Source organism: Pholcus phalangioides, unplaced genomic scaffold (assembly GCF_987345545.1).
Source record: "Pholcus phalangioides strain wild (caught in Gottingen) unplaced genomic scaffold, Ppha-v1.0 ptg000039l_1, whole genome shotgun sequence".
In the NCBI taxonomy this organism is placed as follows: Eukaryota; Metazoa; Arthropoda; class Arachnida; order Araneae; family Pholcidae; genus Pholcus; species Pholcus phalangioides.
The window spans coordinates 12088058-12160146 of record NW_028301625.1 but is presented as its reverse complement, the minus strand read 5'-3'; the positions used below and the strand labels follow the sequence as shown (position 1 = coordinate 12160146).

The window sequence follows — 72089 nt, the reverse complement described above, 5'->3', positions numbered from 1 at the left end:
GTACAGTCGAACTTAGTTAATTCGAAGTCCGAAGCTATGGGAAAAAAGTTCGAAGGCCTGGTTTACGGAAACAGTTCATGATCATCCGTTATCAAACTGTTTCCTATATTTTGCTTATCATTCTTAGCTATCAAGGAAATATACTTACATTAACGTATTACAAAAAAAACTCAGTTTTCCGATTCTTTCCATACTCTTAACGACAAAAAGATTCAGATTTTGAATGTTACACCTTGATCTATAGGTTGAAAAGCATTATCAGTATTGAGTGGTACACAGTCTCGATGCACTCCAGCTGAACAATATTAAAATGGGCATTAAATTATTCAAAAATACTTTTTTTTTTTCAAACCGAGCACAACTCAGGTATATCGACATAGGTAATTTACTACCTAGTGAGTTGAGCCGGAAGTGTAAGTGTGTGTACATAACAGTCTGAGTACGTATCTAGTGTTGTGTATGATTTTTCAGTGATGCCATCTATGTCTCAGAAGTGAAGTGAGTGATGTGTAGCGACTGAATAGTTGTACTGTTTGTAGGTCTGTTGCTCTCTGTGGCGAGACTTTTTAACGGGGAGATCGTCTCGCATTTGCGCCTCGAAGTTGGGAACCACAGAAAACCAACTTGAGCCGACCACCACTGTGGCGACGGTGGGGCTCGAACCCGGGTCCCCGCGATGCGAACTTTTATTAGTCTTTGAAAAAACTGGATCACGGAAAGCAAAGTGTGTGTGTGCGTGCGTGGCTTCTTGTAGAATTTTCCAAACTAAATTTACTTATACAAAAATCATGATTTTTTTTCCCTCCAACTTCGAATGGAAAAAAAAAAATCGAAAAAAAATTCAACATTAAATCAGATGGGAAATTCAAGAAGAGTTCGTAAAAGTTCGAATTATCCAAAATTCAAATTAACCAAGTTCTACTGTATTAGGTTTATATAGAATGACCTATAACTGGAATGAGAATTTTCTTTTTCCTCTTCATGTCACACTTAAAAAGCAGCTTTAGGGGAATTTCGTGTCATTATTATAGCACTTCATTACTCTTATATACTTACCCAATTTTGATCGCTTCATGTCCAGATCATAAAACAAGGGAAAAACAAAAAAAATTACTAGGAAAGATTTCCGGGTCAAAATTCGGTTTATGGGAATGACCACCTGTATCTCGTACTTAAACGCTATATGAGCGAATATGAATCAGAAAATTATTATTTTTGTTTTGTTTTCGGTGGAGAGGATTCATTCGGGTTTATGGCACATAGGAAAACGACATAAAATGCCGAGAAACATAATTTATAACTTTTCACTCTTTTATTGGGAACAAATAAAAGAATTGTGACCAATGGATTGTGAAAACACGGTTTCAGTTTCCTTTTTAAATTTTTAGCGCATTTTTTTATCTCGGTAAATGTTCTCATTGCTACCGAAAAATCCTCTTTTAGCTCCCTTTAAATCTCACTCATCATGCTTCGATGATTATAACATGCTAATTTCGTGGTGATGGATAAGGTACAAAATTATGCATGAAAAATAAGTATGTTTGCTGGAGTTATTTACCAGCTTTTTCCCTGTTTTATCGTGTTTGTCTTGAATGTGAGATGAATTTTAAAACCAACTTTTATGATTCTTTTCCATTTTTTTTTTTTTTTTGGATCATAATACCTGTTGAGCTTTGATCATAGGCACAAAAGAAGAATATGTATCATCAATACAGCATTGATAAGTTACCCGTGGGCTAATTAGACTGAAACCAATCATCAAGGGCTAAAAATTCGATTCGGGCAACTGAAAGTTATTCAGTTATTCATTGGATGATGATTTTTCTGTAAGTTATTATAATTAGTATTAAAAATACAGTTGAACTTGGTTAATTTGAAGCTCAGAAGAGAACAAAAAAGTTCGAATTATCTAATTCATCAATATAGAATATATAACTGTATACTTTCGCATATTTAGATTTTAAAAAAATGTATTGAATCATCAGGGGCGGCTTAAGCAAGGGTGCAAGGGGTGGCAGGTTGTAAGGGGCGGCAGCCTAGGCTTTTGTTTAGACACATAAATTTTGAAATTTTCGAACAATAAAAATTCACAAGACACCAGTGCTGTTACTCTTTTGAGTCATACCTTGACAACGAAGATGTTGAGAAAACTTGAGGGAACAGACAGAGCCCGAGGCGGTGATACCAGAAACATGACTAGGCTCTATCACAAGGGGCAAGTGTGCATTTTGATGCCCCGCTCCCAATGAAAGCAAAGAAAGAATTCGGATTCTTACTTGTCCAGGCTCTGGAACACCAGAGCCACTTCTCACTCCTCTAGTTTCTGGCCTGGGAATCTTGGAATATGTATTTTGGCATTAACAAGGTTCAACTCTATGTTGGAGAGTTAAGATTAATAAAAAAATTCGCTCCAAAAGGGAGGGAGATATTATGGTTTTCTCTCATCAGAAAGAGCTGTATTGGCGGAAATGTTTTCTAGCATAATTAAGAACAGTGAAATTACACTGAACCAAAAAGGGACAGTTTCTTTAAAAGCTGGACTTATGGTCAAGAGTATTTTTTTGCTTTACAACGGCGTAGAGCTTTGAAAGGGTAAAAAATCGGGTTTATCCCAGAGTCCCTCAGGATAAAGCCCTTCCAGCCTCCCACCAGGATCATCTTCAGTGGCGGCAAATGAGGCTTTGCACCCAAGCGACAGGTGACCTCGAGCCGCCCCTGGCTATGACCATGTCAGTTTCCTCGGTGTTGAAACTAGCGTTTGTGTAAAATCGAACGATCACGAAAGCTATTTTATTTATAAATTTGTAATTTTTATTTGTTTTCTTTTGGATGCTCTTAAACATTGCACAAAATCTTCAAGTTAATTTTTAGAGAAAGAAAGTTGCGGTTTTCAAGCTTCAACAGCCTTATTTTTTGGAACATGTCCGTAACCTCTGCAACTATTGGAATAGGGAACTCTGCTGTTGTTTTAGATTCGTTTTCGTCCACTTCATCAGAAGATTGATATATATAATGTGACCATTCTCTATAATTTTTCACCAACGTCCACACCGGTAAGTCGACCACAATTTTTTTTTTCTTAGGTTGAACAAGCGTATCAACCTCATTTGGACACTGTGAAAATGGGTTTTTTTTATTTAATTGTGACAACAACGTGACAAATTAGTACAAAGAACAAAAAACAGTAACACAGAACAAAAATACATACATTCATAAAAAAAATAAACATAAAACATAAAATTAGGAACATTCACTTTGTGACCCCAAGGGACTATGGTGGAATAGTCTATCTGTCAGTCAAGTGGCAACTGTCGTTACTTTTTTTCAAAATTTAGTTAACTTATGTTAGGGTTTTATGGAATTTATTTTACTTAAATGTTAATATCTAGCAATTACCAAAATTCTCAAAAATAATTAGATTCACACAAATATGCCATGTACATCATATACATCAATGCATCCAGCTTCTCAAGCATCATAATTATTGCATAATTGCTTCATAATTTGTCTCTCTTGCAAATGAATAAATTTTTAAATTGGAATTCATATTATTTTTCATGTGGTTCATTGAGTGAAAAAGATTTAGTATTTTAGGAGCAGTGAAACGGAAATTTTTTTAAATAATGGCTTTATTCACTCTTGGCACTTGATAAATATTTCTATATCTAGTTGATGTCCTATTACTTTTCATTGTTAGCCATGTGTAATTTACTGTTACAAATTTTATAATCCTATATATATAGATTTGTCTTATGTTAAGAGTGTGACACTCTAACATAAGTGCTATATTGTTATTGTTGATATGTTAATTTGATATTCTAAAATAAGTAAACAAACTAGAGAGAGAGAGATATGAATCTCCATCACATTTTACCAGACAAGTGACTGGGATCTCAACACATTGATTTTTAACTAATACGTCTGTGGAGAAGTTGATTACCATATACATACGCAAACTTTAGAATTTCCAGAATGTTAGTATTTGCTTCTGCCATTGGTAAGTGCTAATGAAGTCATCGAAGATCGGGTAAAACGCCGGCTGCTTGCGGGAAGATAAAAGCCAGTGTTTGCGGGGAGGCTCCCGAGTGGCGTAGAGGTATGATGCTCGTCTTCTACTATGAAGGTTATCGTCAAAGTCCCCGGGTTCGAATCCGGGCAAGAACATCAGCAACAAGTTCTTTACCTACCGAGCCTGGGGCGACCACCGATAGATGGCGCCTTCATTTCCTACCCAACTCCACTGGTTGGAAATTACCGTATGGCGATATATGACCGGAGTTGGTGTGCGGTAAAGTAGTGTGTGTGTGTGGGGGACTGCTAACGAAAGTATTTCTTCTTACTTGGAGCCACAACAAAAAAAGTTAGATTTCGTTGGTTGTAAATTTTTTTAATGTTGGCTACATTTTATATTCTGGAAAAGACCAGTAAGCCAGGAATAAAGAAATTGATGACTAAAAGTTAGCCAGGAATTCTTAGAAAAGTAATATTTTGCAAATGATATATTTGAATCAAACTTTGAATTATCCAAATCATTAGGGGAAAAAATCGAATTAAACAAGCAATTTTAACATTAAACAATAGGAAACTCAAGGTAAATTTCTAAGATTCAAATTTTCCAAATATTCGAATTAACCAAGTGCGTCTGCATCGTTGAACTCCATTTCGATCCGATTTTCGTATTCTTTAATGAGTACATCAGATTTCAAACATTTTTCAACTTTTTTAACAACTTATCTACCAGATTATGAAAGGTAGAATAAAAAGAAAATGATAATAAATATAAATATAATGATCATGTAAATTATACAACACATTGATAGTTCATTTTAGTTCAAATTAAAGATTAAAAAAAAAAAAAAATATACTGTTTTTTTCATACAGTTAGTTTGTTACATAACAAATTATCTAACCTGGTACTTTGAAGCATTGTTTTTCAACTTTTTCAGCCCATACCCCCCTTTGGACAATATTTTGTTCTTGTGACCCCCCTGTCTTACCCAGGGACCCCTACCATCATCCAAGATAGAGATCCTTTCTACTTATCAAATTGAGGCAACATCATAGGTACCGGGGCAAAGTGATGTTCTGAGGTCCCACACTTAGCTGGAAGTAAGAGCTTACATATCCACACTCGAAAATCATAGTACCAGATCTGATCATGCAGGCCCGCCACGGATATGAAGTCCATGGACAAGCTCAAATGTGCCCATGAGTTAAGATGGACCTAGTTCTATGGATAACTCTGCTGGATCCTGAAAATATAATCACATTTTTTTCCCCACCACATTTTCAATTGAAAGCTTTATTTCTTCACAGCACTCTGTCGCTTCCCCCCCCCCCTCTTCCATCTGATTTTCACCCGTGGCCCCTCTTAGAATATCCCAGTACCGCAAGGGGGGCCGTATGGCCTCAAGTTGAGAAACAATGCTTTAAAGTTTAAAGTACCGTCAGTAGATAGAGGGTTGGGTTGAATGTACCCAAAAACGGAAACCTCAACTCTTCTGCGAGATTCTACATCACCTTGAAATTTGACATTGAAGATGGCATGTCAAATTCATGACCCCCAACATCCCAAATCAGGGCCCCCAATGCCAGGACATTCATCTGGTCCATTATATTGACACTTTTTCGTAAATTCATTATGTGAAATTTAAAAAAAAAAAATTATAAGGTCGAGATCCCCTTTCCTTCAGGCTAGAGTCCTTCCAACCTCTCCCTTGCGGAGGCCATGGTTCAATGACATGTAATCTAGGGGGGGGCCAATAACCCCTTTCTATGAAAAAACTTTCCCATGGTATAGTAGTAACTTTCTCCGAGTTTGTACAACTGATATATACAGTGTGTTTCACGAAGAGCGTCAGATAAATACGAAAAAAAAAAATTCTGCGGTTGATACATGATAAATGTGTTGTCAGCAAGAGAGAAATTTAGCTGCGATAGTGGCATCTCCGTAAATTAATAATTGCAGAAATATAAAAACTGAAAAATTTTTATCGCCCTCAAGCAAAAACAGTCAATTACATTATTAAAATTTGTGGGCCTTATTTTAACTAAAAGAAATTCCTCCCGTTGCGTTTGGATGAAAATTCGATTAGATATCGGTGATCGGAATTCTTGATTTTTGTCGCTTTTCAGCAATTTTCCAACTATAGTCTTGACAGTTTTTGAGAAAAATCAAAAATTTATATTTATCCATTATTTTAGCGAATTTTTGTATCCAAATGTTTTTACGCGTACGGTTTTTTTTTTTCAGTACGATAAAGAGAGAGGCACATTTCACTTTTATTGACATTTTATTTATTTTGAGTCATATAAAATTTTTCTTAAATTATGAAATATTTAATTTCAATAATTACATATTATTTTCATTTCAACAATTTAAATTTTTTTAATTTTAATAAATACAAAAATTAATTTTTTCTCATCTCTATGTATGGGAAGTCTTGGAAAAATCCCAATTTCCTGTCTTTACTGTTCCATTTCGCTGACGCCTCTTCTATAGTTTTTGTGTCATGGCACACAACTCACGTCGTAAAACCACCCGGATTACATGCAACACTTTTTCCCCTCCCTCATGTTAATGTTACGTAAATGGGGGAAAAATTGTGAAAAAAAAAATATATATATATATATATTCTATGCATTTTGTTGGAAATTAAATTTTTTTGGCCACTCTTACAAATTTCTTCGTGGCATTTTTATCAGCAGCTGTGGCTCCCTTTCTGCCAGATTTTTATCCGTGGCTCCCGGAATATTCTAAGGCCCGCAGGGCCATATGGCCTTCGGTGGGGAACCACCGCTCTATATAACGTATACATCAAGTTTCAATGAAATACGTCCGCCACAACGGACACTACATAGGTCGGAGTAAGGTCAGTATAATTATAAGCTGAGTACTGTCAATTTAATTATACTGACAACACTCCGATCTATGTAGGGCCTGTTGTGAGGGACGTATTTCATTGAAACTTGGTATATACGTTATTTAGACCATGGGAAAAAATGAATGCGATAAAAAGCGCCACTTTTTCACCTGGTGGTCAAAGATTGAACCATTTTTTATTGAATCTTTCTTTCCCCATGATCCATATAATCCTATACACCGAGTCTAATCAAAACTCACCATCAGAATGGTCACCACATTGTCTGAGTAGTGGGTGTCAGTTTATTTATAATCACACTGTATATAGGCTACTTTCAATTTATAGTTAAAGGATGCCTTTCGTTGATCATTTCCTTGCACCCAGGATAATCTTATGTATTTTGGATTGCATCAGCTTCGGAAAATTGCAAATATTTTATTCATTGAAGTTTAAGGCGAATGTAGTTAGTGGGACGTATAAACTAAAATTTTTGGTTATACGACGAAAAATACACTCCAAATTTTATAACATTTTCAGCAGTGAAAACATTTTGTCGCATTCTCTAAATGCTTCACCACGACTAGAGTCGAGGAGTACATTTTCACATGCTTAGGAAGACTTGCATTATAAGATAAAGATACTTTAAAACAATAGCTTGTGTGAAAGGGGGAAAAAATGAAATATATTAATATTCTGTTGCTTAATTCAGCAATTGTCGAGCGATTTCGGTTCAAAAGTAATGATAAAATCATGATAGTCTTTCAACCATGAAATAAGACGCATACGGAACAGTAACGTGATATTCAAGGTCAAGTGTAAACTTTTTGTATGTGTGTTTTACCTTATTATTCTCATTCGACCTTTATTCCTTTGGCCATGTTATAAGTTATCATTTCTAATGTAAAATGTCATTAAAGAACCGTTTTTTTTTCAATATAAATATTATTCTTTCCCATATTTAAAGATAATTGGGAGGAGAGAATCGGTCAATATATCAACACGTTATCAATGTGTAATTGTATTATTTCGTATTTATATTGCCCTGCCATACAAACGAGTGCAAAATTTCTGATACATATCGTAAAATGGGTAGTTGAAAAAGTTTTACAGACCAATTGCAAAACCTGTCGAGAAGTTGAGATTTTTACTGTGCAGGAATCATAACACGTTGTGTGTTAATATCTGGGGGGGAAGACCTCTATAAAATAATCTAATATCTGGGGGGGGGGGAAGACCTCTATAAAAGAATCTACAGGATGTTGAATTTCGAGTGAATTTTTTTTTATTTAAAATAACCCAGAAGGCATGAAATGCACTTACACTGGAAAAGTAATAATGTTTGTGTAGTGACATGCGTTAACACCACGCGCATTTTCTCTCACATTTTCCCCGTATAAACAAACACAGCTGATATCATCCCATAAAAATGTGTGGTACGACAAATCCGGACTTTTTGACGTAAAAGTCTGTTTTTATGAATTGTAATTTTTCCAATGACTTGCAAAATTCAGTGTTTCATCGAGAATTACAACAGAATGAACATAGGTGACATTAAAAAAAATAATAATAAAATATATCGAGGATGCTCGTTGAAGCTCGTTATCGCGTCACCAACGTGTTTTGTTTTCAGTCATAAAATTGTTCACATTGTTTTCAACGCACTAATCGTGACTGGATCAGCAAAACCTCAGTTTATATCGATATAGTTAGTACTAAAATTTATTTGGTTCATCTTATGGTTCCGGTTATGTATCTCTTAAGGGCGATCTTTGTTTTAGTTCTTTGTGACTGTTTTGTTTTTCTCTGTCAGGATTGAAAATAGCAGAATATTGCGCAATAATGAACATCTGTCAGATAAAGTATTTCAATTTCTGCTTCTCTCACACTTACACGTATCAAAACGCAAACAACAACGTGAGAGCAATTTTAATTGGGTTGCTTCTCGTCAACAGATCGATCCAGTTCTGCCTTTTGTATGTTTTACAATTCTTTATATCCACCTGTTCTGTGGCAGTTGAAGAAGACAATCCACAATAGTTCACACATTATAAGTTAAAGTTACTGTTCATTTATTTCTCTTCATTTTGCGTTTCGATACGAAATATGGTTCCGCGTGTAATGATCATTATGTCAATCCTCATAAGCGCCATTGTCGAGATATTTCGCCTCTTATCTTAGCATTAACAAGCCCAGATATTTTGTAAAGTTTAAAACTTTTCCATGTACCTCTTACTTTGCACCTGCTGAAAATCGGAAGGGAGCCTAACTTCGTTAAAAAAAGATATAGTATTTTATAAGGGTTTAGTGATTTCTACTACGCCGCTGAAAGGGAAATGAATAGTCGTTCTAAAAATATTCACCCGAGAGTGCACGATACCTTATGTTCAATTTCGTACTCGAATTCCCAATAAAATGCTTCATTAAATCGGTATCACGCTGTTTTTAATTTGAACATGTGTCAGAATGCCAAATGGGTACTCTTTTACAAATAATGGGAGGAAACGGTGCTCACAAGCGCAACATCACAATTGTCAAATGAACAATAGCTAGTTTCGTTATTGGTCCAAAAGACAGGATGGGTGAAAAAACTGTTTCTTGTACATACTTTTTCCAAATACAATGTTTTTTCTCCTCAGGTATATTGTACTGAAGTTTCCATTTGCACCAAAATAATAAGAATAATAATAAATTCGTGTGAGCAAATAACATTTTATCAAAAAGAGATAAACCCAGACACTAACCTTGCTGTGCGTGATATGCAGTTGCCATAAATCTCTATGCCATTGAGAAATGCACTTGTTTGAGTACGGGACAGACCTTTGCAAAACACAGCAGAAACGCACCTACTTTATTATCTTCATACTCGTGAAAGATTCTATTTTTTGAAATAATATTTTGCACGCACACTTCCGAAAAATATAATAGATATAAAAATATGAAATTTCTCTATGGTTCCTAGATAACAATAATCTGTTTATACGGAAAATTGATTTCTTTGTCTCAAACATCAACTTCATAAAATAATGTAGGATCTGAATCTAATCTCTCTCTTTTTGTTCCCTTTTCACACGTACGATGTAACTAGTCTCTTGGTAACTGTTGGTCCTAAATTTTTCTTAAAAGTGATTATGATGCAATTTCTCACTTGCCCAGTGTGGGAGTTAATGAGGGACTCGTCCAACTTTAAACTAATAATCGACAGATGCATCATTAGCTCGTATTAGGAAGCATAAACTTTTTGATGCTGTTTAATACTTTTTGTACAATAAATTCCTTGAAATTTATTCAATTAAATGGCTACTGTCAAAGATGCGAGTGAAAAATGTACTTGTGTACTTTACTTTCTTTTCCATTTATAAATGGAAAAGAAAGTAAAGTATAATTAATATTAATTAATAACTAATTAATTAATGATTATTAATCCCTGAAGGTGTCATCTTAAAATGTAATGGTAAATAAATGTGCATGGTCACGGGAACCGTCGGATTATTTCCTTTCATAGCACGTGGATATTGCAAAGTAATTACAGAACTTCTCACGCATATTTCACTTAAAAAAAAAAAGAAACACATAAACTCTTTTATTGATTCTCTGGAGTGCTTTTCTATGCCTTTCCGGAATTATTGATTCGATCGACGTTCAAACTACATTGTTGACAGTTATGAATGTATTTATTGATCGTATCACTACTGCCCAGATGGGCATCGCCAGCAAGAGCACCTGTGTATCACGCTCTCGTGCGGCACACGTAAAACAACTTGCTCAAATCCCATCAGGACAAGTGCCCCCTCCCCCAACCCATACACATGCTTTTTTTTTCTATTTTCTCCTTGGTCATCGTCATTACTCTTACGGATGACCGCTACTAACGACACGAAAGTACTTATAAGTTTGTACATCTACTTTGGAAAGTACGTGCTCCTACTGATCTGAAACAATACATCAAAAGAAAAAAAGGATAGTAAAGTACTTTCCCCGCCACACTGTTGCTGATGCTTGAGCTGTCACTGATGGCTTCGTTAGAATTCTTTTACTGCTGCACCTGCCGTGTTGTATTGACCCATACGTCCACATAACGAAATGGGATGAATTGTTTACCGTATTATCAAGCCAAAAAGAAATTTCTTGTGAATGGTCACTTACTCGTTATGACTGCGTAATAGGCTTCACTGTACTTCAATTAAACGGGTACAGTAATAACTGTTTCTTGATATATCCTTTATCACAATTCATTTATTAAACTCAAGTTCTTTGATGTCTGCGATTAATAACTAGCTACAGTTTAAAACTTAACACACCCATATATTGTGCAAAGGTAATACAATTAAAATTTAACCACCAAGTACTGTATACTTAGGTATAGCATTATTTTAGGCATCTTATTAGAATATAAAGCTCTATCTTCGACTACTTGGAGGTGAATCCGACAAAGACATACACGATATACATTTTCAGGGGAATTAAATGGACATGCATTGATTACATTAATTTCAATTATACATGGATTACATGGACAAAGTCGAACAATCAACAAGGTTTAAATTGCTAAGTCTCGCATTGAAAAATTTACGTAATGTGTACCTGGTGTCATCAGAGACCACATAAGAGACAGTAATGCACCTGAAAAATTTATTATAGTAGCAAGCAGAAGAAACCCCAAGGGCCGAATTTTGTACTATCTCTGGCATAAGTGTACTGCGTGTAGCTAAGCGTCATAATATATGGAAGAAAAACGATGAAATCTGAAATCAGCTTCCAAGTTGACAACTACTACTATTGACAAGTTTCTCTTTGGGGTCATTCAAGTATTACGTCACTATCGGGAGGGGGTTTTGGATTTGCTGACTTTTGATGACGGGGGGGGGAGGGGGGTTGAAGGTTGCTTACGTCATCAACAACCCCTTTTTGAAGATATGAAATATTCTAAGCTGCTGAAGAAATTTTGCTGACAGGAGGAAGTGGGGATCAGTGTTTTGCTGACTTTTGCTGACAAGGGGAGGGGGGGGGTCAAAAAGGGCTGAAAATCTGCTTACGTAATACTTGAATGGCCCCTTTACCAGGGGTTAACAAAACCAAAAAAAAAATTAGGTATTTGCCAAAATTCTCAGCAGCCAAGCATTTTGCCAAGAAAGAGAAAAATCTAAAATAATTATTTTTTCCACTTGTCAGGGACTTACAGACCCATTAATATATTTTAATGTTTGCAGACATGTTGATATAAATCTCAATTATGTGTTGCCCTCAAATGCCAATTTTGGATATGAAAAATAATTATTTTTAATAGGTGCGTTAATTATTGTAATAGGTGTGAATATATACCATATATATATATTTTTATTTGCCATGACTACCTCGTGCCTGGAATTCCTGTTCTTCACACCGATCTATATATTGATGTATTGCAATGGGAAATAAACTGATTGAGACTTTTGACTTATTGGCCGTTGGAGCCTTTCAATTTGATATTTAAACATTGCTGTACCAGTGCTGAATTTTGGGACAATGCTTCTCATATATCTATTCAGAAATTTCATGCATATATATTAAGTCCCAAAATTTTTGAGTGTCTTACTTTTATATTGGGTTGCTGTATTTTGGTTATGTTTGGCATCCATATTTTTTAGGGGCATCTACTTTCAGCCCCCCTCGTTGGACAATCTGCCTGTTGTGGGCTTTGTATTTGTATAAGTTTATTCTTTATTTGCATTTGATCGGACAAAACGACATTGAGAGTTAAAAATTATATATATTGTGAATACACACATTTTTACACATCAGGATGTAGCATTTTTTCCCGCGCAGAAACAGCGTGGATTGATTTGGAATCCAAAGTAAAATCGTTTCGGGAAACACAGTAAAATTACGCGAAAGCTTCAGATTACGATGAGAAGAAAAAGTGTCTTGACTGCTGTACGATCCAGTCGCGTGCCACCAAACACGCAAATTGTTAATCCCTTTCCTTCGTGTTTGATTTACGCTCATCGATTGATACCAACAACCAATGTATATACCAAAAATGAAAAAAAAAGTTACGACTCGTGAGTCCCGAAGAAAAGAAAAAAAGTCTTCGCATCAGCAAGAGAAATGATATCTGAGAAAAGAAAATGGGTGTGACCACCATTCGTTTCCTTTTCGTCGCTATCTCCCGGCGTGGCGAAGCTGCAGGAAATGATCGGACTTAACGGACAGTAAAGGGGAGTGAAGACCAAGAGAATCTAATGATGGACTGGTGAGAGGAAATGAATATATCATTTGCGCCAAACTCGAATATATTATACTAAAATTCATCCAGAGGAACTCCGAGGCTATCATCGAAGCATCATTAACGATATAAATCATATTCAGTCTCTCGTCTGATTATTCTCTGTTTTTTTTATAATTAAAACTTTCAAAAATTATATGCTGGGATTTTCTCATTTCATTTTCATTTAAGAGAAGAATGTGTGGTTGGTATACGGAGAGTCAACTCCATAGGAGGATCATGACTTTTTTCCGCTAGAGGAAATGGTTCTTTTCATTGGCGTCATTTACCGTCCTATGCACTGTATTTTTGAGTATTCAAACTATGGTTGAAACCTGAAATGCGCTACACTAATGTTCTGGCATTGTAGAAAAAAAGAAGTGGCAATAAAAGTACAGATGTGGGCATGGGGTGTCAGAAGTGTTTCGAACATGTGAGTGTTCGTCTTTGTGGATGGTTTATGAAAGAAATTTTGATTTCTGAATGAATTTTGGTGTGCTCGGACCCGTTATACAAATTTCCGTGGATGATCGAGCCCCCATAGTATCCGAGGCTTCGACTTCGAGCCCAACCGTGCGGGCAATTAAACGCAATGTGAATGGTAAATTCAGTGCACTGTGAAAACAATGTCTAGGAATCTCGTTCGTCTAACCCATCGCTCGAAATTCAGTTAGACTATAACTGAATTTCGAGCGATGCCAGAAATCTTATATGACTAACCATACATGTCTAAATATACCCTACGAAAATTTGCGTATTCCACCGCTGATGGCAGTCTTCAAATCGTCAATCGGCTACCAGCGATGTCCTTCAGTAATCCCTGAGTAAGTATTCCGAAGCCGTTCAATATGAACTGGAATGGCCAAGCAAAAACATCTAAGTGGGTAACCCTTAAATTTAGAAAAGCCTATCTAAATTGTTCTGTTGGAACCAAATGGTATCGAATATGGTGGCCATACCCGTAACTCAAGGATGATAAAATTCTAAAACATTTCCCACTAGAGTGTTTAGTATTCACTGTTGATTCACGTCCGGCATTATCCTCAATAAAGTAGGGAGAGAATGGTAATCCCACTCATGTGAATTACCACCATACCACAACCATTTATCTCGACTGAGGTTTCTTGTATGAGATGCAATGATTTTTTCACGAGATTCGCATCTGCACCAGATAAGGCCTGTCGTCCCCCGAAAGCAAATAAACAAGTCGCACGCATTTGTCTATTCGTAAGACTGATCCCATTATACAGAAAGGATGAAATCGTCGTCCACTAGAAACGATCTTTTCCGGCGATGTAGCACACGACTGATTAAATACGATCAAATGGGATCATACGCGTCTTGTCTTATACACGCAGGCGCAGTACAGTTGTTTACTTCTTTCGGGAGACTCACTCCGTTATTTGTTCTTCTTTGGTCGGTTTCTCACTCTCCTTTCCCACGTGAACATGAAAGCTGAAATTTGATAATTGCCTTTCATGGGTTATGATGGTAAATACTAATCGTTAAATAATATTATTTATTCACAACAAAAACGTCTTTTCCGAGTTTGTGTCAGACGTCTCATTACGTATGGATTAAAAAATGCAGGTCCTCTGGATCCATTTCGAAATATTTCCGTTTTTTAATATTTCCTTTCAAGATTATTAATAAACACACTCGTCTGTACGGAGTGCAGTCGTGAGTTCAGTAGTGTGTAAAAGGTCGCTTTCAGTGGACGACGTCCGACGCCCCTAGTCGTCGGACTCAATGTGAGCTGTTGCCGCCCGCGTTGTTTGCTGCGTGTTGTTGCTCCCAGTGGACGACCGGCCTAATGGTTCATGGTGTACCATGATTATACTACATGGTGCTAGCTCATAATTGCTTAACTTCATACTCTAAACGGATGTATGTATACCGCTCATGCGCACGCGCATTCTGACAGGGTTGGAAATTAAAACTGGTGATTTGTTAAAGGATATACGTCGCTATATACTGTATGAAAGACTTCATATTATATAATATGTAATATTAAGTATATTATAATGTCTCTAATGAAAAGGAAATTAACTTTCAAAAGAAATAACCACGAAACTCCTAGCGATGCCTCACTGAAAAAGAGATTATTTTGGCTTATAAGCGAAAAATGTCATGAACATAAAAAATCAGCACATCCATGGAAAAAATGCCAGTGAGATCAATGAAATACCGCTAGTGCCTAAACTTCAGCGAAGGCCATAAAAAAATCAAAATTATCGAGTAGACAGAAAATACAATCGGTTTTCCAATTACAAATTACAAGAAAACTTTCTCGTTGTTTACAGTTTTTGTACTTCTTGGATTCACGATGCAACTAGGATTGAATGTTTCGTGAAGAGGCGAATAATGTCGAAGAAAGATCAAGCCAAATATTGATCTCAATTAGCTCAATGCAGCTAATAGTTAATGTGCTGTCTATCACCTGGAGCTCAACTTATAATTAGAAGGCGTTTTCTGAAAGAGAGAAATGAGGAAATCCAGTGTTCGAATCAGGACGGAACGCGCCAAGGAAAGAAATGATAGAAGCATACCCAAGGAACAAAAAATAAAAATAATAGAAATAAAATGCAACAAAGAATTCACAGGAATGAAAAAAGTATCGAAGAGCGAGAATACTGTCGGGAGTTGATATCAGGCGATATAACAACCTAGACTGTGGACCACACCCTATAGATGGCAACGGCCTTGCTCCAAACAATTCCCGTGCCGCCTCTTCTCTGAAACAGAGATGAATCTTCATCTCATCTCTTAACCTCTTCCCGTGAAAAGAAAAAAAAAATTCCAAGTATAACCATAAATTTATGTATCTTCACCAGCACGTTCGATAGGGGAAAAAATATCTAACTTTTTTATACGTTGTAAAACCTTTGTTGAAAAATGATTTTGAAACATATAAAACGAGTTTCATAGACTATCAATGCACACACTCACACCATACAATATTGCTGAACTGTTTCTCATTATTTCTCTTGAAATAATATGTAGGGTTTGTTTATTATTTTAAAACATGCAAGTCAGTGAACCTGTTTATATGTATGTACTTGTGTGTATGTGTGGTTGCCTACAAGACTATTATTGAAAAGAAAATGAATTGTGTCCAAAAATTATAGAAAATTTTCTTCGATCAGAAAAGAAAAAGAGAAAGGATTACAGTCAACCCTTGGTTTAGGGTGGATTTCCATCTACAGACACTCACCGTGTCGTGTCAGACACGGCAACCATTCTTTAGCATAAAAATATCAGTCTGCGCTTGCGCAGCCACGATACGATAGATACAGAGTGATCAGCGAATAAGCCCTTATTTCAAAATTAAATATCTCTACAACAAAGATCAATAGAATTATGCAGTAAACGGTACGTTTATTAGCAAAACTGTAAGAATGTTGTACAGAAATTTCGAAAATTTAATTTTTTTTTAAATTTTTTAAAATTAAAAAAAAAAAACTGGAGATTTTGGGGTTCCGAAAGTCCTAATTTGTGTGAAGAGAAACCACTGCATTCGCCTAAAGTTACTGCATGGGCTGCGGTATGCGCCAGAGGCATTATCGGCCCCTTCTTCGTGCGAGAAACGATTACTACTGAACGTTACGTTACAATTTTGGAACAATTTGTCAGCACACATGGCGCATACCGCAGCCCATGCAGTAACTTTAGGCGAATGCAGTGGTTTCTCTTCACACAAATGAGGATTTTCGGAACCCCAAAATCTCCAGTTTTTTTTTTTTTTTAATTTTAAAAAATTTTTAAAAAAACTTAATTTTCGAAATTTCTGTACAACATTCTTACAGTTTTGCTAATAAACGTACCATTTACCGCATAATTCTATTGATCTTTGTTGTAGAGATATTTAATTTTGAAATAAGGGCTTATTCGCTGATCACCCTGTATGAATACACTCATTGGTTTTATGTTAAAGAATGTTTGCAGTGTCTGTAGATGTGAATCTACCCTTACGAACTTAATTAGTTCCTGGTGTCTGTTCGCAAAACCGAAATAATTTTCCCACGGGAATCAATGTAAAATAGATTAATTCGTTTCTGGGATCCCAAGATTTTTTTCTAGTGTCAATTTTTATAACACTGCTTTATGCTCAAATGCATAACGTAAAACCATTTGAAATCTACTGACACTAAAAAGACTTTCGACTAGAGAGGAACAATTTCAGCCTTACGAGATATCAGGCTTACTTCCTATACTAGGGCAGAGCCGGACCAATGTCTAGTCTCATTAATTTCATCTACAATGTAACCTCTCGATAACGGACACTTTTACGGGCCGAAGATTTTGTTTGATAACAAGGGGCGTGTGTTTTAGTGGAAATTAAAATACATTAAGACCCGTCAACGTAATTCGAAAAAGTGCCTGTTAACGGGAGGAGTCCGCTAACGGGGAGTGTCTGTTAAGAGAGATTCTACTGTAATAATCTCAGTGCCAAAGCTCTCAAAATTGCTGCCTGCAAAGCAACCTGCCTGGCCACAATGCCTTTTAAACCGAATGCGTAGGGGGGGGGGGGGGCAGAAGATCTGATCGTCCCCGAAACGTTAGAAAATGAGTGATATGAATGGAATAACATGTATACATGTATAGTTTTTTGTTTTATCACTTTGTTTCCCTCTTTCCCGAAATGTCAGTGGTCCCCCCGCGAAATAAATTTCTGGCTATGGTCTTGCTGTCAAGTTTTATCAATAAGCATTGTAGGACATTAAAATGATGTTTCTAGAAGTCAGTGAGTATTGACTCTGTGTCAGAGATTATTGTAAAACACATTCTCTCTCTCTTTGAGATATTTCTTCTACTTTCTCAAAGTTTGAAATGATACAAGATGATCAATGGGCTAGATTGGAGGAGTCGTATTTGGAGAAAAGAACTGGAAAAAACAAATCACCACGTGGGTGTAGACTTCACTGTTTCACTGTTTCTTCGGAATCGGTCTAATTTTTTTTCCGATTTTCATGTTCGTAAACCAAATTGTACGTAAACCGAGTCGTTCGGAAACTGTCGGTTGACTGTATCTCTAATTTTATGAAGAAGGACTTCATTAGGCACTTCTGCACTTACCAGTGTAAGTGTAATCTTGCCTACTGGGTTTATGTGGTAAATAAATAAATAAATACCATGGCTTGCCATAACTATATAGCTCGCTTACAGCAGCTTCGCCTCCCTGGAATAGAATATCAATAACTAATAAGTTAAAATGAAAGAAAAAAAAATTCAATAATTAAAACACTAAGCCTTAACAAAAAAATTTATCTGACCAGACCCTGAGTAGAAATCGTGTTATCTGTACATTACTGGAACTTCTTCAGTGTTAGTTGAGAATTGTTATAATTAACTAAATACTTTATAAGAGTAAAAATAACATAACTTCACATGAACGCACCCCCGGCCCAGTTTCAAAAAATCATATAAATTGTTTTTTGAAAAATTAATTTTCATCAAGACTTGAAAATATCACATCGATCGTTCATAGATAATTGAGCGGGTTGAGGGTTACGCGGGAAGGGGGCGGGGTTGGTATTCTAGTAAATATCGGTTTAATAGTCAGCAAAGTAGACAATAAATATCAATTTAAAATTTGATTGCATCGAATGCTTAACTTGAGGTATTCGTATAGTACCGTCTTTCCCAGAAAATTAGACCCGGTCTTATATTAACTTTTGCTACAAAAGATGGATTTGGGCTTATTTTCAGATGATGCCTTATTATATTTTTGATGTGTGTGTGTGTGTGTATAAAAATTTACGAATTCATTCTTTATTTATTTTTTTTTTTTTGCTACAAGAACGGCCTCCAATGTCCATTAATGTAGGAGGTTCGCAAGGCAAGCGAAACGAGCACGGCCGTAACATCCTTTTCCAGAAGCAACTCGAGGTAATTTAGAGACCCCTCATATCTCCGTACTGGAGTTGTTTAGGTATCTGAAACAGCATATAAAGAGCTTTTTAAAACTTAATTAAATTTCTGAATATCACATTTCTACTACTTGTAGTTCATAAGAAATTTGAGCTCAAAGATTTTCGTTATTTTGATACTGACAGACTGGCTCACCGATCATCAAAAATCCAAGGCATTTCTAGTAGCCTTAGAAACATGAAATTTGGTATGAAGGCAGTGTTTTTGGGATGCAAAGTAAGGAAAAATTTTAAAATCTGGAAAACTCCTCTCAGGATTTGAAATACGGGAAAATTCTGGATATTAGACTGTTCCGATGGATTTATACAGACTACCCAACGATTAATCATAAGTAATTCAGATCTTATATACAGTGTGATCACTTGTAAATCTCTTATGGACGATTCTAGTCTCAATATCACTTTAGACGATTATATAAGAGTGCAGTTAATTGGACTGGACATTATATCACACTTACTTAAGAGAAGAGAGGTTCATACAGAGCTGCGGTGTTCGCATGATGAGCCCGTATAAAGCTACGGCCCTCGATGCAGTGACGACGGTTCTATCATCCCTTCATAGGAGGACTTTCATCACGGTAACTGGCTGATCAACGTTAGTGGAGGCTTCCAGCGACATCTACGACTCAAGATTCAAGATTATGCGCATGGACACTTATCATCAATCGGTGCAACATTTAAGATTTTATTTTTATTATTTTTATATATTTTAACGAATGTACATTATGATATTATGATGTGTATACATGATCATTGTATATTATAATCCGCCCGTTGGCGAGAGTTTATTATGGGAAAAAAATACTTTTTTTTGGACAAATACCCATCCTCTGGGAACGCTTCGATATCTCACTGAGTTGTGAACGGGATATGTCCGGTCGCTACTACGTCACCCTTGTAGCAAAGCCTTTCAACGCGTGGGTATTTGAGTTAATATGGTGTAACAATATGCAAAATGTAATTTTGAAAAATAAAGTGATGTACAAAAAAGTGTGCAACGTAAAAAAAAGAGGACTATGAAACTTATACAGGGTGGTAACTATTGACCACCCAGTAATTACACGCGTGATTCCTTGCGAAAAACTAATACGGAAATGTGTTTTCAGTTTTTTGATCTGACCCATAATTAATGAGTTATAAGGCTTTAAAAATTGATGACATCACTTCAAAAACCTGCCAAATTCACCAATCGTACGCTAAACTTGGTGTTTTTCAAAATGCTAAAAATATATTAACCCCCCCCCCCCACACACACACACACACAGAAATCCAGAAAACGAAAGAGATATAAAAATCAGGTTTATTTTTTCTCACACTATTCAGGAAAGAAAAAACTTTTTTTACGAGTCAATCAGAATATGTTCTTTGCATCTCACAACGCCAGCTTTACAGAGATAAGCGTCAGGGGCGGAGACACGGGGGGAGGGGGCCCAGCGTCAAAGGTGGAGTCGACTGATCTAATGTATATGTGTATATATGATAATGGTAATTGCATGATAATTTCATTTTCAGTTATTATTTTGTCGCTGTGGTGGTCGAGTGGTTATAGTGACGGACTCGCGATGCGAGGATCCGGGTTCGAACCCCACAGTGGTGGTCGGCTGAAATTGGTTTTCTCTGGTTCCCAACTTCAAGGCGCAAATGCGAGCCGATCTCGCCGTTAAAAAGTCTCGCCACAGAGCGCAACAGTCCTACAACGATAAATCATTCAATCATAACACTTCACTCATAGTTAGAAAAACTGGTGGCAGATGGCAGCACTACACATAACAAGCATTACAGAGAAACAAAAAAACTTCACGTCAGGTTTCACTACACGTACACGCACATTCCCGCATGTACCGATTCGTTGGGTGCCTTAAAACCAGGAGCTAGCTTTTCTTCTCTTGCTTAATTTCTTTCATTTTCTTCCAAAATAGTGCAGTTTCGTTAGCATTAAACACCTGCGATGTGCATAACCCTTCTCTTCAATAATTTTCTGTAGTCTTTGGAAATTTTCTAGCTGCCTCCTGATGAGCAGAGGCTTCATCACCAGTGATTTTTACATTGCGTGATCCGAACCGTTTCTTAAACCAATGAAACAACCTTTACTTGCATAAAATTCTGATGAAATAGACGTTTCACTAGCCTTTTCCTCATGGAAGAATAAAATTTTTCGCCTTTTCTGTTATAATATTACAATCAATTGAAATACCTTTTTGTATCAGTCTTGTACCCACAAAAACAGCATTTTCTGTACGAGAAACACGTGGATCCCGTAGGCGCTGCAAAGTTTTGACTGCCACGGGTGCAGCTACAGCCACTGCTAAACGAATTTTAGATCCCTTTTTCTTGATATATCTCACCGTAGATTCGTTGATTCCGTAATGGCGGACCACAGCAGGTATTGACTTACTTTCGCCAAGCATAGTTTTCATCAATATATCCAGGGCCGGATTAACCATTAAGCAAAATAAGCACGTGCTTAGGGCATCAGGACCAAAAGGGGCACCACGAAAAATGATCAGTGTATATTTTTTAATGCACATTTTTCCTCAGCTAAATCCATCCGGTAGAAAATCCTAAAATTTTAAGAGCACTTTATTGTACAGTTGAAAATCTTAAGGTTGACCAGGGCCCCACAATCAAGGGAGGGTAGGGGGGGTGAGGTGCTCCGAGCGTTGGACCAGGAAAGGCTCTGGCTTTACTCTATTTCTCTTAAAAATTACACGGAGGGGGGTGCTGAAATATATACAGACCTTTCCCCTCCCCAAGCCACTAAGTAAATTTTCGTTTCTAGTTGCATCAGCGACGGTGACACAAAAGGAGAGAAATTAAGTTAATTGCGAACGAACTCACATTAATGCTCAGTTTTCGAATTGAGATTTCACTCAATTTCCGTAAATTAAGCACAGAACCGTCTCAGCAGCATAAATAATATTATAGGCCCCCGGGTAAAATAAATTTTCTCCACCCTTCCCTAGTTATAAATATCTGCCTACCAATTTGCATACTTACTATCTCTCTAAAATTTTAACCAGATCAAATTGTCATAAGGCTTTTATGGCATTTACCGATCTGTAGCATCACAGGCCATGGGGAAAATGATTTTTCTGAACCCCCCACCCCTTAAAAAAATACCCACTTATCATTTTACATACCTACCCGCAAAAATTTCAAACAAATCTAATTGTCATGAGGTCCAGTACCATACGGTAAAGGGGATGGGGCACCAAAATCATTTTAGTGCTTAGGGCTTTTATATGGGTTAATCCGGTCCTGAATACATTCATTTTTTCTCGTCAAAAGTTTTCAATTTATTTGTCTTTTCAAAGTGTTATCAGTAGCACTAGAAGAATGAGCCATCCTAAACAAGCATAACTCAAATTTTGTAAACAAAAGATTGTTTAGTGCTGTCAAAATGTTTTTCCAATAATGGAAAAAAAACCGCGAATACCGGAGGCCGACTATATGTGATTGGCTTTCGTGTAGATTTCTTTAAAACTTCACAAATGCAGGTTTCTTTAGACTTGGCACATATTTTTTCCATAATCGATTATTCACCATAACTCGAAAGCGGTTTGGGATAGGACAGGGTTAGTGGGGTCCACTTGGGCTTGTCTATCACATCCACTGCACCGCCGACTGCGATGCCACTGAAAAGATTCCATACTCGGAAACTCTCTAAAGTTGAAGAAAGAATTTTAAATTCCAAACAGACCAGTGGCATCGGGACTGTTTTGAACCTGTGGGCGCTCGCGAGTTTTTCGTTGTAGACTTTGATTTCCCGATTAATTCTGGGGGTGCTCCGCCGCATGATACAAAATTCTGTGGTTGCTCACAGCACCCTCGGTTCCGACGCCACTAAGTCAGACGAAGTTGGACTGAGATCTTAGTCCCCCTCTTATGATTTGTTAATGAAGTTCAACTTTGCTTTTGGCTGACACCAGCCAGGATATATCCATGGAAGACAAAGCTCTGTATAAGTAGAAGGGAGTAGAAGTTAGGGTGTAGTCAACACCGTCTAGCTTGTGGAAATCCAATATATAAACAAACATGGGCAGTTGGTACAGAGGACACTAATCACATTCAAGTCAAGTCGAACGTGTACAAATTTGACTTTTAGAAATTTGTCACTTGGTGTTGGTACCGTCATTCTTACAGATATGATATTTAGGTCGGGTCTTAAGGTATTCCGTATTGTTATACGGAGTAGACATTTGAATTCACGAGCTTTCTCTACTCCTAAATATATTGGTGCTGGCGGGTATGCTCTTTTAGTAAGCAATTTTTGATTGATTTTATGTGTTATAAGATGGATTTGAAACTTTCCGATTCATTTGGAGGTGGCGCAACATCTGCTTATCATAGCGTTTATGAAATACTGTTTTTATAAGCTAGCTGTTCATGTTTTTCTTTGACAGATGAATTCAGTGGTGTCACTCTATTTTAGGTCTCTGGGACCATTCGAGGTCCTTGGAACTCGAGATGTAGAAGAAACTGGGTCCATATTGAGTAAAATTGTACCATGGTGATTGTAGAGTACAATTTGTACTCATCGTTTTCTTAAATTTCGGGTATTTCACATCGCTGAATTTCATAGTTCTGTTTGTAATTTTTAAAAATGTAGTTTCAGTATTTTTTGATTGACCTTAAAATATCTTGTTATAAAATTTAGTACAGTATGTATTATATAAATGATGTGTGTATTTTTCAATAACTCTGTTTTATATTCTGTTTTATGAATGTTGTTCATTTGTGCAAACTTTATTCTCTGTAATAAAGCTTCAGCTAGGGTTAACCTGGTTTCCTCCCCGCTATGCTGTTAGAAAATGGCCAACAAATGTGTGTATATATATAATTTTTAGTTAAATTTATTGATGTCTCCCTTCCCCCCCAAAAAAAAACCACCAGTTATCGTCCTCTAAAAAATATTTCTGGCTATATGGCCCTGCTGTGTGATCATAGCTGTAGGTAAAGCTTTGTACAAAGGATTCATTGCCTGTTTAGTCTAGTGGTCTAGGCAACACCATCTCTTTTTTTTTCAAACCGAGCACAACTCAGGTCTATCGGCATTGGCAATTTACTACCTAGTGAGTTGTGCTGGAAGTGTAGGTGTGTGTACCTAACAGTCTGAGTTCGTATCTAGTGTTGTTCGATAACAGCATCCCTGAAGAAGGTTGCGTCACCTATAGCCATTGGATATACAGTCAAATCCCATTTTAACGAATATCATTATAGCAAAAATCTTGTTTTAACGAACACTTTTATGATTCCCCCTTTTAAGTTTATATAGGAGCAATGCAAAAACCTGGAATTCCTTTATAACGAAATTTCGTTATAATGAAGTGATTTCTCCGGTCTCTTGGAGTTCGTTATAACGGGATTCGACTGTACTACAAAAAAGGTGAAAATGGCGCATGTGTCGGCCTGCTAATCCAATGGCTATAGGTGAGATGACCTTTTTTTCAGTTACGTCATGAGCTTTGCATGGAGGCCCTCTGCTACAGATGGTGTTGGTCTAGATCACCAGCAAGTGAGAGGATGGGTTCGATTCCCTGCATGGGCAGTTGAGTTTTCTTTCTTGAATTCATTTTTGCGTCAGCCAACTGTTGAAGACTTTCATAAAGCTTTGTATACTATTATTTATAACTTCATAGAGATGTTTTCTAACTTGTAATGTGTTTTGTAGAAAGAAAGATATCTAGAGTTATATTTAAGTAAATTATATCAGGAACTTTTTTCCCCAGACTGTTCCAGTTGTCACATTTTGTCTTGGTACATGGCAAGTTAAAAGACGAGCATGGAAATTGGACCTTATAGCTGGGCTAGAAAAAATGATTTCACAGCCACCAATCGATTTTCCAAATGAGTGAGGATTGTTATTTTGATAGGTGATAGTATTAGTTTTAATATATTTTGCTATAATTTATATGTTATTGAACTATTTTGATTTCAAGTTTCCATCTATTTAAAGAAAAAAAAAATTCATAAAGTTTCAATTTTTTTTGAAAGAGATGACATTATGTATTTTTTAATCTGCCAATGGCATTCAAAACAACAATTATTGCCGAAAAAAAATAAATCTTAAAGTTGATTTGATAAATACTAACGAAATTATACCATAATTTTGAAAATTTTAGAGGCTTCCCAATAAACTGCCAAAATATACTTAGTTCAACAAGCATGTGGGTAAAATATTTGACAGCATTATAGCTTCTATATGTATCACACATGCATTGTTTTTTAACTTTATAATATTTGCAGAGTTTCAGTTACATTCTTAGTGAGTGCTGAGCTTTTGTTGTTTTTGCTGGTTGTATTTTAGCTTCACCAAAATAAGGAATCTTTGAAATGAGTTGTTAAAATTTTTATTCTGACAGAAGAGACAATATGATAAGGGAGAAAAAATCAACAGTAAAGTGAGTTAAAAAAAAAATTTATGTTGTAATTACAAATATAAATTTGTAGGTGAATGCCCATTATATACTACTTTTTATACCAGTTCATCATAAAATGCCACTGGGCATTAAAAAGCTTGAGATGCTGACAGAAATGATTTCACACTTAATGTATTGGCAAAGATTTATGTGTACTTAAAATGTCCAATAGCGTTGAAAGTGAATTTATGTAATACAGTGAAACCTTGCTACACTGATACTCAATATAACAATAAATCCTTCTAAAACTATATTTTTCAAATCTTGTTTGGAATCGTCTATAGTCTTATGTTATACTCCTCTTGATATTATGATATTTCTTTTATTACAATAAACCCCTCTATAAAAATATTTTTTTAGGAGATTTTGAAACCGCTACAACAATATTTTTTAATATTTTGCTCTAAATATCCTTCAATATATTTTTAAACTTGTCACATATTTTAATTTTTCCCAAGGACATCTAATAATAACGGTATTTGGTATCACCTGATCACCGAAAGTGTTAATGAAGTTTTTGGTATCATTACTTTTTTGTGTGATACACCAATATATATTGCAATAAACCTCATTACAGGGGCAATACACATCTAACTCAATTTTTTTTATCAACTTATCAAAATTTTTTGCGATGAATAGATATTCAAAAGCGCATTTTTTGGTGGTACTAACAATGCAAATTTAGAAAAGATGCCAACAGTGGTATAAATTTGATGACATGTAATGTCAATCTTGTCTCTCAATATAACAATAATCCCTCTACAACAATATTTTTTTTGGTCCCCAGAATATTGTTATATCAAGGTTTGAGTGTATATTTAATTGTTCAAATTTAATTTTTCAAAATAATTGAACAGCAATGTAAATATTCTTTCTGTGACTCCTGTTTGAATATTCATAGCTTATATTCTTGTACATCATATTTCATTTAGATCTACTTAATCTTTATAACATATCTACATGCATCATGATATGCATTAGATTTTTGCTTTGACATTTATTTCTCAATTTATCATTTAATTCAATTAGCTTAAATGAATTATCAGAACTGGAATACTGCAAAGTAAAAGTTAAAGGGGTATTTGACCATTCAAAAGAAATTTATATTGGACCAAGAAGCTTGATTTCGCCAACAGAAGAAAGTTCTGGTGGAAAACTAATTACATCGTCTCCTCGTAGTGGCAACCTTGTGATAACACCTTTCCATCTGTCTGACAGAGAGTAAGGGTTTTTATATCACTGATATTGTTATGTCATATATAAATGTTATATTCAGTACATAATCTTTCATTTAAATTATCTTTATATGCATAAAAGTTGAAGGAAAAAAACATCCTAATTAACATGTTTTTAAAGTTTACTAATTTTTAGATGATTGTGATTACATTCAAATTATCCTAAGATGATATCACTCTCCACTATCCATACGAAGGTTTTTAACTGCTGGCTGATGCAAAGATATATTTAAGATATATTTAGGAAAGAGAAAATTCAACTGCCTTTGTGGGGAATCAAACCCACATCCTTTCACTTTCCGGGTGAACGGCCTAGACCACTAGACTACAAAGGCAACAAATATCTTAATCTTTTCAAAGTTGTGTTCTCGTTCTAGAATTGAATTGAATTTCCTTTCCTTGGAGCTTGTGTGCACCGAACAGGACCGTACATGGACGGTCGGACCTAATTCAGGCCAAAGCTCACAATTGCTGACACCGCCACCAGATGGCAACTTATCTGAAGATGGTGTCGCTCTCTCGAAGGTTGTTAGCAGCTGGCTGATGTGAAGATATATTTAGAAAAGAAAGGAAATTTATTCAACTATTCAACTGCTTTTACGAGGAATCGAACTCATGTCCTTTCAGTGCACGTGAGCTCCAAGGAAAGATTGTGATATTCGTTGTCTTTGTAGTCTAGTCTAGGGTGTTCAGCCGGAAAGTGAAAGGACGTGGGTTCAATTCCCTGCAAAGACAGTTGAATTTTGTCTTTCCTAAATGTATCTTCAGATCAGCCAGCTGTTAAAAACCTTCATAGATTCAAATTACACAGCATTCTGTAGCCTTATATGAGATAGTAACTTTTTAGGTAGTAGTAAAGTTGCAGTTCTTAACCCTTTCTGGTGCAGTGTCCCCACAATGAGACCACCTGTTTACATTGTTTTCTATGGGTTTTGGAAAAATGTCTGCCTTTCAAAGGGTTAACTTATTTATTAGGCCTTTAACTCCAGCACACCTAGATTCATGTTCTCGTGTCCTATTAACTTATGTTTTTCATTTGTTAGAAGTATAACTTGTCTAATTAATGGTTATAGATTTGTATTGTTTGAAATATTATGTACCTGAATTAATGTATGGTTATTAGTTTGCATAACTTATTTAATATCATAGAAAAGCAAATGTAGTTTAACAAATTTTAGTATGTGATAGAATATTTTTCATTTTGTACCCCAAAAGTGCTTTCTTGCATCCCTGGTTAAGAAGCACTGCCTTGTTTTAGCACAATTTAACAGCAAATGGATTTCTAATTAGCATACTATAATTAGCATTGCAATTGACCTGTGATTAAACCGGTGCAGAAAAAAAATTAAAAAATATATAAATAGTCGAAAAGCCTCTTATAGAAAAAATATCTCTGAAGAACAAAACTTTGGGAGATTTGATTTTGAAAGCCTAACCCATCACTAAAAAGTGATTTCTACCATAATGGTTGGGTCGGACTTTTGGAGCTTCAAAAACAGCAGTATAAACAACCCAATTTGTATCAATATATTCATTGGGTATCAGTTCTTAAAAAAAAGTATTGAAACAACTCAGCTAGACATCCTGCTGTTCCGCCGGTTCATAATTGTGTGTTCTATGGCAAATACTTTCACACAGTTTCAGCCAGGATTGTCAAGTTTTTGTCGGAGTGGAAAAAACCATGGTAAAAACCGCCCCGGCAAAAATTCATAGAATTAAAAAATTGGATTTATCTGTTTTCAATTCTATAAATAAATAGTCGTTTACTTGTGCATCACTCAGATTTTTTATAAAAAATTCATATCTTATTCGGATAAAGCAAATATTTTTGTCACCTGGTAAATATATTTACCCTCATGATAAAAAAATTGGATTTTTCTGTTTTCAATTCTATAAATAGTCTTTTACGTATGAATTTTTTTATGACAAATCTGGGTGATGCATATTTTATTTGGATATGTTTTAATATTTTTGGTTGCAGAATATTTATTTTTATACCAAGTAATTTTATGTTTCACATGTTTTTTAAGTTTCTATATTAAAAAGAATATTTTGTAATTAAAAACCAAGCTTGGTATGTCTTAAGTAAAAAGAATAATTTTTACCAATTTTTGCCAGGTTTTTTCCACTTTTTGCCACTGTCCTGGCAAAAACCCAACACTGGTTTCAGCATTACAAGCAGTTCTTCCTTCAGAGTTGTTGTTTCTATCTCATTTTGAAGGAGTGGTACAGTAATGAATCTGCATAACTTTTTGAGCAGTGGTTCTAAGGCAATATATTATGGCTATATGTTCAAAAAGTTTGACACCTGTTAGCAAATTTATTGCTAGCTGTTTTAAATTACTATTATTTATCCAGCTGTATCTCAAATGAATTATGTTCTTTTTTTATTGCATACTTAAAATTTTGCCAAAGATTTTAAAGTTATTGTAAGGACATTTCAATACATTGGATTAAGATAAGAAAAAAAAAAGAAAATACAGTAAAGTCTCTAATAAATTTACTTCATTCCATCCAAAAATTAATTGTATTGAAAATTTATGAGAAAATTTTCAATGTAGTTTAAATAAATGTAAATGTGTTTTTGTAAAAAAAATTGTTACATAGATGTACTATATGTGACTACTGTATACTTTCTGCTGGATAATTTACAATGTTATAGTTTCAACAGTCTGAATTTGGTTGGTGTCATTGGGGTGGAGGTTTCCCTTTTTTTTGGTACGTGGTACTTTTTTGGTACGATTTCAGTACGTGTTAACTTCCTAAACATCATGAAGCAAGGACTGCATCTTCTCCAAATCTAAATCCATAGGACTTACCTGGAACACTGTCTGTGTATGATACAATTTTAAGTCATGACAGAAAACTTTGCCATATCTTGTTTTACATGAAAAATATAATGTAGTAATAATCCAATATGATACCCTGGATAAGGTTTCCCTTTCTTGATTTCCCTCAACTCCACTCTATTGCTACAAATTATTACTAGTTTATCCTCAAAGAGATAAGCTTGATGAGATCAATTTGTAGGCCAAACCTAACAGTGTGTGTATATATTCCATGTATGAAATGAGTATTCAGTTGATGTACTTGTCATTTATCTTCCAAAAGTGGAAGCTACAAATTTTCTGTTAGTCGCAGTGGCAAGATTAATTTGAAAGCTTTTGTGCCTCAAAGTTGGAAACTGCAGAAAACTAAAACTCAATCATCATCACTGTGCAGTCCGAGAATAGAACTTGGGCTTCTCCAATGCAAAACCACAACAACCTTGGATAAGATATGCAATGCTCGGTTTTCTATTTTTTTGTTTGAAAAAGCAGTCATAAGCAAAGTCATAAGTTCAGCACTTTCAAGACTATGCATTTCCTCATTGGACGTTCTCAATGCTTTTTGCCATTTCGTGAAATTAGTTTTATTTTTCAGAAATGTGTATGCACATTCAAAATAAACCTACAGTAAGATGAAATATCTTTGAATATATTAAAACTAAACAATTAACTATGAAATTTATTTTCTCTCAATCAATTTGTTCTCCACAAAGTTTCTTTTGCAATAATTTTTATTTTTTATTTTTTAAAGAAAAGATACTTTAATTTGTCCATCCTTGAGTATTTTCTTGCACACATAATAAAATAGCATGACATCACTGTAATTGACTAAAAAGTGATTCAAAATAAAGAAAACTATTAAGTTTATATAAAATGGTGAAGAAAATTGAGATTTCATTAATTCAATCTTATTAAAAATTGAATTTTAAATTTTAAAATTATTTTTTAATTATAACCCAAATATTTATGAATGGACTCAAGCCATGATTGTCACAGCAAAGGTTTCATATGTTTCCAGGGATTTTCCTATTGTTCTGGAAAACTTTTTGAACAGAAAAACTTTTTACTGACTAAAATCAGATTTTCTCTAAGATCACATACTCTATAGAATTTTCCCACATATTTCCCTAATACTAAATAATCATTTTCCATTTTTATGGGCTATCCTGCTAGATTATTACTATATGCATCCCAAGTCATTTTAATCATATCCCTTACGGTATCACAAGTTTGCTAAAGTGAGTGATGCAATATGTATATTTGAGTTCAAGGTGGCCATATTCCCTTATTGATACTGCAAGATCAATAGGCATACAGTTACATTTTCTCTATGGTTATTCTACAACGTCTATATCTAATATGTCTTTTTTTATATGTGTTGCAGTCTTACAATATTGGTAAATAGAGGATGGGTACCTAGAGACAAATTGTACCCTGAAAAAAGGCAAGACGGCCAGGTATTAAAGGATATATCAATTTTTGTAAAGTATGGGTGCGAAACAAGAACGAATGTAATAAGTGTAGACAAATTCAGATATGAGACTGTGTCTGTGTGTATGTTTAAAGTATTGGCATTTTAATTTTTAGTAGTTTAAGGAAAAAACTTTTGTTTTTTAATCACGAATGAAAATGTTATGGTGTATGCTGTTTAGTCAATAGTAATTTGAGTTCTGTTTTGTTAAATCAGTTAAAAAATCCACCTGCTTAAGAGATAATAATACTGCATGAGAGGCTTAGCCACACTTATATCATGTGACATTTTTATTACCTTTTATAGTTAAATCAGCTCTAAACATCAATGACGTTATGCCCATCTATCAATTATGGAAAATTCTGGTTTTTTTAAAAAAATAGTACAGTATATTAACACATTCTGGACCAGTTTTTTAAGGAAAAGCTGTTTCGTCACACCCACTGCATGTGAGTATAAAAGCATGAGTTGACTCATGATGTGAACAAAGTGCTAATGAAGCAGTTTCCTTCTTTCCCAACAATAAGTATTTCTTTCAAAGGAACATGACTAAGGACCAGCTCTTTTCCCTTTCACCTACAAAACTAAAACATTAAATTTATAGAACTGTAGCTTGTGATCCTTCAATAAACTGTTGAGTTATATAAATTTTTGATTAATGCTATTTTATAAGGAATAAGATGAATTCAACAGTACTTTGAGTGAAATAGTATCATTGAGGCATTGTTGATATCTCTTAAATTGCTTTACATTGAGGAGCAAGTGGCTTATAAAGAATTCTATATTTGTGCACTATATTGAAGGCTTTATACATAAAGGAAGAAAAAAAGTTATGCACACAAATAAATTGGGTTTATCTTCCAAAACTGTTATATTTGTGTTATTTATCATCTAGAAATAATTAAGTAAATACAGTAAATGAGTGTTCCTTCATTAAAAAAGGCACAAGTCCTTTTTTTTTAAATTGTTTTGTGACTTTTTCCTACTTCAGTTAGTTTTTACTTGTCCAGTGCAAAAAGTAAAGCATTATGTAGTTTGTGGTAAGATATATCCATGGCAACTGTTTTACGATTTATATACAAGTAGTACCAGACCTGGACATTTTTTGCTGTTTTCCAGAAACTAGTTCAATGTGATTGTTTTTTTGCATTCTTTGCATGAACCAACATATAAAATATGTAAGTATAGTTGTACCTCTCAACAAACAACATTAATTCATTTCTGAAAATACTTATTTCATGAAAGTCATTTTTCTCGAATCTAACTTTCCTATCCATATTTACTTGAGATTCAGATTGTCATTCTGTGTGTGTTCTCAATACAAATCATTTTATTGTTATAAGTTTGTTTCCATTTTCAGTAATAACAATAGATAATGAGTGTTATTTATACAGGTTAAAGAAGAAGTTGAACTGATAGGTGTTGTACGGCATAGTGAAAAGGTTTGCACATTCTTAATTATAGTTAATTTACATGTTTAATGAAAAATTATGAAATTTTCAGGAGTCTGTTAACATCGTCTTATAAAATTACTTAGTGATATATATATATATAAGTACAGTGGAATTTGGATGAAACAAAACATCAAGAAACTGAAATAATATTCTGTTTCAGACAGGTTTTCATTTTATAAAGATGCACATAAAAGCTTTAATCATTGATAAGATCTTTTGATTCCATTCAAGACAGGTTTCTGTCTCATACAGTGTCCATCTTAGACAGGTTCCACTGTATGTATAATAATTTTATTAATTTCTTTTTCTCATAGCTGTTAATAGTACTTTAATTTTATCTTGCTTCATTAATGTGTTTTAATAACTAAATTTTACAGATATAAAATAATGTATTTGTTTGTAAAATAGAATTACAAAACTGAAATAAACAGAAAAACAAAACTTGCTCTCACAACTATAGTTACAGCTACAAAATTTCAAAGAGTTCAAATGGCAACTTCACTTTTATGCATTGCAAAGTGATCAGAGCAGGGAAAAACCATAAATAGCATTGAAATAGTACCTGTAGCACCATAAATGGCAATTGCTACACACAAGCAAAGAAACATATTGCAACAACCAATGCAAGTAACATTTCTTTCGCCGGAAGTTACCCTCTGAGAGGTTAGCACTCCAACTCCTTGGTGAGATCTTCTTTCTTTGTCTGCATCCTATGCCAGCGTTTAAGGTGCTACAGGTACCGTTCCTATGCCATTCATGGTTTTTCACTGCACTGATCATTTAGCAATGCATAAAAGTATTACCATTTGAATTTTTCGAAATATTTTTGCTCTGACCATAACCAAGAGAGACAGGTTTTGTTCTTCTCATCATTCTCGAGCACATACTTTGAAATATCTACCTTGAATTTCATTTCCATTCATTGATTTTTGTGGCTGCTAGAGGCTGTGTATCAGCAAAGTTATTTTATAACCACCCTCTGTATGGAGATTATTAAATTTATGTGGGTATAAAAATAATTGAAATGTAAAACTTGTGTGATGTTCATTATGTATTAGTGTTGTAGTACCTAAATTTGATTTATAAAATCATTTGTTACTTCTTTATAGAGACCAGTTTTCTCTCCAAAGAATGAGAAAAATTCAAACTTGTTCTACTTTCGAGACGTGGAATCAATGTCTGAAAAATGTGGTACTGCTCCAATAATTTTAGATGCTACAGTTGAGAGTAGCATTCCAGGTGGTCCTATAGGAGGTCAGACCAATGTCACTTTAAGAAATGAGCATCTTTCTTATATTTTAACTTGGTATGTATTTTTTTTTGTTTTAAACTTCAGTATCAATTTCTATCAAGTTTGATTTCCATAAATGCTGTATTTTCAGTCATTTTTCAAAATTAATAACTTTTGACAAAACTGTATTAAAATTTCGACTGTTTTATCTATTTTTTAAACTAACAGACTATCATTAAGTTGTATTCAGAAGTGTAACTAAAATTTGTGAGATTGCTCGCCCAGTGAAATAAAAGCATATGAATTTTAAGTGGAATCAGTTTCACTTGAATTCTGTTTTATTTATCACCATCATTGCTGCTATCCAAAGTTGTATGAAATATTTTAAATTATACTACTCAATCTATCACTCTTATATTACTCAATCATATTTACTCTGTCTAGCATATATATATGTATGTGTATATATATATATATATATATAAACAAACTTGACTCATACTCTTCAAATTATTTCATAGTTTTTGTTCTGGATTTCCAAAACAACATTCAATCACATTCAGCATGGTAAATTCTTGGACCATTTTTTTTTACATGAAGCAGAATAGGAAAGATATTGTTGAATTGGATAGATTCATGGTTGTGTGGTAGGTTATAGTAGGTCATGGTGAAGTAGTATCTAATCTCAGGATGTAACAAAGAATTTTTTTATCTCCGCTTTCTTTCACAAAAATGTTAGTTAATAAGGCTACACAAAATCTCAATAAGCAGAAAAATTGGATCTGACTGGGCTTCTGATAGTTCATGATTTAGAATGCCTCGAAATATGAGAAAGAGTCATAGATCCCTACTATATAGTATCGGTTTACTACCAAGTTCCATCACATTAGACAAAAATTGGTGTGCCAGCATGCAAAAACTAAGGTAAAGTGCATTGTAGCCATAAAACACGATTTAAAGAATCCCTCATATTGAAGTAGAAATGGCATCTCTCTTGACATCTGGAGCTCCTCCTTCCATGTTAAGTTATGTAAAAATCAGAATTGTGTTAAAGTTTTTATTGAAAACTTCAAGACCTCACAAATTATTCAAACTTTGTTTGCAGCATCCTTGCAGCCTACATTAGAAGTTCATATATCTTACAGCATTTCCTGCCTGATGTTACAGCATTTTGTGTGCTGTCATGTGGATGTCATGATTAGGGCCATAAATATAAGGGAGGGCATGTAGATCTGGTGCTCAACTACTGGACCAGAGAGTCTCGGAATCCACTTTCTCCGTACATTCAAAAATGCAGGTGAGGGGGGGGGGGGGCCAAAATAGAAGCTTTTCCTGAGCGACCGAGTACATTTTTGTTTTCAGTTGCTGTCCAGACTGATAGCATCTGGAAACCTGAGTTTGAATTTCACACAATGCCACAGAGTTGGTTCACACACTAAGCTGTTGGAGTGTCATGAAAGAAAGTCTGCTTGGAATCAGCTATGAACTTTATTTTCCCTCATGAGCATAAATTACTGTGGTACTTTGCCAATTAATTAACATCTTGGAAATTTTCTCTGTTTTTTGCTAAATGGAAATTTGTTAGACGAGAGAAAGTCACCAAGATCTCACAGAATTTATCTTTCAGCAAATCCTGGACATCTTGTATAAAAAAACATGTCTTTGAGTGAAATTTTTAATTTTTCTTAATTTTTCTGCATCGGTGATTTGCTTTTAGTTCTGATAGATAATTTTTTACCTATAATGTCACTCTTGTTTTGTAAGTAGTACAAAAGGATCTATTACAGTCGAATCCTGTTATAACGAATTCCAAGAGACCGCAAAAATCACTTCGTTATAACAAAATTTCGTTATAAAAGAATTTCAGTTCTTATGCATTGTTCCTATGTAAACTTATCTGGTGGATTAGAAACGTGTTTGTTAAAACGAGATTTTCGCCATATCAGTATTCATTAAAATTGGATTCGACTCTATACCTGTTTTCTTATTTTTTTTAGTCTCTTCCCGCACTTTTCGTCATCCAAATGTGATATGTATGCATGTAGGTATAACCTGAAATGTTTCAATAAAATAAAAACAGAAGTGGGGGGGGGGGAAAGTTATTGCACTCTGTACATGATTTTTCACTCTACTAGCATCATTCAATACAGGGTGATTCCATAATTTCCCTTGTCACATTTTTCTGGCGAATTGCTTATCCTAGAAGCATTCTTCCAATTAGAAAAAGTATCCAAATAAAGTATAATACTCAGATATGTCCTTCATGCTGCAAGAGGTTATATAGTTATTGAAATATATAAAAATGAACTTTTCATGCATACATCTGTCCTCAAAAATTCAATTAGAAACTTAATTACCCTGTCTCTCTCCTGAGGCCAAAAAAAAAAATCCACATTTCTAAGTGCAATATTTGCAGAGGTATTTAAATTCAAAAATTGGAGGAACAATGAGAAAGAACAGCATAAATCAGGGAAAGTAGCAATGTCATTAGTTTATGCTGTTCTTTCCCAAAATTTCACAGATTTTTCAATTCGAATATCTCTACAAATATTGCACTTAGAAACATGGAATTTTTTTGTTGGCCTCAGGATAAACAGGGCAACAATTTTCTAGTTGGGTTTTTGATTGGGTTTTTGGGTTTTTGATAGGGTGTCCATATAAAAAGTAAAAATATAAAAACTAGGCTAATGACTATACAACCCTTCCCCATATGAATGACATATCTGAGGTCTACATGTTATTTGAATACTTTTACTAATTGGAAGTATGCCTCCAATATCAATAATCCGCCAGTGTAAAATGCAGCAACTGGAATTATGGAATCACCCTGTATAATTCTTTCATTCTACATTATACAGGGTGCATAGCTAACTCCTCTCGCTACAAATTACTGCCGTACTGTTGATCCTAAAGGCATACTTCCAGTTAGAAAACGTATCAAAATAATGTGTTGACGTCAGATACACAAGGGGATGTATAGTTATTTTAAAAAAATTAGCTTTTATAGATAAAAGACCTATATGATAAATCCTTTGTGCTCAAAAACTGATCCTTTGTAGAAGAAAGTTATTGTCCTAATTAGAATTTTTATTGCCCCAATTAGAAAGTTGTTGCTCTGTCTCTCCTGATGCCAACAAAAAATTCCACGTTTCTAAGTGCAATATTCATGGAGATATTTATGAATTAAAAATACAAAAAAATGAAGACAAGTTGGGAAAAAACGGCATAAATGGGGGCATTGGATTTTTGAGCACAGGGTGTCTGTATCAAAAGTTAATTTTTTTTTATTTTAATAACTATACAACCCTTTGCAATATGAATGACTTATCTGAAGTCTACACATCATTTGGCTATGTTTTCTAATTGGAAATATTGACTGTAGGATCAACAGTTCAGGAGGAATTTGTGACAAGAGGAGTTAGCCATGCATTTCATTTTTCTTGTACTTGTGTGTGTTTTTTTTTTCTATTTATATAATATCTATCTATAATAGTGATTTTTCTTTTATTTACTACAGGTACTCTCTGTCAATTGTGACATTGTGGATGTGGTGCAGAAATTACATTTTTAAGAAAAGATTTTAATTTTTATAGTGTTTCAAAAATGTATTAAAGTTGGTTTCACATGGTGATAAGAAAGTCTATACACCTGATAATTATACATTACAATATCAAATGAACAATGATTTTCTTATTACCCTGTATTTCCACAAAAAATTAGCGTGCATTAGTTCCTTATTGTTTATTTACTGACAATTTTTTTATATATTTATTGGGCAAAACTCATAAAACATGCATTCAGAACAATTAAGATAAAAATCAAAAAGAAAAGAGAAAAAAGGAAATGCAAAATGATTACGTGAGGATGAGACTGACACTCTGTGACCCCGAGGGACTAAACGTTATTCCAGTGAGTCATTATGAATTAATTAAATGATTAAAGATAATAATCTTTGTAAGCAAATGATTTTTTCACTGCAAAAAGAGGTAGCTTCCCCCCCCCCCATTAATTTTAGTAAAAAAGCAGAAAGTCTATATTTCAAGCTGGCAAATTTTTGTTTCTAGTTTATCATTTCTCTTATGATTTGGCTCTATTAGCATAAAAAAATATCTCCTGTGAGAGTGTAAGAAAAGTTTTGAATTCTGTATTGGTTTTCCCTTTCTACAAAATTATATTATTAATCAATTTCTGTGAGAATTATTTTTCATATAAAAACTTATAGTAAAGTTTTCAGAATTTTTTGTTTTAACAAGAAATGTGAAGTCAAAATTTTTTTAATGGCAAAATTACTTTTGTGAATGGTAAAATTCATCTTCATTGACATTTAACTCATTGGTCAAATGGTCTGCTGTCAGTCCTGTATAAAACAACAGTTAATTGTGATGTGACAAAAAAAAATCTGGCTTAAATTTATTGCTAAAAAAGGCTTTAGTAGTTGCATGAACAAATTTGTTATCTCGTGTTAAAAAGAGGGAGGAAAAAAAGTGGATCAACACACACACACTTCATAAAATTCCATTTAATTTTAGATTTATACACGCAGAACTATGCAACACAGTGAATGATTTTTTAATGTTTTAAAAACTTTTAGCATATTAAATATGCAACAACTCGAAGTTTGGGGAATGTAAATAAATAGAATAACTGAGAGGAAGAAAATACACTACATACAGTTTGGATCCCGCTCATGATTCCAATAAATTTTTTATTGATTTATTTTTCTCCATCATGATTTTTAAAAAACTGTTACACTAGTTAAATGCAGTTAGTTCTTAATGCTAGCATGTAACTAAATTTAGGTTCACTTATACTCAAAGTTCATTTGCCATCCGGACATCCCCAGAGGAATGCTGGGTGTGGTGGATCGACGTGTGAAGTGTGGCATCATGACAAAATAAAAGCAAAATCGTTAACTATATATATATATCCACATTAATCAACCCTGGCATTTAGCGATAAGTTGCAAATGTAACAGCCAAAGACACACTTTCTATTAGCATGAAAAAATATACCCTGAGAGAGTCTGAGAAAAGTTTTGAATTCTGTATTGGTTTTCCTTTTCAGAGAAACCTCTCACTGTACGTATGCGCATTATATGTTCGATATTCCAGTGAGTCTGGAACTTTGAATTGATAGTTTGAATATAATTTATTACCGTTTCACCCTGAAGAAATGTACGTTCATTTAGTGTTTAAAAAGTGCTGCCATCTGTCTTTGGAATTGAATGAAAGTTGTCATGAATGGATTTTATTAGTGTTATCTTAAGGTTGTAGTGTAGGTCTGCTGCTTGCTGTAGCAAGACACTCGCGTTCTCACCCCAAAGTGAAAAACAATAGATCACCACTTTCTTTCAATCTCAGCACATCTCTGGTCTATCACCATGGGCAATTTACTGCTGAATGAGTTGTGCCAGAACTGCGAATGTGTATCTAGTGTGGTCTGATTTTTCAATGCTGCCATCTATATTTCAGAAGTAAAGTGTAATGATTGAATATTTGTACCCTATGTAAGCTTATTACTGTGACTTTTTAAAGACTTTTTAACTGGGAGATCGGCTTGCATTTGCGCTTCAAAGTTGGAAACCACTGATTTCAAAAATCAAATGTAGGATTTTCGTGAAGCGAAGCATCCCAGTACAACTGCACAGATATACTGGTTGGTTACAATAGACCCGATGTGTTTCGTGCCAATATAAAATAATGAATACAAAACTAAAACGCTCTTCGCGACTTTTACTGCCAGCTACTCTTACTTCCACCTTAACCCATTCATGTACAAGCATTTAGCAAAAAATTTGGGTGATCTCTACTTGACAAACTGGTGACAAATCTGGTAACCTTATTCTAACCGCACGTTGGAAAAATGAAAGGGGGGAAAACACACAGTAAAATATTATATAAATAAGATGATTTCTCTTTTCACCCTACATATTCTATTTCACTCTTACATGTATATAGTAGAAAGATACATATGGGGGAAATGGGAAGAGGAAAAAAATGACTTCGGTTCATAAGGCTACAATAAAGCTTCGCGATGGTGAGGGGGGAGGAAAGAAAACACAGAGAACTAGATTGAATTTATTCCACTGGCATTCGGACGAAATATTTCTTTCGTGGTCGTAAAGGGGGTTGATATCAACTCCTGTGCGTACTCTAGCTAAAAATCAAAGGGATCGAAAAAGGGGAACGTGTATATTTTGAAAGAATTTGCTACTGTAGAAGGGGCGAGTCACTTCCATCAGGGCCAAGCTAAGGAATTTCGTGGCCCCTTCAAAAAAATTTTATGCAGTGTCTTTCTCGCTCCCTAACATTTTCCGACTTATGAACATAAATCTTGAAGGGGAAAAAATTGTTCAGAAAAGAACTCATTATTTCAGGAACGCGATAGTTGAGAACATAATCAATAGAGCCTGGGAGTTTAGGTACTAAAATTTCTCAAAATAGGTGCTAAAAAAAAGGCATAACTAACTTTACAATAACTTCATCAAAGTTGAATTGATTTCAAGCCCAAAATAAAGTATTTCAGATCCCTCGGGTCAATTCCAGGGCCTGATTCCGGTTTATTTGATGCATTTGAATAATCACTATCGTTTCTATGGTTGAAATATAGCTACCTCGTTCTATTGTTGCAAAAAAAAAAAAAAACTTTTTTATTCAACATATGCAGGTCTCTAAGCGCGGGAAAAAGTTGAACTCAACTTTTTCTCGCTAAATCGGAAAGTTTTTATTAGCATGTTTTTTTTTTCATTCGGAAACGATTTTAAATTGCAAGTTCTGGGTCCCGGGCAGGGCCGTTTTAAGAGCGTCATGGGCCCCCGGGCCAATTGATTTTTCGAAGTCCCTACTAAGCAAATTCTTGAAAGTCTCAACCAGATCTCATTTGTGTGAGGCCCCCTTTTACTCTTGAGGCTCCCGGGCCGTGCCTTGAGAGGGCACTGGTCCCGGGGGTCTCTTAGTCACTAAAGCCCCGTTCACATGTGCAATAAAGCATCCCGGGAAGTTCCTGGTAACGGGGATTTTCGATACAAACCATTCATACACATGACGTTAAGTTTATGCCGGTAATCCCCCTCTTCTTTCCGGAAGTCGTCACTGGTTACGTAGGTTGAACGGAAGTGATTGATTCAAGATGGCTGACGAAGGAGCTTATAGTAGTTTTCGCGGCGCAAAGGATTATGGGAGAGAAGGTCGGTGGCGACCACCAATCCACCCTAAGAAAGATGGGCTTTTTTGATGAGCTTCTCTCCCACCTTTTTCTCCCCTACGAGGGGAAAAAAGTTGTCATGACGGTAATTATCACCAAAGCGACCCCCAATCTTGCGCATGTGAACAGGGCTTAAGAGAGACAAAAGCCGAAATAAAGCTTCCTATTTTCCACGGCTTAGTTCGTCCTGGACTGGAGTATGCTGCTACTATTACTAAACCAGACATGCACCTCGTCCATATTCCTTTGCGGAACTTCGAACGAATTGGTACATGTTGGAATGTGTATGTATAGTGAACGTTCCGTGAAGTTTATATCTGTGTAATGCTTGTTATGTGTAGTGCTGCCATCTGCAATCAATTTTTTAAACTATGCGTTTTTTCTCAACTCATAGTAAGTGAAGTGTAATGAATGAATAATTGTAATGTTGCAGGCCTGTTGCTCTCTGCGGCGAGATATTATAACGGGGAGATCACATTCACGCCTTGAAGTTGGGAACCACAGAAAACCAACTTCAACCGACCACACTGGAGTATGCTGTAAGGTTTTGGAGACCATACTACAGAGGGACAGACTTGGTTGAAGGGATGTAGAGAAGAGCTACGCGTGTCCTTGTTGGCGCACTGGGTTTGAGTTATGAAGAGAGACTTCGTTTTTTTTAAGATGCTTACTTACATTGGAAGAACGCAGGTGTCTGGGGGATATGATCGAAGTGTTCAAAATTTTCAATGGGATGGATAGGATGGACCACGAACTTTTAGTACACCGCCAATCGACTGCTTTTACAGGGGAACACCAGTGTCGATTATTAAGGGACAATTCTAGGTTATGGTGTCGCAGGGAATTTATCTCTAAAAGGGTTGTTAATAAATGGAATAGCTTATATCCCCGGAGGTAGTAAATTCTAACACAATTGAAACGTTTAAAAGGAAATACGATAAACACGTGTTGGGGTAAATCGAGATGCTATCCATACTTAGAATAAGACAACCATAAATACATTTTATGGGAATTGTATAATATTTTATCATGTATATATATATATATTGTTTTTTTATAATTTTTTTGATTGCATTTTTAATTGGGTTGCTGTAATTTAGTAATATATGACATCCATACTTGTTATGGACATCTTTTTCTCAGCCACCTCGTTGGGCATTTTGCCTGTTGTGGCCTTGTATTTGCATAAAGAAAAGCCCGACTTTTTTCAATGGTAAAGAATGTGACCACCTGCATATATACTCTTTTTTTTCTTTGAAATAAGCCAATGCCATACCTAATAACACTAAAAATATTATAGGGTCTTTAAACTGAAAGCCTCCTTTCAAAATCATTAATAGTTTAATGGGGAAAAAATTAAATTTTAATCAAAAATTTCCAAAACATCTGCTGAGAAGGGAAAGGGTTTCTTTTGAAAAAATTGCTGAGAATAAAATTTGCGGCCCCCTAAGTCCGGCCCCGACTCCCATTTGTTCACAACGCTGAGCGGTCCTCGCGAACTCTCATCGTGGGATCCCACGTTCGATCCTTGCATGCAGCGAAGTGGTGGTCGGCTGAAGTTTGGTTTACTGTGATTTCCCAACTTTGAGGAGCTAATATGATCTGCTCCCCCCTCTTTAAAAAAAAATCCCGCCTCACCTGGGGCTTTTTGAAACACCACGGTGACTCATCTACCATCTTAAGTCAGTATCATTTCTACAGCTATTTTCAAGGATTAGACGTCACTTAGAGCGGCAAAAGCAGTTTTTTTGTTACAGGCGGGAGGACAATGATTCTGCGCTACTTTCTAGGTGCCTTAGTCACAGTTCACGGTTAGTGACCCACCTTACGACATTAAAATTGCACTCGTGAGAATATTCATTCATTACCAGTTTCGTCTTTAGAAAACAGATGGCAGCACCTAAAGAATACATGAAACCACGAATTTCCTAATGCGTTTCAACAGACTAAAAAAGGACGTCTCTCAGAGAATATTTATAACAATTACTATTACGATGAACGAAGATGGGGTTGGTTATCAACTCCAGGTTGCTCAGAGGAAAAAATTACGTCCGTACAAATCGGACGCTGTAGTGGTCAAAATGAAGATGTGTGTCTGCATCTAACTTTAAAGCAACGGTCGTTTATTTGATTAATATATCCCAGTTACTTTACTAACTATACACGTGGTCTATCACCACGGAGGCAATTTACCACCATTTCACTTCTGAAGAGGTGGCTGTGTCTTAATTAATCATTGTTAATCGGAATTAATCATTACCATGAATATGTAATTTTCGTGTACGTATTAGTTCACGTGTGGCAATATTTTTTTTTCAAAGAGGAGGCCTACTCGAAGTAAGAAAACCAACTTCAGCGGACCACCACTGTGCCGTGTACGAGTTCGTACTGAGCCCAAAAAAAAGTGCAATGTTCGCTGAGATATACGGGGTATATAAGTTAGCACGCATCGCAAATTACTGGCGAACCGTTGATCCTAGAGGCCTACTTCCAATTAGAAAAAGCACCCAAATAATATTGGAAGTTATCAATATTGTAAGGGATAGTTTAATTTTTTTAAATTTAATAAAACATTTTTATACAGACATCCTGTGCTCAAAAACCCAATTAGAAAGTTGGTGCCGTCTCTCCTGAGGCCAACCAAAAAAATTCCACGTTTCTATGAGCAATATTCGCTGAAATATTTGAATTCAAGAAACGGAGAAAAGTTTAGAAAAACACAGCATAAATACGGGTAAAACGCGTTTTCCCCGTTTTTTTTATATTTTTTTTTTGTGGTCTTGGCCCATGTATCGAAGCATGTCAAGTCAAATAGTTTCCTTTCTCTACCAGGAAAAAAACGCATCGTAAATAAGACATCATTATCAAGTAGAGTGACCCCGTATTTTCCTGACATTCCCGTATTTGCCAGTATAATTTTGGTCATTCCACCTTTTCTTTTATGAAAATATCCCGATTTTTCCCGTTTCTTCAATAAAGCTTTGTTTAATTTTCTTATTGTTTATTGAAATCGAAGATTTTTATTACTGTACTACTTATAATAAGCGGCGCTGAGCGGGTTTTCTTCGATAACTGGGACGATTGAAAAAGTGACAAACCATTATACAAGAATAAATTATTATACATAATACTGGCATCATTAAAGATATGACAAATCATTGTAAAGTCATATACACGTCAGAAACGCATTGATAGGGAACCACGGTAACCAAAGTAAGTGATTGTTGAGGCCCAGAAACCATTGTTGCCCGACAGTTTCTTGCCCATTTCGGGCATTTGCTCATCTCTGACGAACTTTCAAAGTAGCCTATCCTTCAATCCGGGCCCTGTTTGGTATATATGCAAAATTTGGCGACGATCGGTCTAAAATTGTAGATTTGTATAGAGAGCATACACACAGACAGAAAATAAATTTTATATATACTTATATATAGATTTTAATAACTTTTACATTATATTATGGTAATTACAAAAATAAGTATAAACACAGTATTCAATTCCCATATCACGTTAGACGTTTTTCTCGTAAGTTACATTTTGACTAACCGTGATTTGCCGCGCTGTTCGATTTCCTGCCGTTGGTGATTTTTTAGCGATTACAGCTATAATTGGCAAGTTTGCTTCTCTTTGGCATCTTTTGTAGTGACAGTAATATCCAGTGTTTAGGATTCCAATTTCCTATATCCTTCTCGCGGAAATATGGTCAGTTTATTAATAAGGAACTAATTTGTTGCAATTTTTTTCATACTTCTCACCTGGTAGCGCTCTAATTCAATAGCATTCAAATAGGTCGCTGCAGATCACATGCGTCAATTAAGTCTCTGCATTCTTTGATCAAAAATCGTTGGTTTTAGTATGCTCTATCCGGTATCCGGAAATTTCGCCTCCCGCATTTCGCCCCCAACATTTCACCCTGGGACGTTTTGTCCACAGAAATTTCGTACCAGAAATTTCGCCTGCCCTGATAGTATGAGTGACTGACAGTGTGAGTGGCCAAGTAATTAGGTGAGTGACCATATAAGTGTGCGATTGACTGTATGAGTGAGTGACTGTGTGGTTGAGTAAATGACCTAGTGAGTGACGTAACTCGCATAATATTTATACATGGGGCGAAATGTCGGTTGTGAAATATTCGGGACTGAATGTCCAACTCACTTAGGACGGTATTCACCGACATGGTTTAAACTACAGTCACAATTTTTTGATAAGAGATCGAGACGGATTGGTTAAATTCAGATTTTTAACCAATCTGTATTGATCTCTTATCCAAAAATTGTGACTATAGTTTAAACCAGTGATTCCCAACGTGGGCGTTAACGCCCCCTTAGGGGCGATGGAAAGTTCCAGGGGGGCGGTAGAAGATACGGGTATAACATAGGATCCTATGGGTTAGATTGCGTTGGGGGGCGATGGGAGAAAAATATTTCTGAAGAAGGGGGCGATGGGACAAAAAAGGTTGGGACACTATGGTTTAAACCATGTCGGTGAATACGGCTCTTAGCCGATCACTCAAATACAAATACAACGCCACAACAGGCAAAATGCCCAACGAGGTGGCTGATAAAAAGATGCCCATAAAAATATGGATGTCATATATTTCAAAAATACAGCAACCCAATTAAAAATGACTCATTCACTTGATGACTCATTGATGACTTGACTTGATGACTCATTCGTCAAGCGCTTGGTCACTGATACAGTCACTTGGCCACTCATGCGATCACTCATACGGTCAGAGCAGGTGAAATGTCAGAGGGTGAATGTCCAACTTACTTGATCACTCACGGGGTCACTCATTCAATCACTCACTTGGTCGCTCATACGGTCAGGGCAGAGAAATTTCCGGGGGCAAAATGTACCGGGGACGAAACATCTCAAGGGGTGAAATGTCGGGGGTGCAAAGTTTCCGTAAACCGCTCTATCAGGAGTCGCAACCAGGGAAAGGCGAAGGGGGGAGGAGTGTGATGCCCCCGGGCACTGGACCGGGAAGTGCGCCAAGTTTACTTTTTTTTATTCATTCATAATTACAATGAGGAGGGATGCTAAAATGGATAATTACCCCGGGCGATAAAGTTCGTTTTTGTTTCTAGTTGCGGCCCCGGCTCTATCTAAAGTTTCTATCAAGAGAGCTCCGAATCACACACTACGTTATATTCATAATAATTTTTTTTTTTAACTTTCTTCGAAAACCAGAAACGAATTTTCTTCAACCATATGCTTCAACCAAAAGCCACGATGAATCTGCGCAAGCTTTCAAGCAGTATCAAGTCATTTAGAGAAACTTGATACTGTTCAGACGATTCTTCTTGCACGAAGTTCATTATAGATGCACTTTTTTTTTTTAAAAAAAAAGGAAAAAACACTATGAAAAATGTGTGGTCGATATTTCATCATTTTTCTTTTTTAAGTGATCTACATAGACGTCATTAGATACTCGATGCCACACAGACAAAAATGTTGAAATCTTAACCAAGAAAAATGTCATCTCCTTGTAATATTGATTAAATGACAGTAATCTTATGAGAAAGGGGTCATTCAAGTATTACGTAAGCAAATTTTTAGCCATTTTTGACCCTCCCCCCCTTGTCAGCAAAAGTCCGCAAGACTTTAACCCCCACCCCTTGTCAGCAAAATTTCACCATCACTGCCCCTTCCCTGCTAACAAATATTGGTGGGATCAGAAACGTACGCGGGAGGGGGGGGGCATAGGGGGCTCCTGCGCCTCCCCCCCCCAGACGAAAAAAAAATATTTTTTTTTAATTAAACTTTCGAAAGAAAATACCTTTATATGATGTTATAATCGATTTCTGTTAATTTCAATGCTATTTGAAGGGCAACAACTCAAAATTTCTCTTTTAAAAATTCATTGCGACCCATCCTTTAAGCCATTTATATGGTAAACCCTTGACCCGCAGACCAAATGTGGTCCTGAAGGTTATCTGATGTGACTTGCCCCCACCCCAAACCTAATTTTGTAAAAATGAACTAAGCGGCACATTTACAAATCGCTTAAATGACCCGTGGCACATTTCCAGAGCATTTAAGTGGTCCGTGGCACATTTTCAAATCACTAAGTAGGCCTCAAAGATCACTTTCACATTCAAAGATCATCTAAGTAACCCGCGACACAGTTACAGAACACTTAAACGATCCGTGGCACATTTAAAGATCCCTTGAGTGACATGTGGCACAGTTTTAGAGCACTTAAGCGGCCCGGAAACATTTCCAGAGCACTAGAAGAATCCGTGAAACATTTAGAGATCGCTAAAGTGGCTGTGTAGCGGACTTATCAATAGGTAAAATGTTAGTTCTTGTGCCCAATAAGTATCGAAAGGTATTTTTTCCGTTTTTGGCGCACCGAATAAGATGCAATTAAGAATATTTCATATTTTCATAAAGGGTGGTTGATGACGTAAGCATCTTCCAAACCCCACCCCCCCCCCCTTGTCATCAAAAGTCAGCAAATCAGAAACCTCCTCCCCATCGATGCTGACGTAATACTTGAATGACCCCAAACTTAATTTTTTCCCCCAGCAACATGACCTGTTGCCACTGGCAATCCAATTTGCTATCTAGTTTGCTTTTGATGGGAAATGATAACTACGATAGGTTAAAAAAATTAAGGAGCTTATTTTCAAAAAGGAACATTTCCACTTCTTTTTCGGAAAATGCACGTTTTAACGATTTATGATTGATCATTTTGTAGCACCACGGTCATTTTCTACACACGAGTTCTGATTAGAGACCGGGACCTATAAGTTATTGCCGATTTCGAACACGGCAGTCTTTTGTATACTCGCCGAGAGGTTGGTTCACTAACCACTCGATGAGGGACTCCCAGCGGTAGCAATCTTTTTATGTGGTAATATCACTGTTTCTGTTGTACCCCTGTTAGGAAAGTATCTGACAAGGGCGAACCGGGTATCGAACTCGCGACACATCTAAACATCCTTTGGTACTTTAAGCGAGTATCTTATCGACCTGGGATACTGCGCCCTTAAATTTTTGGGATAAGCTCTGTCAGATTATGCAACCGGAATTATTCAAACGGGAATATTTTTGCTAGAAATTGCAATGTATATATAAAGTTAGTCGTTTTTCTGTAAAAAAGGAGCAGTAGTATACGCGGCGCTTGACCGCGATAATGCCAGTTTCCGCCGCTAGATGGCGCCACCGGAAATGTTCCCGATTTTTCGCGCGTTTTTGACCGACTTCCTTTTTTAGCCGAATTTATAGCACCAGATCACCTGTCGGATATATTTTCAGGATCTCGAACCGGACTACCTGTCGACCGTGTTTATTTTCAAAATGGCGGTATTTTTTATGTCACTGTCGAGACGTTATCTTGACCATGGGATGTTGTCTGTGGTTATCAACTAATTCCTGATAATTACTATACGCTCTTTGGAGTTCAAATCCAAAGCAAAACTAAAAGAGGTATTGGGTCATAGCGTTATCTTGACCATGGGATGTTGTCTGTGGTTATCAACTAATTCCCGATAATTACTATACGCTCTTTGGAGTTCAAATCCAAAGTAAAACTAAAAGAGGTATTGGGTCATAGCGTTATCTTGACCATGGGATGTTGTCTGTGATTATCAACTAATTCCCGATAATTACTATACGCTTTTTGGAGTTCAAATCCAAAGTAAAACTAAAAGGGGTATGGGGTCATAGCGTTATCTTGACCATGGGATGTTGTCTGTGGTTATCAACTAATTCCCGATAATTACTATACGCCCTTTGGAGTTCAAATCCAAAGTAAAACTAAAAGGGGTATGGGGTCATAGCGTTATCTTGACCATGGGATGTTGTCTGTGGTTATCAACTAATTTCCGATAATTACTATACGCTCTTTGGAGTTCAAATCCAAAGTAAAACTAAAAGGGGGCATGGGGTCATAGCGTTATCTTGACCATGGGATGTTGTCTGTGGTTATCAACTAATTTCCGATAATTACTATACGCTCATTGGAGTTCAAATCCAAAGTAAAACTAAAAGGGGTATGGGGTCATAGCGTTATCTTGACCAAGGGATGTTTCCGTTCTCACGGGGTTCTTCCCGATAATTACTATACGCCCTTTGGAGTTCAAATCCAAAGTAAAACTAAAAGGGGCGCTATATATAACCCCCGACAGCAAGGAAAGACCATCATTCTTAGTTTCAAGCTCGATCGAGATGGATTCCGCTGCAATCTTTGACGAAAACCCATTACCTAGTGATATTGACTGGGATCTAGAAGAAGAGGTATGTTATTCGATACACTTGTCTTTCTCGCTTTATTTTTCATGCCTTTTTTTTTATACCAATGTGTATCCAATGTATTTTATTTTTTGAGCGAGTTTTTATTTTTTCTAGAATGCGTTGATCTTCGGATCAGATTTCCATATTGATGATGTGGAGTGGATTATGGCCGAGAACCCTTTCTCTCAAAAAATCAATTGGACCCAGGTCGAAAAGGTTGGTTCAATTTTGTTTTAAAATTATTTACTATCTCTTTTTATTTGTCTCCTTCGATTATTTAATATTGTTTCTTTCCCACAGGATGCCATAGAACAGATAGGTGGTGGTGATGATCCGGGCGAGGGAACTTCGAATTCCGTAAGCATTATTTAATTTATTAATTATGTTTTTACTTTTTTTTTCAATATGCTCATTCTATTTTTTTCTTTTATAGACCCCACGACCATACGTGTTGCAGGAACAGTCCCGCAAGCTGAACAAGAAGTTCAATGCTGAGCAAATCACTTATGCTGCCCGTATACGAACCGAAGCCCTAGTGGACCCGTCAACTCGCCTGATAGCTGCCATGGCTTTCTTGAGATCAATGTTGAGGCAGTTGATAGACGAGACGACCAATGGGCTGCACCCCGAAGACCGCATTCGGTAAATATTTATTGGATATTCAGAGTGATTTGAATAATTTTTTTGAATTGAATAATTAATTTTTTTTTTCTTCAGGATTGTCATGACGTCCGATAATTTCGACAGGCCCATTTCGACATCTCTTGTTACCGTGGCCTCACTCACCATCGAATCACTCCTGGCTGTGATAATGAAGGTTCTACAGAGCAAGAACGCCATACCCCTGGACGACCCATCTCGCAGATTTGACATCATTACGGTCCGAATACCACGAGGAGGTGGAAGATGCAAGATTGTCAACATATCGTCTGACCGGCTGACAAAACAATCAGTTACACGTATACCTGAGGACGGACTGTGTTGTAGTCGTGCCATCGTTGTTGGACACGCCATCCTTGAAAAACATCCAAGGCTGTCGACGGTAAAAGATGGGCGTAGAAAATTACAGAGAGACATGGCTTTGACATTGCATCGAGTGGCTGAAGTTCCCGAGGGCCTTTGTGGCTTTGATGCTATCACAAAGTTTGCCGAGGTTCTAGATGTCCAGATATTCGTCAAGTCTTCGGAAGAATTTTATCGGGTAATTTATTTTATTCACCGATATTATTTTTAGTCTGGAAGAATTTTTTTGTTTAATCACTTGATATTTAGTATTCTGACTTTTTAACTGTTTAATTATTTTCAGGTGGTGTTCAAGACACCCAGGAAAGACAAAAAAATATTTTTGTTGTTTCATAATGGACACTATGACCTCATCACGTCTCCCAAGGGATTCCACGGCACCAGTTTCTACTGTCCGGACTGCGACAAGGCCTACGACCATGTCCAGTACCATAAATGCGCAGTCCGATGCAACACCTGCTTCAGCGATGCATGCACCCTTGTCACCCTCCACCACTGCGATGACTGCCACAGGACATGTCGATCGGCTGAATGCTTTGCAAGGCATAAGAGTCTTGGGGGCAAGAACACCACGTACTGCCAGCAATTCTACGAGTGCCCCACATGCAAGAAATTTCTTGTAGAAAAAGAGCGATCCCGAGGCAAACACGTCTGCGGGGAAAAGTATTGCAGCAACTGCAAAAATTTTCATCAAGATGAACATCATCTCTGCTCCCTCAAAAAGAAGAAGGTGAAGACCCCCTCCGACAAGCTCGTTTTCTTCGATTTCGAGACGGATCAATCTTCAGGCGAGCACGTGATAAACTTTGCAGTTGCTCAGTACTCGGACGGAACTGAATTCGTCTTTCGAGGATATAATGCCCTCAGCGAATTCTGCGCCTGGCTCTTCCGCAAAGAACATAAGGGGTACACTGCCATCGCACACAACATGAAGGGGTTCGATGGCCAATTCCTGCTCAAGTACGTTTTTTTCAATATTTTTAAAATGTTTACATAAATAGCATGTTACTGTTTTATTATGCATGCATTTTGTAATTTTATAACATATGTATTTTTTTCTTTACAGATATCTCCTAGAACAAGGAATAAAGCCTTCTGTTGTGCCGTGTGGATCCAAAATAATGGCTTTGCGGCTGGACGCTGTCAACATCCGGGTTATCGACAGCCTTAACTTTCTCCCGATGGCTCTGTCCAAACTGCCGAAAACTTTCGGGTTGGAAGAGCTGAAGAAAGGGTACTTTCCTCATCTCTTCAACCGATCGGAAAACCAAGACTACAATGGACCCCTCCCTTCCATGAACTTCTTTAATCCGGAAGCTTTCACCGTCGAAACGAAGGCGAAATTCAACGAGTGGTACGAACAGAGGAAAAACGAGAGTTTCGTCTTCCAAGACGAAATGTACGAATACTGCAAGTAAGTTGTTTTCTCCTCCATATTGAGTATATTTTATTCGTTTAGATTATTTTTTCCATTCTTTTAACATTTCTACACTATGTTCTTAATTTTTAGGTCAGACGTCGATATTCTACGTCGATGCTGCTTGCAGTTTCGGAAAGAGTTCTTGGGATTAACCGGCGTCGACCCATTCCAGTACCTCACCATAGCCTCGGCCTGTATGGCAACATACCGGTCGAAATACATCGATGATGGTGTAATTGGTATGGTTCCTGCCAACGGTTACGTCAACAATACAAACAGCAGCCGCCTAAGTATTGAATGGCTGTCATACCTAGGACTGAACATTCAACATTCCAGAAACGGGACGGGAGAAAAGAGAGTGCTTGGTCTCAGCGTGGACGGGTTTTGTGAGGAAACAAACACCGCGTTTTTATTTCACGGTAAGCGTCATCGATTATTATTTTTGAATTAATTTATTATTATTTTTATGTTTCGTATTTCAAAACATTTTCGCTAATTTATTTTCATGATTTTTCCAGGATGTTATTGGCACGGCTGCCCGCACTGTTTCGAAAAAGATATGGTGAACCCCAGCACCCAGAGCTACATGTGGGAACTCCACAGGAAGACCTTAGAACAAGAGCAGAAAATCCGTCGAGGCGGATACAATCTCAAAGTCATGTGGGAGCATGACTTTAACGCCCTGAAGAAAACGGATCAAGCTCTCAAATGCTTCCTGGTGGACTTCCACTATACTGACAGGCTGAAACCACGGGATGCGTTCTATGGTGGACGAACCAATGCCACCAAACTCTTCTATCGAGGCACCGCAAAATACATCGACTTCACGTCTTTGTACCCGTGGGTCAATAAATACTGCAAGTGAGTGCTTTAAAATTTATATAACTTAACAAATATGGCTCTACCTTTACTTTTTTTTACACGTTTTTTTCTTTCATTGTAGATATCCAATTGGACATCCCCGGATAATTACCGAGAACTTTGGACAGCTGAATTCATATTTTGGCATCATTAAATGCAAAGTACTACCACCTAGGGGCTTATATCTACCCGTTCTCCCATACAGGTATTATTATAATTTTTTTATAACGTGATCTTCACGTATTCCCAATCTAACATAATTTTTTCATAAAATTTTTTATTATTTTTATCATCATATATTTCATTTTTTATAGATCCGGTGGAAAATTGACCTTTCCCCTGTGTCGTTCGTGTGTGGAAACACGCTTAAAAGAATGCCAACACAACGACGAGGAAAGATGTATCACGGGTACTTGGGTTACTGAAGAGCTCAAGAAAGCCGTTGAAAAAGGCTATGTGGTGAAAAAGATATACGAGGTATTATTTTTTTCCAACCCATAATTATTTTTAATGTTTTCCCCGATTATTTTTGTTTTCTAATTAGGATTGTTTTCTCTAGGTTTATCATTTCGATCAATCTCGAGAGGGTCTTTTTGCCCCCTACATCAACGCCTTCCTCAAGATCAAGCAAGAGTCCTCGGGATGGCCGTCAAACTGCGTCACGAATGTTGACAAAGACGCGTACGTGAAGCGGTATCAGCAAATTGAAGGCATAAAATTGGAGCCGGGAAATATCCAAGTCAATCCAGGTCGACGTCAAGTGGCGAAACTTTGTCTGAATAGGTAATTATCATTTTTAACGATTGAAAATTTTTGAAAACCATGCTTTTTTATGATTTTTAATGACCGTATATACTAAACGTTCATATATACTCAATGATCGCTTTTTTTTCCAGCTTCTGGGGTCGCTGGGGTATGCAGGAAAACAAGACGCAACTGTCGTACGTCACTGAAACTTCCGATTTTCACAAAATGATGAACGATCCTTCTATTGAGGTACTTTTTTTTTTTTTAAAATTATTATTTTTTTTTAAGATATTTGATTTCATCAAACTAATATTTAAAATGATATGTGACCAAACTATTTTATTTTTTTTCAGGTCAAGGATTTGTATCTCCCCAGTGATAACGTTGCAGCTATTGAATGGCACTACAAAACAGATTTCCTACCCCAGACCGACCGGACCAACGTTTTTCTGGCTGCCTTCACGACAACGTGGGCCCGTTTGAAGTTGTATTCCGAGATGGAAAAACTAGGCGATGCGTTGCTCTATTTTGACACCGACTCGTAAGTTCGCAGAAAATGTTTTTTGTTTCATTTAATTTTTCAATGTCTTATCACTTGACTTATTGGTTTTTTAAATTTCAGAATCATCTATGCTAGCAATGGGACCAACGATCCACCATTGGGTGATTTCTTGGGCCAATTCACAGATGAGCTCGACAGTCATCACATCACGGAGTTTGTGTCAGGTATTTTTCTCAATCTGGTTATCAAACTTTAATTCATCCTTTAATTTCACAGGTTGAGACGTTTCTCATTATATATATTTGTTTTTGAAAAAATGCTTATTTTCAGGTGGAGCCAAGAATTATGCCTATAGGAGGTCAGATGGCAGGTCATTCTGTAAAATTCGAGGCTTCACACTCAACTTCAAAAACTCGCTAGAGCTCAACTACGACACGATGAAGGCCCTGGTCCAGTCCATGGATTTTGCAACGAAGATCGCTATCGTCGATACCCACAAGATAGTGAGGGAGGCTAAGAGAAGGCGGATACTGACCAGACGAGAGGAGAAAAAATACGGTCTTGTATACGACAAGAGGGTTCTTCTGCCCGATTTCACGACGCTGCCTTATGGGTATTAATTTTTTTTCACGTCAGAACATGTTTCTTACCGCAAAGTCCCTTATGTAAATACGCCTATTTCAAGAATAAATTATTTATTTATGTTATAGATTTGTTTCTCTCGTGTGTGTTTTTTGGTATTTAATGTTATGCAAACAGAATTAACTGTCATTTGCGATGGAGGAGCTAAAGCTTAAACATCCTTTTGGATGTATAGTGTCTGGACCGACTTCTTCGGGAAAAACTCGGTTTGTTTCGAGACTCATAGCCGAAAAAATGATTGATCCATTTCCTACGGAAATTGTCTGGTTCTATGGTATTTATCAATCGTTTTATGAACAGATTTCAGGTGTCACATTCGTAGAAGGTTTACCTACAGATTACGAATCTTACATAGGTTCGCGAACGTTATTTGTTATCGATGACCTGATGTCGGAGCTAGGCAATGACAAGCGATTAACTAATTTGTTTATTCGCGGAAGCCACCACAGAAACCTTTCCGTGATATTCATCGTTCAAAATTTCTTTCATAAAGGCAGTCAGATGCGAGAAATATCTTTGAATGCGCATTATCTCGTCTTGTTCAAAAATCCGCGAGATAGAAGCCAAGTTCAACATTTAGCTAGGCAGATGTATCCGGGTAGACAGGCATTTTTTCAAGAGGTTTTTAACGATGCCTGTAAACCCGCTTATGGATACCTATTGATAGACTTGAAACCGAACACGGAAGAACAATTACGCCTGAGAACCGGGTTTTTCCAGAATGATACATATTACGCTTACCAACCCAGATAAATTCATTTCGTGTCAAGCAGTCGAAGAGGTCACATCATGGAAGGGGGCCTTGTCATAGACTTTGAAGGTTTCCAATGTACTTCGAGAGGATTTATAGTTAAAGAACTGGCCTACTTTTCGTTAAATGGCAGTAGTTACGGGACTTATACTTTTCAACCACCTTATGACTGGTTCGAACTGAGCGGTAAAGAAAGGGCGTCTGCTACGTGGGTGATGTCTAATCTACACCACATTTCATGGGAGGGCGGCAACATGCCTTATGAAAAATGTTCAGAAATTCTCTCATTGTTGTCGGATTCGTATTCTGAAATTTATTGCAAAGGACTTGAAAAATGCAAATTCATTGGGCAGATGACGGGGAAGATCTGCCACGATCTCATTGGCTATCCTACATCCCCCTCTTTACCAAATCCCAAAGTCCGCTGTTTCAATCACGGCTTTAATTTTCCCCATTGCGCACTGATCAAGGCCGTCAAATACGGTATGTATATACGAGAAAGAGGTTTCGACTGTCAGTGACGATCAAGATGTCGAGGTATGCACAACGAAATTTAGAGACACTTAAAGAGCTCACCTGTTGTAGAGGCAAGAAGCGTACTGATCTGATAAAGAAAAGTAGCAACAGTGTCATACGGGCTCTATGTGAAGTGTGTCTTAACGTGTTAAAAGGCAACGTTCCCGTCACGAAATCTCAGAAAGCGAAACTCAGTCGTCATAAGAGGAGTCTGAGAAATTTGTCTAAGAAGAATCTCCCACTATATAAAAAACGGCGTATTTTAGTCCAGAGAGGTGACGGTTTTCTCAGTCTACTTTTACCAGCCGCAATATCCGTTATCTCCTCACTCATAAATGGAGCACGCTAAAAAATACGTCATCGTTCCGGCAGATAGACATTTGAACGCTGTTGAACAACAGCTAAGCAAGTTAGATGGTGATATCAACATTGTCCTCAAGAGAAAAGGTCTGAGAGACGATGAAAAAGCGAAACAGTATTTGCAGGTATTGCAAAGGTACCTAGCGCTCACAGAAAATTCGAATACTGAAATTTTAGGAGAAAAGAAAGAAGATGATATAAGACCCGATTTCGAGAACATGATCATACGAAAAGCCGCTCCGAGTCACAAGAAAAGAGCTAGAGAACTGGTTGACACCATGAAAGTGAACAACAGACAGCTGTTTTGGAATGAGGACGGCGAACTTGTTCAAGATGGCGTTGTGGTCCCGGGAACCAATATCGTGGAACTCATAAGACATAATCTGAGAAAGAAGAAATTTGGAAAAGTACCTAGAGGAAACGAAGCATTTAAAAATTCCGTTGAACAAATAATGTCTCCTCAATGGTTATGCCTGTAACTTTTTTTTAGAAGCAATAAAGAATGTGAAAATTTAAAAACCTGTGTTATTTTTTTTCTAGTATATATTCTCACACGATATAATTATACTCTCATTTGCTAATGAACAGAGCTAAGAAACAGGTGTGTTTTAGCGATAACGTATCAATATTCGTAGTTGGAGGCGAGGATAGAAGAGGGTTTTGGCTCGAGGATGCGATAAGATTTAGGAAGAGAATATCCGATTTTGAAAAAATATGGACAAATATACAAGTCCCTCCGAACCGGCCAGTTTTGGCGGAATCAACGCGTTTCACAGGCGTCTTAGAGAAACCGGAAAAAACGTAACTTTGAAAGATGTCAAAGAATTATTGCAGGGTAACGAAGCATATACATTGCACAAACCATCCAGAAAGAATTTTAAGAGAAATCGGGTGATAGTGGGTGGTATAAACGAGCAATTTCAAGCCGATTTGGTAGACATGCAGGCCCTGAAGAAGGAAAACAAAGGTATCAAATACATACTTACCTGCATCGATGTTTTATCAAAGTTCGCTTGGGCCATACCGTTGAAAGATAAAACTGGAAAAGAAGTTACCGAAGCGTTCAGAAAAATTTTCAGAGGCCGCGTATGCAAGTATTTGCAGACTGATAAAGGTACAGAGTTCAAAAATAAAACTCTACAAACTTATCTAAAATCGATGAATGTCATGCATTTTTCAACAGAAAGCGAGAAAAAAGCCTCTGTTGTCGAGAGGTTCAACAGAACTCTTAAACAAAAAATGTTCAAATATTTCACGCATAAAAATACGCACAAATACATAGACGTGTTAAGCGAACTAATGCATAGTTACAACAACACATGGCACCGCAGTATAAAGACTAAACCCGTTCTTGTTACCGAAGAGAATCAATCGGTCGTTTGGAATGAACTGTATAAGGATATCTTGAAACCCGTGAAGACAAAGTTCAAGTTTGACATCGGAGATACGGTCCGCATAAGTCGCGCAAAAATGGTTTTCGAGAAAGGATATGAACATAACTGGACTCGTGAAATTTTCACTATTAAAGAGAGACTCGAGCGCTTACCTCCAGTGTACAGGATAGCCGACTCTGGTGGCGAGATTGTCCATGGTACTTTTTACGAATCTGAATTGCAGAAAGTGAAGCGGAGCGAGTATTACCAAGTAGAAAAAATTCTAAAGAGACGCAAGGTAAGAGGTAGGATGGAGTATTACGTAAAATTTAAAGGCTACGACAGCAAGTTCAACGTATGGGTTAGTCATCTCAAGCGCATATAAGTGACAGTGTTCACACAATTATCGGTCATTCAACAAGATGTCGTTCTATGTAACACTTCCCAGCGACAGTTCAGGGTCATACTATCCTGAAAATACTATATCTCATTTTGTCACAAGATTGCCATTTCCAATAAGTTTGACTGGCGAATGGGAATGTGCGCTTTCGGAGATTGTTTATTCTCACACGTGGTACAACATAACCGAAAAAAATAATCTGTTCGGGTTCGATCTTGGTGATGATAAATTGCAGGGAAGAAACGTACCAGTTGGATATTACGAGACAGTTCCAGATCTCTTGAACGGCTTGAAGATACCAGCTTTAAGAAACAAAATATTGTTCAATTACAATGAAAACACCAGGAAAGTGAAAATAACACTAAAAGATGGGGCAAAACTTCTGTTAAAAACCGGCATTGCTGAGCTACTGGGATTCGAGCCAACGCTGATCGAAGAAACTACCGAAAGCCCTTACGTTGCTGACACAAACGTGTTTTTTCCAGTTTTGTACATCTATTCCGATATTGTGCAGCCGCAGGTTGTGGGAGATGTGCAAGCTCCTCTACTGAGAGTCGTTCGCGTGAAAGGAAAAGATAACGAGGTTATAAGCTCTCATTATGATCGACCTCACTATCTCCCTATAGCTCGAAAAGAATTCCAGACTATAGAGATAGAAATTCGAGATAGTTCGGGAAATCACATACCTTTCAGTAGAGGAAAGTCGATTCTGATTCTTCACTTCCGCATGAGACAGTTCTTATAAAAACACTGGTCTTATCGATCCGTTGTCATTTACGAACTAGATACGAAAGATGAAGGTTCCATACCATTGTTGCACTAAACAGTTTGAGGACTACTATGTCCAACAAGCCGGACAAGGCCTGCCGTATTATTCGGGTGCTGTAATGCAGAGAGGATACGGTCTAGGTAGTATATTCGGAAGTCTTTTTAGAGTAGCCATGCCTTTTCTTAAAAAGAGTGCTAAAACTGTTGGTAGACAGATTTTACGCTCTGGCGCTGATATAGTTGATGACGTAATGAAAGGTGAAAACGTTAAAAGAGCAGCGAAAAGACGAATGGGTGAAGCTGGAAAGATACTGACAGAAAAAGCAGTGGCCAAATCTCGGGCCATGTTTGGAGCGGGACATAAAAGGAAACGCAAGAAGGCGAAACGCATCATTTTAGCCAAACGACCCAGCGGGAACAGACACGATATTTTCGATCCGTGATGGCTTTTCTCTTGAAGGATTCTCCTCAACTGGCAAAATCTGAACTCAACCTTTTCACTCTACCCGGAACACAAACTACCATAGAAAGCGGAAAATGGGTCACCTATTACCCGCTTTCAAACGCCTCCGATGGAGGCCCTCTGGAATTTAACATTGGAGGAAGTGGTGATGAGTATCTGGATCTCTCTCAAACGTTAATTCACGTGAAAGCTAAGGTCGTGAAAGGTGATGGGTCTTTTCTAGATAAAGAGAGTAAAGTCTCACCCGTGAACCTTTTCTTGCAATCCATGTTTTCCCAGGTTGATGTTTCTCTGAATGACCGTCTGATATCATCTTCCAGTAACACGTACCCCTACCGAGCTATGATAGAAAAACTCTTGAACCACGGTAACGAAAGCAAAACCAGCCAACTGACAACTGAACTCTTTTATAAAGACACTGCCGGAAAAATGAGTGATGTGGACCCTACGTCAAAGGACCCCAATGAGGGTTTAATACAGCGAGCGGCGTTCATCGAAGAAAGTAAGACCGTCGACATGATTGGTTCGATTCACGGGGACATATTTTGTCAACAGCGACTCTTGCTGAATCTCGTTTCTCTAAGAATAAAGATGATTCGTAGCAAGTCAGAATTCTGTCTGCTTTCGCCAGACAAAAGTGCAAACTTCAGAGTTGTTCTCCGTGACGCATGTTTATACATAAGGCACGTCAAAGTGTCTCCTGGTGTGCTTGTAGGCCATGCGAAAGCTCTAAGTCATACTTCAGCCAAGTATCCGATAGACAGAGTAGTGTGTAAAGTTTACTCGATACATCAAGGAAGCATGTCGTGGGTTCAAGACAGTGTCGTCGTTGGACAACTACCCAAAAGAGTGGTAGTCGGAATAATAGACAACGACGCTTTTTCAGGATCGTATAGCAAATCACCGTTCGAGTTTAAACATTACGACCTTAACTTCATAGCCACGTATACTGACGGACAGCCAGTTCCTTTCAAGCCTCTAGAGCCCCAATATGATCAAGGATTATATGTCCGAGCGTATCATAGTTTGTTTTTAGGGACTGAAAAAGCCTGTCAAGACAGGGGTATAGATATCTCTAGAAGTGAGTTTCCATTGGGATACGCTATCTACGCCTTTGATCTGAGCGCCGATCTCTGCCAAGGCGATCATTTCAATTTGATCAGACACGGCAACCTACGACTGGAAACAAAGTTTAAAGCTCCGCTCGTCCAACCAGTTTCCGTCATTGTCTACTTGGAGTTCGACAACGTCATAGAAATAAATCAGGCACGAAACATCCTCTACGATTTCAGCAGTTGAATATGTACTCATCTCAAATAAAAACAATTTTAGAACGCGAAACACCATACTTCATCGATGTGTTTCCATGTGACATGCTACCTGTGCATATTCAAACCTATCCGGCGTCTTTAGTTGTGAACGCGGATAAGCACACACAACCTGGTTCGCACTGGATGGCAATCAACATTCCGGACAAGAACACCTTGGAATTTTTCGATTCATACGGACAGAAGCCAGAGACTTACGGAAAAGAAACTGCATCATTTACAAGAAGATATAAAAACATTTTATGGAACTCGACTCCTCTACAATCACCTACCTCCAATGTATGTGGACAATACGCTGTGTTCTTTGTTATACAGAGAAGTAGAAATGTAGCTTTAGAAAGTATTGTTAAGAAACTAAACAGAAAAGGAAATGATTTTGCTGTTTATCAATATGTAAAGAAAAATTTTGCTGTACGATTATTATTCAAGAAATAAAGTATTTAGTCTAAAAAATTGTCTAGCGTTGGTTATTTAAAAACAGTACACAAATGAAACACAACCAATTGAAAATAAGAAAACATTTATTAAATGCGATAAATAATGATTATACAATGAATAAAGATCGATAAAAGGCTAATAAGGGTTATACATAAGGGAATAGGGTGTTTGCATAAATCCTCGTTCAGCCTCCTTAATCAAATCTGAAATACGAATCGACTTGAAAAAAGTCGATTCGTATCGACTTTTTCGACGAGTAAGGCCCCACCCCTTTTAGTTTTACTTTGGATTTGAACTCCAAAGAGCGTATAGTAATTATCGGAAATTAGTTGATAACCACAGACAACATCCCATGGTCAAGATAACGTCTCGACAGTGACATAAAAAATACCGCCATTTTGAAAATAAACACGGTCGACAGGTAGTCCGGTTCGAGATCCTGAAAATATATCCGACAGGTGATCTGGTGCTATAAATTCGGCTAAAAAAGGAAGTCGGTCAAAAACGCGCGAAAAAAATCGGGAACATTTCCCCGGTGGCGCCATCTAGCGGCGGAAACTGGCATTATCGCGGTCAAGCGCCGCGTATACTACTAGGAGCGTATCTCACTTTTTCATACACTAGTGTATTTTGCATCTCTCGATAACGGGCACCAATGGGACCGAAAATTCGGTCCACTAACGAGCAGTGTCCGTTTAATAGTAAAATACATTGTATCCCATCGATATAATTCAAAATTGTGTCCGTTTGTGGAGGTGTCCGCTAACTGTATAAATAGAAAATCTCTCTTTTTTACCTGAAATTCAAGGCAATATCTAGAGATAGAGGAGAGACTATCTCTAGGTGCTGCTCCAGAGTGAACGGCGTGATTGATAATTATGAGAGAAATGAAACAGGTTCAGTTTGAACTAAGGAAAAATGCTTTGAGAGAGAGAGAGAGAGAGAGATGAAGCTTTTTCTAAACAATAAACTCATGTCAAGATCATGTATTTCTGAATATACGTAGACAACAGCAAAACTTGACCGCAGAAAAAAAAAATCAAGATGACATTGGATCAGTAGATATACGGGACGCATCGTAAGTCAATACATACGGAGACATACTTAACCAAGTGTTATCTTCCATATTTGTGTCTCCGCTTTCATTCATGAATACGGAAAGTAAAAAAAAAAACCCACTAAACTCTCTCTCTGTCTTACTCGTAACATAGCAATGGTTAAGGAAACTGATTATCTATCAAACCATCTTGAATTGACTTTTTTTTTTAAACAAAGACGATGGCCTTAAAAGGATAGCGTATGAAAACAGTTAATTATATGGATCGACGAGGATTCATTTTAGTAATGAAATGTGGTTATGTTACGCCATTGAGATGGTTACACAAGCGTGACGACCGTGATCAGGAAACACTATGACATTGCACGAGTTGTTACAATGTCTTTGCTATGGGTGATAAGTACACAAAAAATACATATTAATTGAACATTATTCAAATAAGTTTTCTTGCTCATGTTTTCTTCAATGAATTTGTTCTCGACTTATACTTGTGGTTGGGCAAGTGAAGTCGGCTTTATTGAAATTAACATAATTTTTGACCATTATCAAATAAAATAATATTTCCGCAGTGTCATTGAAATTTCTATCTATGGCGTTTGAATTTAAGAGCTATAAAACTTAATGAAAAATGAAAATTAACAAATTAACGAAAGAAGATTGTTCAAAAAAAGAAGGGGCTGGGAGGGCAAAATGAAAATCGTGAATGAGAATGAAATAGGTGGTATATTGCAGCACAAATAAAGAATGTAATTTTTCACACATGCAATAAATACAAAGCTAAAATACACCAATTCATAAGTGCAATAATAAGTACTTGAATAACAAATCAGATTGAATTGCTACCAGATCTTGAATTACTATTCAGATATCGACCCATTAGGATGAATATTTACACTGAACAATTCTTTATAGTGTCACCAATTTATCATCACGGGCTCACGTTCGATAGGAATCTATTTTTATAGTTAGCCACTGCTGAGCGCAATTTCGACCCAACTGCTGAGGACGAAATCCTTAGCTCTGGCATTTAAGGCCCTGCTGAGAACGAGCTTGTAGAGCCCCCGGGATCATATACAACTACCTGGAACGAGCACCCATAGTCCCAGGCTCCGAAGTAACTGATGAAGACGAGCAAACAATGAGCCCCGGGTTCTTTGCTACTGCTATAGACAAGCACCCAGAGCCGCACGGCTCCGATGTCAATGCTGAAGACGAGCTCCTATGTCCCTTATGCTTCATCGCTATTTCTGAAGATAAGCACCCACAGCTAAATCGGCTTAAATGTCGCTACTGAGAACTCACAGACTTGGACTCCTACACCATTACTGCATGGGCGGAGATACGGGAGGCATTGCCTTCCCCCAGCGTCTATCTACGTCTATGTATTGCTGAGAACGAGCACCCCCGGCTTGTACGCAGCTGCTGAGGTCAAGCACTCGCACCCTCTGGCTCCTACATCACTGTTGTTGTCGTCTATCACCCACGGCCCTCCGATTTTGAAGCTACTACTGAGGAATCACTTTTCTCGTAGACTATTTCACATATTCTTCAAACCAAAGTCGGTGACAAACGCGTAAGTATATAGTATAATAATCCATTATTATGGAATACGGTATTCATTCACCGAATCCTATTGTAATCAGGGAGTCTTCGACGCAACGAAACACTGGCGAGTACAGTTACATCCAATATATATGTATTCAAGGGAACATACAGGGTGAAGTGCGTTGCATTGTACAGTGCTATTTCCCATACCGGACACTCCCTGGACGCCTCCCGTTAAAGGACATTTTTTGAATAACGGCAACGGGACTCAATGTAAAGTATCTTACAATGTATTGGCGAAACTTTTGGTACCGTGGGTATCCATTATCGAGAGGTTATACGATATATTCATGAATTTATAATTAGGATTGAATCCTAATTATAAATTCAACCTTCTTGAGCAGGTCTCGTGACATTTTGATCTATCACCAGAGGTGGATTAAGGTCGGTTGAGGCCCCGGGCTCAGAAGATAATATTGGGTCCAATTGCATATTTTTGCATATTTCGCTCCGTCTATACGATAGCGCATTTTTTTAATAATTTTTGGTAATATTAAGGCATTTTTTAATGATTTTTGGTAATTTTAAGGCTTTTTTTTCATGATTTTCAGAATTTAAAGCATATTTCCATATTTTAGAGCAGCGGTTCTCAACCGGTGCTCCGTGTGAATTTCCAGGGGCTCCGCGGCCACTCGAGAAAAATACAAAAACCCCAGTAAATTTGAAAAAAATTATTATAAATATTTTTGAACAATAAAAATAAATCAATAACTTTGATGAATAAATGAAGAATTGGCCTAGGGATCCGGCATAGAAATTATACAGTATACCAAAAAGGGCTCCGCGGGTCAAAAAAGGTTGCGAACCGCTGTTTTAGTGTATTATTCTGAATATTTCATCAGAACAATGTCAAGAGTGTTTTTTCCCCTAAAGAGCTCACTCTTCACTAACTTCATTTTCCAAATTTTGAAATTTTTCGATGACATATATTTAGCAATAATTGGCAATTTTACTTACCTTTAGCATCGTTTCGGCAATGATTGGCGATTTTTCGAAGATATTAGCAAAAAATTAGCAAATTTTATTTGTGTGCCTTCGGCATCATTTTGGCCAACGACTGGCGATTTCCCATAATTTCTTCGACGAAATATGATCAGGCTATTTATAAGGGCATATTTTCAGGTTTGCGGCCTAAGTAAAAGTGTTTTTGGGCATGAATACATTTTTTATGAAGCATTTTCTGTCGGTTTTTAGGTCATAAAAATCCTAGCCCTAATAATTAATAATGGAAGCTCAACAAGGAACGTGTTCTTCATTGACAGATGGGTAGATGTTCAAATTCAGACAATCATTCATAATCAGGTCTCACCAGGAACGTGTTTACAGGTGGGGGGAGGGGGCCTAGATTTGCGTAGCAGGAGAACCGCAAGAACCACATTATTGCGATATGTGCGTAGCAGAAGGATCCCGAAACTACACTATCGAGAGATGTTGCGTAGAAGAAAGACCACAAGAACCACACTCAATCCAAGATTTATGTAGTAAGAGAACCACGAGATCCACAATCTCTATCATGAGATATGCAATATGAGTGTAGTAGAAGGATCACGAGAAACACTATCGCGATATGAGCGTAGCAGGAAAACCACGAGAGCCACTCAATCCACGATTTACGTAGTAGGAGGAATCACGAGACGAGGGCTCGTCTTTTATTTAAAAAAATAAATGTTCTATTAGAATTCGATGGCATAATTAGACATGGATGCGTGTAATTGTTAGTTGCTCAGGACATTTTGTGGGGCTTTTTGAAAATTTTTAAAAATTCAATAAATTTCGTTCAAGATATGAAGCCCCACGGTAACCAATAAGTTGTAACGACAGTAGAACTCCGAATGACATCAACGAACACACACACACATATATATATATACGGCACTTTTATTCTAGTTTGCAGAGGCTCAATGGTCACTTTCGTTCCTGAGCCTGGATATAGACTTCTATCCGCCGGTTCGGACGAGCACTTCCGTTTTCATGTCTACATAATCAATTCTACAGCCATTTTCATGCCTGAACGGAAACTTTCGTACCTATTCTTAGAAGTGGTGGGCTTGCACTTCGGTGCGCACATTGTTTGCGTTTGTCCAACAGCAATTTACTGCCCTTCCATCAAAAACTTCGAACCGCTTAATGTAATTTCATGCGCTCTCTTCACTCCTCTTTATACACATTCCGTCCCCATAACTAGCTTCGAAGTTCGTATCATCATCCATTCTAATCCTTTGTCGCTCCTTCACCACCACCCTCTTCCTTATAGCAGGGAAGCAAACTTCAAATCGATCTTCATTTTGATACGGATTCTGGTCCACTGATGTGACATTTTGTTCCCATGACGTTTTTGTGTTCAGAGTAGTGTGTAGCAGCCTTAAAAGGTATCTTCTACTTAACGCGATCTCACTTTACGAGATTTCGCCTGATGCGATTGTTTTTCAGAACCAATCAATCGCGTGAGGTGAGAGACATCTGTACGCGGCACTATTATTTTAGTACAGGGATATCCTCATATTTTAGGTATATGATCTGAGCTGGAACGATATCACGTCTAGGTTCATTCATCGCGGCACAAATTCATTTTCGAGGACCACGAGAACCACACTCTATCTATAACGAGATGTGCGTAGCAAGAGAACCACACTATAACGTGCGTAACTGAAGGACCACGAGAACCACACGCTATCATGAGATGCGCATAGGAGGAGGATGACGACGAGACTCACTGTATCACTAGATGTGAGTAGAAAAGGGCCACAAGAAACGCTATCACACGATGCACGTATAAGGAGAACCACGAGAACCACACACAATCATGTGATGTGCACAGCTTTTCTTTCAAACCGAGCACAACTCAGGTCTATCACCATTTATGGGTGATTTACTACCTAAAAAGGCGCGACTAGTTGATGTGCACAGCTAGAATTACCCATCAGAATCACACACTACCCATCATGAATGTGCGCAGTGGAAGAACCATACACTAGCTATAAAGAAATGCGTGTAGCTAGAGGACCACGAGAAACTCATTCTATCACGATATGCGCGTATTAGGAGGATCACGAGAGCCACACGTATTCACGCAATGTGCGTTGTAGGAGGACCACGAGAACCACACTCTATCATGTCGTACGTAGATGGGATGAACATGAGAATCATACTGAATCAAATGTGCGTATTGGGAGGACCACGAGATCCCTACGCTATCACGCGATATGCGTAACAGGAGGACCACGAGAACTACATTTACCTATCACGCGCGTATCAGTAGGACCAATAGAAACGCATTCTATCACGTGCGTTGCAGGAGGACCACAAATCCACACTGTCTATTACGAGACGGGTGCAGCAAGAAGACCACGAAAACCACACTGTCTATAACGGGATGTGTATAGCAATTAAACCCCACCATCACATGTATGTAGATGGAGGACCACGAGAACCACACACTATTTATTACGAGATGCACGTATTGCAGATGTGCGTAGCAGAAGGACCACGAGAATTGCACTCTCTCGCGGTTTTCTTAACAGGAGGACCACGAGAACTACACTCTATCGCGAGATATGCGTTGCAGGAGGACCACGGGAACCATACACTATCACGTGCGCAGCAGGAAGACCTCGAAAACCACACACTAACTATAAATAAATGAGAGTACCCGGAGGACCACGAAAACCCCATTCTATTAGGAGATGCGAGTATTAGGATCTCAAGAACCACACGTGATTTACGTTGCAGGTGGGCCACGAGAACCACACTATCGAAAGATGTTCTTAGTAGAAGGACCACGAGAATCGCATTCTGTCACGAGATGTGTGTAGCATGAGGACCACGAGAACCACACTTGATCTATCACATGTACGCCGCAGGAAGATCACGATAACCACACTATCGCGAGAGGTGTTGCAAAAGGACCACGAAAACCACAATACCACGAGAGGTGCGTAGTAGGAGGACCAAGAGATGCGCGTATTAGAAAGACCACAACAACCACATGCAATCATTTGATGTACGTAGCAAGTGGAATACGAGAACTGCACTATCGAAAGATGTGCGTAGAAGGAAGACAACGAGAACATTTTACCACATGTGTTCTCGTGGTTCTCCTTATACGTGCATCGTGTGATAGTGTTTCTTGTGGCCCTTTTTCTACGCACATCCAGTGATACAGTGAGTCTCGTCGTCATCCTCCTACACACATCACGTGATAGAGTGTAGTTCTCCTGATCCTCCTGCTATGCACATCTGCGATAGATAGTATGTGGTCCTCGTGATCCTCCTATGCGCATCTCAGGATAGCACACCACGAGAACCATAATTCATCTATCATATGTATTCATCAGGAAGATCACGAGAAGTGCGTTGTAGGAGGACCACGTGATCCGCACTATCGCGAGACGCGAGTAGAGTTAGGACCACGTGAACCCCACTATCCCGACCTGTGTGTAGCACGACCACGAAAACCACACTACCATGAGAAGTGCGTTGCAGAAGGACCACGAAAACCACAGTCTATCATAAGATGTGCATTGCAGCAGGACCACGAGAACCGTACACCAGGACCGTAACTGGGGGAGGGGGGGGGAACAACTGCCCCGGGCAGTAAAATTTAGGGGGCAGCAATTTTAGGTGGGAACACCGTTATAAGTTTATCGAATTTTAAAGTTGTGGGGGCGGCAGAATGATGTTTGCCCCGGGCGGCAAAATTCCTAGTTACGGCCCTGCCATACACTATCAGATGTGCAGCAGGGAGACCACGAGAACCACACACTAGCTTCAAAGAAATGCAAGTAGTCGGAAAACGAGAACCCCAATCTATCACGAAATGCGCGTAGTAGAGGAACCGCAAGAACCACACGCAGTGATGGTAACTCGTAGGAAATTTCCCATATTCGTGGAAAAAATTGGCCAAAATTGGTCCACGTGGGAAATTTTTTGGCGTTTGTGGGAAATTTTGAGAGGTAATCAAACAAAAAAAATTTTCGTTGAAAAAAAATATATAAATGCAAAACACACACAAATGCTTTTCTAGTGTAAAATAATTGACTACACATTTCCGCCGATAGAATTCTAGCTACGCACAAGAAGTTTTGAGGAGCGGTCACACGAGCGTGGTTTTTCGAGCAGGAACCAGTTTCCACTAGATCTTAACTATGGTAACCTCCCAAAAGAAAAGTGTTGGCTATCATCGCTATATCTGAATCTCATAGCGATTTTTCGAATTCTATGCCATTGTCAGGACACGGCTTTACAACATGGACCTAACTGGTAAAGTGATTTTTCCGAGGTCCCTCATTTGATCATTTTTGTCGCACCATGGTCATTTTCTGCACACGAGGGCTAATTAGACCCCGGTACCTACAATTTATTGCCGATTCCGAACGGCAGGCTTGTTATTTATACTCGTCGAGAGGTTGGTGCGCTAACCCCTCGATGGAGTACTCCCTGCGGTAGCAATTTTTTCTGTGGTCATGTCGTTTCCGAGGTCCTTCCTACCTGAATATAAATGCGTCTTCCATTTGACATGCTCACTTTTTTTTTTACTAATTTCGACCGGATCTCATTTTCATGAGGTTCCTCTGCACTTGAAACCCCGGGCTGGGCCCGTGTGAGCCTATGCGAGAAGACAGCACTGTCTTTTGAAAACTGTTGTAAGTAACCTGGAAAAAATGCGAGCAGTTTTCGGAAAGAATAATATTTCAAGCTGAAAAGCTCAAGATGCTAATTTTTAAAACGCAGCAAATTTACTATCGGGGAAGGGGGGGGGGTCCATAAAATTCATGACCTGAGGGGGAGGGAGAGCTGTAATATATATATATATATATAGATATATATATATATTTTTTTTTTAAATTTTATATAACGAACGTGTTTAATAGGGAATTTCGGATGATTTTGAAAAATCATATCAGTAATAATCTATTGTCTGTTGGCACATGTGGCAACCCAACCTTCATTCATTTTTCAAGGATTTTTTTAAAAATTTATGTTATTAAAATAATATTTTACTTTTTCTATAAAAAGTATATATTAGCCATAATTAGCTGATCTGTGTCGTAAATTGCATTGTTTGGGTACAATTTTAGCTATAAAAAGGTTTTTAACAGTTGGCTGATGCGAAGATATATTATGGAAAGACAGAAAATTCAACTGCCCCTGCGAGGAATCGAACCCACGTCCTTTCACTTTCCGGGTGAAAGCCCTAGACTACAGAGGCAACAAACATCTCAATATTTCCTGGGAGCTCGTGTGCACTGAACGAGACCGTACATGGACGGTCGGACCTAACTCGGGACAAAGCTCACAATTGCTGACAATGCCACCAGATGGCGACTTATCCGCCATGTGATGGCTTTTTTCTTTCCTAAATATATCTTCCGTCAGCCAGCTGTTCAAAACCTTTGTACGGATAGCAGAGAGTGACATCATCCTCGAACAATTAGCTATACCGTATTTTTCTAGATGAAATATAGTTGCCCTAAGTGTGAAGGCCAAATTTTTATTTGAATCTCAATAGTATTACTAATATCAATTGAATAATTTTTAATTTAATTAGAATTAAAGTTATCAAGTGTGTCTGCAGGTCACTTGTACCATCGTCGTGGACCATACGTTGAGAAACGCTGGTTTTTAGCAGTGATTTAAAAAAATTTAAGTGCGATTTCCCCTATCGATTGCAACCCCTCCCCCCCTTTTAAAAAGAATTTTTTCGATGTTCCTCCATAATGAAGTTAATTCAAAATAAAATGACTACTGCCATCTGCTGTCAAACAATTTGTTTATTCGTTTCATATTGTTTCAATGTAAATAAATTAATTGTATATAAATTAGTTCCAAAAAGATATATATATATAATTTCAGAATCCTCGAGATTCGGCCCTTTTTTGTGTGTTCGTATACCGAGCTGTTCGTAAACCGAGGGTTGACTGTATAGGCAGAGTTAGTTACTCCAGAGTGACGCCATCTGTTGCAGAGAGAGGCAAGTAACTTTTACAGTATGTCCCGACCTCACGTGCATGTTAATGTCTGTAGCTGCTGTCAATCAGTCAGTCGGAAAAACTCGCCTACCAAAGCGTGTCCCGTTTTTTAATTTTTCGAACAACCCTAGCGATTATTTACGATAATTTGGCTACAATAGGAATTGTAATTATGTGTCATTAGTTTGAAACGATGATAGTTTCCGATTTTAATCACGATATCACAGGAATTGTGTTTTTCGATGAATGTTCAATTCAAATATTTCAGCGAATTTTTTTTTTTACACAAATCACTTCCGTAAAAATCTTCATAACATTATCCGTCATTTCCGTTTGCATATGATGTAGACGTGGTTACATAATAAATGCAAACGGAGAATCCTATGGAATTTCGTCGTCAATAATCGTTTCTTTTCCAACTAATATTTGAACTGCCGGAAACAATCCTACGTAGTAAACCGTTGATTCTTTTTGGTTTTGATATTTGTCTAAAGCAAAGCAATGAAGAAAAAAACCCCAAACAGCTATTACGTAGCCTATTGCATTAACCATTAAGCTTATGGAAAACGTTATTATTCTTGCGTCAGATTAGTGTGAAAAATAATCAGAGAAAAAACCATCTCTCGTTCGAAGAAAATATATCATAACCTCATCTTAATTTGTTTAACCCCTTTACGATCACAGACGAAATATTTCGTCCTAACGCCAGTGGAATAAATTCAATCAAGTTCTGTGTTTGCTTTCCTCTCTCCTCACTATCGGGAAACTTCAATACCGTAGCGGGGGGGGGGGGGGGGGGGACTTGTCGGTCTGGTTCCCCCCACCCCGAAATGTGAGAAAATGACCGGAAAAAGGGGAAAAGATGGCCAAATCTATTGTTCTATCACTTTGGTTACCCGAACGAAATTTCTGGTTACGGGCCTGGGAAACTTTATTGTAATCCTATGAACAAAAGTTGTTTTTTTTCCTTCCCGTTTTTTCTATACACCTGTTAATGATCCCCTCCCATATAGTTTATCTTTCTAGTATATGTATATAAGATCAAAAGAGAATACATAGGGTGAGGGGGAAAAGAAAAATTTACTGTATACTCTCTCATCTGCTTATCTGTATTATACTTGTTTTTCCTTTTTTCTACTTATTGTTTTTCTTCTATTTTTTTCTTTCTCCTTCTTCCTTTTTCTAACGCGCAGTTAGGTTAGCAAAAGGCTACCAGATTTATCGCGGATTCGTTAAAAAGAGAATATCGAAATTAGTTCCAAAAGCTTGTACGTGAAGGGGTTAAAATGCATAGTAACTTATTGATTAAAAATGTGTGATTATATAGGAACATTTTGTGCCGCAGAAAGATATTCTAATCTTCATAATTATTAGGATGACTATATTTCTTTGAGGGGAAAAGGAATATTGATATGAGGGAAAGTTATTGGGAAAAAGGATTATTGAGTATTTATTTGGGAAAAAAACAGCGTTAAATGCGGGTAAAACGGGTTTTCCGCATTTAGAGCTGTTTTTTCCCCCAACTTTCCTGTTTTTCGAATTCGAATGTCTCAATTAGGTCCGGTCCTAGAAATTTTGCCACTTGAGGTGAATAATCTTATGCCGTCAATGGGATATGACCATCTGAAAAGAGTTTCCTTTCTTCTCGTATAATAATTACCCTGATACAGCGGTTCCAAAAGTGTCAGTCGCGAACCCCTAGGGAGAGGCAGATCACGCTGATGATTTAAAGCAGCAGTTCTCAAACT

At 37.2% G+C, this 72089-nt stretch overlaps 4 protein-coding genes across 6 annotated transcripts; all 4 read left to right on the top strand.

Annotated features, from left to right (window-relative positions):
• The first annotated feature begins 23023 nt into the window (after positions 1-23023).
• Surf1 (surfeit locus protein 1) lies at positions 23024-37919 on the top strand. Its single transcript, XM_089253625.1, has 7 exons — positions 23024-23293; positions 24764-24885; positions 26483-26674; positions 30901-30973; positions 32382-32429; positions 33551-33747; positions 37190-37919. Exons 1-7 carry the CDS (start codon positions 23180-23182, stop codon positions 37254-37256), a joined length of 813 nt encoding a protein of 270 aa, XP_089109751.1. The 5' UTR covers positions 23024-23179; the 3' UTR covers positions 37257-37919.
• An 11504-nt stretch (positions 37920-49423) lies between these two features.
• LOC149065589 (uncharacterized) lies at positions 49424-53210 on the top strand. Its single transcript, XM_089254012.1, has 9 exons — positions 49424-49761; positions 49837-50320; positions 50426-51102; positions 51209-51556; positions 51653-51981; positions 52081-52423; positions 52506-52628; positions 52738-52900; positions 52983-53210. The coding sequence occupies exons 1-9, from the start codon at positions 49685-49687 to the stop codon at positions 53208-53210; spliced, it is 2772 nt and encodes a 923-aa protein (XP_089110138.1). The 5' UTR covers positions 49424-49684.
• LOC149065588 (uncharacterized) lies at positions 52739-54349 on the top strand. Of its 3 annotated transcripts, XM_089253750.1 has the most exons (6): positions 52739-52900; positions 52983-53206; positions 53320-53419; positions 53524-53711; positions 53793-53896; positions 54003-54349. In XM_089253750.1, exons 3-6 carry the CDS (start codon positions 53339-53341, stop codon positions 54290-54292), a joined length of 663 nt encoding a protein of 220 aa, XP_089109876.1. In that variant the 5' UTR covers positions 52739-52900; positions 52983-53206; positions 53320-53338; the 3' UTR covers positions 54293-54349. The 3 variants fall into 3 exon arrangements, with proteins under 3 accessions (XP_089109876.1, XP_089109874.1, XP_089109875.1); XM_089253748.1 differs by having other exon boundaries at positions 52983-53419; XM_089253749.1 differs by lacking the exon at positions 52739-52900 and having other exon boundaries at positions 52946-53419.
• A 4575-nt stretch (positions 54350-58924) lies between these two features.
• On the top strand, positions 58925-60244 carry LOC149065587 (uncharacterized protein F54H12.2-like). The gene has a single exon (XM_089254011.1). The coding sequence runs from the start codon at positions 58925-58927 to the stop codon at positions 60242-60244; it is 1320 nt and encodes a 439-aa protein (XP_089110137.1).
• The last annotated feature ends 11845 nt before the right edge of the window (positions 60245-72089 follow it).

Bases quoted from the DNA above. Each gene is read 5' to 3' on its own strand.
- LOC149065587 (XM_089254011.1), top strand. From the start codon at position 58,925: ATGGCTTTTCTCTTGAAGGATTCTCCTCAACTGGCAAAATCTGAACTC.
- LOC149065588 (XM_089253748.1), top strand. From the start codon at position 53,300: ATGATCGCTTTTTTTTCCAGCTTCTGGGGTCGCTGGGGTATGCAGGAA. The intron at 53,420-53,523 runs GTACTTTTTTTT...ATTTTTTTTCAG, and splicing joins TGAACGATCCTTCTATTGAG to GTCAAGGATTTGTATCTCCC. The intron at 53,712-53,792 runs GTAAGTTCGCAG...TTTAAATTTCAG, and splicing joins CTCTATTTTGACACCGACTC to AATCATCTATGCTAGCAATG.
- LOC149065589 (XM_089254012.1), top strand. From the start codon at position 49,685: ATGGCTTTCTTGAGATCAATGTTGAGGCAGTTGATAGACGAGACGACC. The intron at 51,557-51,652 runs GTAAGTTGTTTT...CTTAATTTTTAG, and splicing joins GAAATGTACGAATACTGCAA to GTCAGACGTCGATATTCTAC. The intron at 52,424-52,505 runs GTGAGTGCTTTA...CTTTCATTGTAG, and splicing joins TGGGTCAATAAATACTGCAA to ATATCCAATTGGACATCCCC.
- Surf1 (XM_089253625.1), top strand. From the start codon at position 23,180: ATGATATTTAGGTCGGGTCTTAAGGTATTCCGTATTGTTATACGGAGT. The intron at 23,294-24,763 runs GTAAGCAATTTT...TTTTTTCCCCAG, and splicing joins CTGGCGGGTATGCTCTTTTA to ACTGTTCCAGTTGTCACATT. The intron at 24,886-26,482 runs GTGAGGATTGTT...TAATTCAATTAG, and splicing joins CCAATCGATTTTCCAAATGA to CTTAAATGAATTATCAGAAC.